Here is a 72,089-nt window from a genome sequence, read left to right as displayed (position 1 = left end):
TATTTGTACATTTAGAGGTTTGTTCGTAACATCGTCTATGCTATTCACTATAGTTCACCTTCACTCATCAAAATTGGTTTGCGGATGCATCTTAGAAAAGAATAACTTCGTCATTTGAAAAGTAGGTCACCGTAACCTATTTTCACGCAAGTAACATTCATTTTCAGAGGTTCGTTCCTAATACCGCCCATATATCGGACCTGTTTCATCTGCGCGCTTAGAAATATTTTATGGATGCGTCTTATAAAAGCAGATCGTCGGACCTATTCATCATACCTAAGTAACTTTTTGCATTTTAAAACATTCTTTGGGCCCTATTTCACTTGCATTCATCAAAATTTGTTTCTGTAGGCATCGTATGAAAAGAAACTAAACCATACGAAGAATAGGTCCCTACAACCGAGTTTTGTTTCGATCAACTTTGTCATTAACAAACACGTCACTACATATCTTCGCCCTAGAAGCGCTACGTCTAACCTTATACATTTACTTATGTTTATAACCACTACACATTGGTCTTGAAAATAGTCACTGTGACCTACCTTTATTGCTTCAGTGAAGTTGTTTTACAAAGGAACTTTCAAGCTATATATCTAGCACAATGTCACCTATTTTTATACAATTTTTTAACATAGATGATGAATCGTGTGCATTGCCACAATTCTTTTCCCTCAAGTTTAGGTCAGTGTGGCGTACTTTTTATGATTGCTCGATGTAATCGAAAATATGTTTAGTTGGTTGGTTAGCTCTTAAAGGGGACCGCTCCGGTGCCCTAGTGGTAAGAGAGTCCACTTCGGATGCGGGATGTCGCTGGTTCGAACCCAAGCCGAGTCATACCATAGACTTGTATAAATGGTACTAACAGCTTCCTCGCTAGACGCTCAGCTTTAAGAGGTTAGTGTTAGGACTGGTCGGCCTGGTGTCAGGATAATGTGATTGGGTGGGACACCATGCTACATGTCTGTGACATGATGCCCAGTGCTTGAAATTACTATGAACTGACACAATGCAGACATCCAAGCGATATGACTCAAAAATTGTTAAAGCTACGTTAAAATATTTAATAAAACACGCCCACACAGAAAGTTCTTACAGGCACATCGTTATATGAAAGATTAAGTCTTGCCGAATGGATTGGAGTGTCTGGTTTCATACGGTTCTGTGTTTTACGACAACGTCACTGTCAATGTTCTTTCATCCCAAGGCAAGTGGAGTTAATGGCATCCCTTACGGGCAAAACTAGATTTATTTGATATCTTTTAACACTGTCTGCTTTGTCCACCATAATCTTTCTATCTTGATGCATCTTAAAACTGAATCCCATCCCAAAACAAAGCTTAAACGAAAATGACGAGCTTTTGTCATCCCATGACAATGGAATACGATTGTCATACCACTAAAGTACTTTTAGCGAGTTCTACATGTTCGGCTTCATTTGGTTTGCAACACGATACAAATGCTAATGCCAGTAACATGGAGGTTGGGAAAATAGGACTCGCTTTTCAATACCGCCACCCCATGTCCGCTACCTTGGTGTGTCCCCGAGAAAGGCGATTGGTTCCCATTTCCTCGGCAGATTATACCCAATAATTTGCTCAAACTGCCCTTAAGAAACAACCAGATAGATTGTACGCATGCACTGTGTTCACATAACTCTTGTTTTTTGGGGTTTTTTTTGTGGTAATTTATAGAATCTACAATAATTGATTAATGTATGTGAGTAGGGTGTAAGGCGAGTTGTCACAAGGTCATGGTACATTCGTCTGAAATTGAAATTGGAATAGGGAGAGCAACCTTTTAAGCCAAATACCTTAAAACGCATGCGTTTTACTTTACAGTCCATACACTTATCATGTCACTGAGGCATGCAAAAATCTTTCAAAATGGATGAGCTGGAAGGATGGTAGGCTTATCTGGAGAGATCGTAGGATGAGCTGCAGAGATCACGGGTGAGCTGTATAGGGTGTGTAGAAGAAGACCAGATGGATTCAGTGATAATTAGTTGCATAGTGAAACGAAATGATGGATACTTCTTTCAGGAAACTGCAAATTAAAGTCTTAAAATATATCATAAGTTTACCTTCGCTGAACCCCGGTAACATTCACTTATTTTATTGCTTCATATATTGCATTTAGAAATCAACGGGTAGCAAACATGAAAATTAATGTATATATCCAAAGCAACCATATATAGATGCGAGCAGATGCAGATGTGTGTGTGTGTGTGTGCTCTTAATATAAAATCAATATCACGGACAATGTTTCTTGCTTTAATTTATTTTCCATACACACTCTTTTTTTAACATTGCCTTTATACTAGTAGAGACTGATCAGGTGGCCTAAGTGGTTAGAGCGTCCGTCTCGGATGCGGGATGTCGCAGGTTCGATCCATACCTGCCGAGTCATACCAAAGACTTCTAAAAATGGCATTAACAGCTGCCTCGCCAGGCGCTCAATATTACGAGGTTAGTGTTAGGACTGGTAGGCCTGGTGTCAGGATAATCTCACTGGGTGCTACATGTCTGCGGCATGATGTCCCAGTGCTAGACATCACTATAATCTGCCGCACTGCAGACATCGTAGAAATATGACTGAACAATTATTAAAGCTACGTTAAAAATCTAAATCACACACACACACGCACACTGGTAGAGTATCGTTCAAAGTTTGATTGTATAGAGAGAAAAAAAATTGACCAGTAATGATTGCCATTGAAAGTTAATTAATTGATGTCTAGCATATATTAATTGAATTTCGATATTCTCCGTCAATTTATCGGTATTTTCTCGACACAAAAAAGCACAGCATAATTCGATGTTTTGTTATCGCAAATTCACGTGCTTTTAATGTATTGCCTTTTTTGTTTCCCGATTTTCTGTAGGAACATGGAAAATATTTAATTGATCCTTTAAGTTATGCGTCCGTCCACGTTTCCAGACCCTCTGATTAGAGGAAGTTGGGCTGGTTTTCTGTTTGATATTTTCTGTATAACGACCTCTGAAGGTCCCGTAAATTCAATCCAGAAAGTGGACGTTCTAATTTTAAATGTTCATTTGGGTAGGGGTGGGGATCGTTTTTCTATGGGGATCTTTATTGGGACACTACGGTGAAATTGGGCGTGAGGGGTAGCATTGGTGGAGCCGAAGCGGGGTGGGGGGGGGGGGGTCGAAGTAATATGGTCCTCGTGTTATTTTAGCGTTATCGATATTACTAATGGGGTCTTTGGAAATTTAAAATTACGTTTGGTTTACTTTAGATTCCAGGGGAACAGAGAAGATGAGTTCAATGCTACCCCCCTTGTGTTATCGCATAAAAGCATGATAGAAAATGTAAGTTCTATTTATTTTTTTATTTTTGGACGGTTGGATGGGTGGAATGGGGGTAGGGTGAAGGGTCGATATACTACGGGGTCCTGAGTTGGGACATTATGGTGCAATTGGGGGGGTAAGGGGGTAGTGGTGGTACGGGCTGGAGGTAGTATATGGCTTATGGGAATTCAAAATGTGGGTATCACTAAGTTGATGTATGGAAATTTAACATTACGTGTGTGTCACCAGAGCCAGATCTATGCTACTCCTTTTTATTTTCGTTAATTTATTAAACTCTGCAAAGTTGAATATAGTAAAAGCAGTGAATTCAAAACTTTTAAGTATATTGGAACGGCTTTGATGCGCCGCTAAAATCAATTAAACTGACATAATTCTCATCGATCTTCCAGATCTTAAACGAGAACTGACTAATAGAGATCGAAGTAGTGAAGTATAACCTGCCATCTCTACAGTATAAACATTGTTATTCCAAATAGTGTGGTTGAGTAAAGTTATCGCACGCTTACACGAGTTGTTCACATTCCAAATAATAGGTATAGCTTAAGTACTCCTACCCTGGTCATTCAGATGTCAAATGCAGGATGTGGTCTGATAATGTTCAAGTACACCTATATGAGTTGTCTACATTACGAAAGTAAATATCATCTCTACAATGCCGACTTGCAACAACTCGAGTACCATATGAAACTTACATTCCTTAATGGGGGCCCAGAGTGGCCGAGTGGTCTAAAGCGCTCTCCGTTACAGATCACTGCCATCTCACCTCTGTCTGCGTGGGTTCGAGTCTAGGATTCGGCCAATGTGGGTATGTGAGAAAACTTGCGAGTAGCTTCTCGTGGGTCGGTGGTTCTTCCCGGGGTTTTCCCGGGTTCTTCCTCCACCATTAATACTGGCCGCCATGCATAGCCTATCGTGTGCTGAAAAATGGCGTTAAACCCCACAACAACAACAACAACAACATTCCTTAAGCCTAATTTTCCTCCATAAAGACAAAATAATTTTCAGATGTCAACTATTCAAACAGCCTTTTATGAGGTCTTTCATTAGTCAGGTCATAGAGAGGTCGCTATGCACATATCACCCCGAAAACAGCCCACTTCCTCAACATGTGCAATCAACATCCCCATTTTACTCCCCTATACTACTTATTAAGCCTGGAAAAACGAAGGGACGATAAAGCTCAGCTTAATACGTTTCGTTTTCCAACAACAACAAATAATCGGGAAACGGGAAACGAAAAGTCAATACATTTAAAGCATGTTCATTTGTTATAACGTGCCATCGAAGTAGTTTTTTTAATTTATTTTCTAAATAGAAAAAGAAAATCAAAGTTCATTTAATATATGCTAGATGTACTTTGTCAATTATTTACCTTTCAGTGTCCTTCATGACTGGCATCTCTTTTTCTATATAATCAAACTTAGAATGATACTCTACCAGCGTAAAGGCAATGTTAAAATAACTGTGTGGAAAATAAATTAAATCAAAGGAACTTTGCCCGTGATATGAAGTTTGTATTAAGAACAACGCATACGCACACGATTCATAAAATAAAATAAATAGGTTTCTAACATGACATGTCTGATCTTACTTTAGCATGAAGTAAAAATAGGGACTAAGATTAGACATATATCTACATATACTGTTCGCATCAGTTGACTGCCATCAGACTTTGTTCCGATTTTGAATAGTAAACATAAAGGATGCCAACACATTATATAGATACAACATCTCAAATAAATATGTTTGCTTGGAATTATATACTTTAATTATTCTGTTTGCTACCCGTCTTTTCATCCCTGTATGATTTCCGAATACACTATATAAAATAATAAAGTCATTGAATTTTACCTGGGTTCAGCGAAAGCAATTTTCTGATATTGGTGATGATCTTAATGTTGATGTTTCCTGATTAGTTATCCATAATTTCATTCCCGTAATCATCGATTACTCCAGATCGCCCGCTCCTGCTCACCCTTTCCAGCTCGTAGGGATCTATCATATATGCCCTCTCTGACTCACCCGACGATCTGCCAAGCTCGTCCCCTCCAACTCGCTCTCTCCTGCTCACCTTCTCTCACTCACACCCTACGATTTTTCCAGCTCGTCCAGATTGAACGATTTGGCCGTACACAAGACTCAAGGCTGCATGAAGTCTTGTATCGAGGCGATGTGCGTATTAGCCTCTTCAGAAACGAAATTGTAGAAATTAATGATACTTTCACGTGTCACAAATTAAAGCCAAAATTCATTTAGATAAAACTATGAAATAACCATTTGAGATACACAGTCTTATTTTTTTTTTATTGCTGTCATTTTAAATGAAGCTTCATCACATTCGTCTCATGCATACTGTTATTTCTCAAGTTCAAAATTTTATCAATTCAGTCTAAACAGTTCAACATGTAACACTTTCCCAAATGATGCTCAGGACAGATGAACTGAGGCGTAACATATTAGACCGAGTGTTTAGTCTTTTCCTGTCTTTGTAACTGAAATGTCTGCGTAAATGAGAATTTAAATAAGGACCCACTATTAGTGGTTGATTTGGTGTATTTCCGTGTAAGTCTGGCAAAATTTATCATTGTCAACATATTATTCTAAGATGTCAAGATAGTATTCTAAGATGTCAACATATTATTCTAAGATAAAATCAGCGCATCGATTCTCTCTCTCTCTCTCTTTATATATATATATATATATATATATATATATATATATATATATATATATATATATATATATATATATATATATATATACGGTAAGAAAGTCTGTTATGTGTCATTTCTATTTACGTATGGTTTATAACATTTTCATGGAATTCAACAAAGTTATTTCAACTTCCAAGCACCATATAAATTAAATCGTAAATATATTCCCATTATACTGTTACGACTCTATGGTGCTGAATGAAGTAAAAGAAAAAAAATCGAAAACCAACATGTTTTGTAAAGTTCAACGAATAATTTAGTTCCTTAGAATACAAAGTGAAAATATAAAAAGAGCTTACGGTATTGTGAATTAAATCCCAAATAATCCTAAACGTTCACAAATCCAAAAGTATTCCGAATGAATTCCAGCGGTGTTTCGAATGAATTCCAATTATGAATGTGCTGATGTGCTACTAGTCTCAGATGTGCTAATGTGCCAACATTCTTGATGTATCACAATGATATAATCCTAAATGTCATTGAATGAACTCAGAATAATCCCAAAATGGTGATTTAATCTGGAAAGTAAAAGAGAAGGTTGTAATTCCAATGAATAATTTAAATAAATAAATCCTCTCAAATATTAACTGAAACACAACTAAAACTCATTCTGCTTAAGACTGACCTAAAGACTGGAATGAGTAATTGCAAAGTAAGCAACATTTATATAACAAGCTAAGACACAATAAATGAACCAAGTTTGAGGGACATTTTTGCATCAAATTCGCAAACAGCTTTCTTCTAGAACATTCTTAATTTCCAACTAAAACTGGACATTGAACTCAACACCTGCAAACATGTTTGCTGTCAAGTAATAATGAATATAAATTATAATCTAAAATCATAGACAAGTGTTAGCAATGTAAAATGCTGTTCCCCCACCACCAGCCCAAACAATTATATGATTAGTCAGGTAGCCCTATCACATAGCGTCAAGTGACAACTGTCCCTTCTACGCATCCCCACCTCGCGCCGCTATTGACATGGTTGCTGGTGAAAGAATAGTGTTCGAATTTTATACTGAGTTTAAAATAGTCACAGAGATACGACTTAGTACTTATTTTAAGAAATTCTCTCGAGTTGTCGCTTTTCTCGTTATGAAATGATGTCGCATGCCAGTACTCTTGTAAATGGCACAAATGTAATTCGTTTCGGTTGACATGGCTTTTGCGGCAAATAAAAGAAAATTACGTTATTTAGTGCCATGGGAATCGAAGTAAGGTGCCTTCCGAAAGGAAACAAAACCGTAGCTTGTAACCTATGTCAGGCAGAGGAGTATTAAATCTTGTTTTCTGCAAAGATTTTATTTCCTACAATACCATCTGAAGCACAAATCAGTCTTATTGTCGTATCCATTATTTCATTTCGCTGGAATTTATTTATTTAAATTATATATTTGCTAGAAATACAAAGTGCTCAACTAAAATGATATTCTTGGAATATAGACTTGGATTTAAATAGAAATTCGAACAAAGATATATACTTGGATTGTATTATTGTGACTGAGCAAAAGACTGTTGGCACATCGTCCAGGCCATCACAGACACATCAAAACTTCCAGCGCTGGATTTATTTTGGAATATCATTAACGTTTATTCAGAACGGTAATCATTAGAACTTTTGTCTGTAATTCTATGATTATTTGGTATTTAATTCGCAATACTGTAAGTTATATTTTCACTTTTTATTTTAGGGAAATAAATTCTTTGTTGAACTGTACAAAACTTGTTGATTTTCGCTGTTTTCTGTTACTTAGATTACGACCACAGAGTCGTAACACAATGTGCTTCTGGAGCGGGGGGAGCCGATGGATAGAGCAGCAGTTTGTTCATGAATCACACTCTGGCAGCAAAAATGAGTTTGCAAATTCTTCTTACACGGGTGCGTTACACAATCTGCCTAAAGGTTGGAATTCAAGAATAACAAATTTAGAAACAGAGAGTTTTTGGTAATTTTCGAAAAAGAATTACCGGCTGTTTTTGCGCTCCAAGACCTCTGGTAACATGGGCAACCGTTCCGCCACCCACCCACCTCGTTAGTACGCTACTGTTAAAATATAACACGAAACAGTTCAATGTCGTCTGTGTAGCTGTTATACAGCTGTTATAATTTATTGATATACATTTGCCTTAACGTACATTATCAGCATACAAAGCATTTTTCTATGAGCGCTTAACTTGCACGTCACAGGAGAGTGTACAGGTTTTTTTTTTAATTGTTTCTTTTTTATTGATCGGTTTTAAATTGCATGTACTTGGTGACTTGTCAATACAAATTTTTGCATTTTGATTTAGTTACTAGCTAAAATATAATCGACATTATGTTATCTTTGTGAGTTATTAGAATCATTAGTTTTTTTTAAATAATGAAATTAAGACGGGTATTAGTGTGTATCGATTGCGAAACTCCAGTATTTTATTTCCGTAGTTCGTTAATATGTATTAGTGTGGTTTTCTATTTTTTTTGGGGGGGGTGTTCGTTTTGTTTGTTTTGTTGTTGTTATTTTGTTGTTTTTTTTTTGCTGTTTGATTTTGTTCTTTATTCTGTTATATATATATATATATATATATATATATATATATATATATATATATATATATATATATATATATATATATATATATATATATATATATATATATATATATATATATATATATAAACTGTATTGGAAATTTGCTCATAAATTTCATTTCTAATTGTAGAGAAATCAAGAAGGGGGTTGCAGATTTTCATTAGATTAACTCATTTTCAGTTGGAAATGAATCCTGGCAACACATACACTGTTTATTGATTGATTGGTGTTAGGTGTACATCAACTTGTATAAGATTATATCGTGACGGGTTAATTAAACCTATCGCTTAAGGTAACTAAAACCCTAACACGTGAAAACCCGTGTGTTCCGTCAGACAATTCTGTTTCTGACAAAGGTGTGAGCATCATGTAAATTATATATAGCATCATGTGATTTACACAGCATCATGTAATTTAGATAGCATCCTGTGATTTACAGAGTGTCATGTAATTTGCATAGCATCATGTGATTTATATAGCATCTTGTGATTTACAGAGCGTCATGAAATTTACACAGCGTCGTGTAATTTGCATAGCATCAGGTGATCTATATAGCATCTTGTGATTTACAGAGCGTCATGAAATGTACACAGCGTCGTGTAATTTACATAGCATCAGATGATTTATATAGCATCTTGTGATTTACAGAGCGTCATGAAATTTACACAGCGTCGTGTAATTTACATAGCATCAGGTGATTTGCAGAGCGTCATGTAATTTACCTAGCAATATGTGGTTTACAGAGCGTCATGTAAATTATATAGCATCATGTAATTTACATAGCATCATGTAATTTACATAGCATCATGTGATTTACACAGCATTGTGTAATTTACATAGGATCATGTGATTTACAGAGCGTCATGTAATTTACACAGCATCGTGTAATTTACATAGGATCATGTAATTTACATAGCATCATGTGATTTACAGAGCGTCATGTAATTTACATAGCATCATGTGATTTGCATAGCATCATGTGATTTAAAGAGCGTCATGTAATTTACATAGCATCATGTGATTTACATAGGATCATGTGATTTACACAGCATCGTGTGATTTACAGAGCGTCATGTGATTTACATAGCGTCATGTAATTTACTTAGGATCATGTCATTTACAGAGCGTCATGTGATTTTCAGAGCGTCATGTGATTTACATAGCGTCATGTAATTTACATAGCGTCATGTGATTTACATAGCATCATGTGATTTATAGAGCGTTATGTGATTTACAAGCGCACTGGCAGATTTTATATATGCTGTAACGATGCTACGTGCTAATAAACAGGGCAATTTTCGATAACAACATGAATCAGTTCATATGTGCAATGACTGGACCATATATATATATATATATATATATATATATATATATATATATATATATATATATATATATATATATATATAATAAGTGAAATGTCTAAATAGTTCAATAGCTTACGCAAATCTTTCATATGTTACATGAAGTTAGCAGCTGTTACTAAGCAAGCATAAAATCACTAAATGACCTAATTTCACACCATAGTCCAAGTACAAATGAATTTCAATTTACATACATTTTTTTGCAGATCCTTCAAACAAGTTATAAAAAGAGTTTGGTTTCTCACCCAGAATCCTTTTAAAAATGTCTCTGACTGTTAGAAGATGTGTGTGTGTGTGTGTGTGTGTGTGTGTGTGTGTGTGTGTGTGTGTGTGTGTTCGTGAGAGAGAGAGAGATGGGTGTTTAACGGCACATCATGATACGAAAGATTATTTAGCTCAAAGGAAACGGGGTGGGGTGGGGGTGGCAATGCAAAGAAATAGCACTGGGATGGTGTGAATTGTGAATGGAATTTATTAACCGGCAGTCCACTGAGTGAAATAGAGGGGTGGGGTGGATAGTATGCAAGTTGTATTTTTTTACTGCACCTATGAACTATAGATGTTATAAGGTGCTAACTAAAGGTAAAAGTTCGAAAAGAATGTACTGGAGCGGCAAGGGTCTTACACATGAAAAATGAGACTGGGAACATACTTTGATGAAGATTTATTTTAAGTTATAAAAATAATGAAGACTTTATTGTTGAAGCAATAAATATGTTGTAATTAAGGAATTTGCCAATGTCATTGCAACAGACGTACCTTAAGGATAATTGTTTCTAACACCTCAAGACGACGTTGGGATCAGACAAATGCTGGTGTAAACCAAAATCGTGAAAACCATTGCTGTTGGCACGTAGCTGCGTAAATACTATACCCGTTGTCTGGAAGGCGCTGATCAAAATGCTCTCCCACTCGAGTCTATGAGACGTCTGAACGGTGGACATATTGGTTTAGAGATCATATGCTTTTCATTTCAATTTTGTAGTAAACAGTTTACTTTGTAACATAAAGTCTGATATTTTTTAAAACAAAACTCAGACATAAATTCAAGATTAATAGCAGCGGAAATTTTGAGCAGTATAATAGTGGGTTCATGTGTGTAAAATATACAAAATCTCATATTTTTAAAAATTTATGAAATATGTAACAGCACAATAACCACATGGGTGATGTCTTGCATTCGTTTTATGTGATCTTAGAAACTCTTGTAAAGTTCTGACGTCATCATTTAGACTATTACATCACTAGTCTGACATTATCTTTATGCTTGTGTCGTTTAGTTTGGCTTTTAAGACAGGAATGTTTATAATCCTATAAGTGATAGAAGATCAGGTTTTGCAATACATGCATACATACATACATACATACATACATACATACATACATACATACTTCGCTATGCGTGAAGATAAATCGCACATCCATCTTCATAACAACGGTGCGGTAATTATGAAACAAATAAGCGCTATTGGATGAGGCTTCTTTGCAAATCTACCGAGCCGTTTTACGATGATGGATAGCCAGAAGTACAAAAAGTCTGCAAGCCTGTCATTTATTGCCGATAATAAATGAAAATCAGTAATAAAGTAAAAAAAGAACATTTGACGTTAAAAGTGCAAGTTCTGGGATTTCTCACCCAGAGTGATATATTGGCCGGAGATGGATTCCTCGATTCAGTTGGAACAAATGTGTAATTAAGAGAAACATAATGCTATGAAAGTCTGGCGGAAGTTAAACATAGAAACCAGTCTAATTTAAACATAATAACTGCGATTTTGGGCAAAGGTGTTGTGCTTGCATGGTACAAATTGTTTCTGATAACATCTTAGTCACTTGTAGATTACATGAAATATAGAGGAATTATCCCACCCTCATGGAATACAAAATCTTACCAGTCACTTTTGAAAATTCGTGGAAAAGAATTTAATATAGGTCAGATTGTACGTATCCTAGACATTTTTAGTAATAAAAATCATCATTCGAAAACACTTGTCTGAAGCCGATAACCTTTCGGCTGGAACCGGCCTAAATAGGCAAGTCAGTATCTTACGAGCATCGGAAGTGATGTAGTTGTGAGCAAGGGTATATTTTCACCTGTAGAGGTGATGTTTTCATCCATATTTATCTCAATGGTTCTACAAACTTAAATGACAGGTTTGACCCTGAAACAACGCTGCTTTTTGTTGTGGATAAAATATTTTTGTCATGAAAAGCAGTATTACCCTTTGCTCCCTATTTCCTTAGTTTCTGTTTCAAATACCTCACTAGTTATTGGGTTTTACAATTTTCAGAAAGACAAGGAGAAGGAAATGATCGGAGACACCGAATTTTCTCGCCAATTGGAAACAGAGCTTCTTATGGATAAAAATAAACATTTCCAGTAATGTTTTGACACGCGTGCTCAGATCCAACTAGTGTCTTATTTCTCCATGCTATCATTTCCTGTTTATATCCTATCCCAGTCAAGAGGACGTTGAACATTGAATGCAAGATATTGCAAAGCAACGGATCATAAGGGAAAATTAATTAAATAATTTTTATGCTCTCTCTCTCTCTCTCTCTCTCTCTCAAAATAGAGCCATGACCAGACCTCTAATGTACCAACCATAGTTTAGCATCCTTTGTCGATTGTCATTCAGACTGATATTAAATCTGTGATGTACAAGAAAAAAAATGCATCAATCAAAATTTACTTTTAATACAATCGGCTCCAACCTGAAACTGGTGACAATCCCTGTACTTAGACTTATTGACTTTGTACATTCGAATAATGTATTAGGCTTCTTGACTGATAGCGGTCTTCATTCGGACACCCAGTAGACTTCGTACACTCGAATAAAGTGTTAGGCCTAATGATTGATAGCAGTCTTCATTCAGACACCCCACTGACTTTGTACACTCGAATAAAGTGTTAGGCCTAATGATTGATAGCGGTCTTCATTCGGACGCACAATGGACTTTGTACACTCAGATAAATTGTTAACGACAATGGCCTTCATTCGAACACCCATATTGCTCAAATATGTCCTTTACTGAGTAAATAGACTGCACTTACCAAATTTTTGGTAACTATTATTTTGAAAATATATTATTTCGGCTCTAATCTGAAACTGGTGACAATCACTGTACTTAAACTTACTGACTTTATACATTCGAATAAAGTGTTAGTCATCTTGATTGATAACGGTCTTCATTCGGACACCCCGATGACTTTATACATTCGAATAAAGTGTTAGGCATCTTAATTGATAGCGGTTTTCTTTCGGACATCCCGCTGACTTTATACATTCGAATAAAGTGTTAGGCATCTTGATTGATAGCGGTTTTCATTCGGACACCCCGATGACTTTGTATACCCGAATAAAGTGTTAGGCATCTTGACTGATAGCGATTTTCATTCGGACACCTCGACGACTTTATACATTCGAACAAAGTGTTAGGCATCTTTATTGATAGCGGTCTTCATTCGGACACCCCGATGACTTTGTACACCCGAATAAAGTGTTAGACATCTTGATTGATAGCGGTTTTCATTCGGTCACCCCGATGACTTTATACATTCGAATATAGTGTTAGGCATCTTGATTGATAGCGTTCTTCATTCGGACACCCCATCGACTTGGTACACTCAAATAAATTGTTGGAGATAATGGTCTCCATTAGGACACCCAGATTGCCCAAATATGTCCTTTATTAAGCAAATAGACTGCACTTATAATTTTTTTTTGTTGTAATTTGTTCTTCCGAAAATATTCTTAAATTATATTACAGCAGCTGTGCTTACAAATCTTATATATGTGGTGTCACCACTGAGGGCACCTGCAATATCATTCAACTTGAAAAGATTGCTAAATTGCACAAACGAGCTGCCATAATAATTCTACATTTTGTTAAAATCACACCATCTTCTGAAATAGTATTGATATTTAATTGATTACCATTATGTTAACATATTGTATTGCAACCGGTTTATATGATGAACCTTCTTTCTTTTTTCCAAACTGTATACTTTCCTCTTTTCGTATTGTTTTAATTTTGTTATATCATCTCCTATTATGGCATTTGTCATTTGTGCCATCTTTTTAAGGAAAATTTCTCATTTTAACTGATGTATACTTTTTTATTAGGACTATATGGGAGATTAACTTCAATGCTAAAACATGCCATCCTCTTAAAATAAAGACAGTGCTGTTATTGTTATTATTATTATTATTATTATTATTATTACTATTCCAACATGACGATAGATAAAAAGAATTTTCGCTGTATGGCTTTAGAAGAAAACGTAACCATTGTGAATTCAGTGAGTTGAATGTAATGCGTGTTTATGTTGAACTTTAAAATACCACTTAAAAAATAAAGTTTTGACGTTTAAAGGGCCGTAACGTAAATTCTGTTAAAATGTTTGATTCAAAGAAAGAATTTTTAAAAATTTCATTTAATCTAAATTAATATAAAAATGTTTGCTTGAGTGTATCTGAAATAAATTTATAAAAAAGACATGCCATTAACTTTAATATGTAACGTGTCTCCCATCGTGAAATTCGTTTATGTAGTCTAGCGTGAACATAGAGAAAATGTTTAAAGTATTGTAAAATTAAAATGTTTCGGTTTCGAATCGAAAGCGTATTCGGCCTTCAGCTATATCTTATTTTGCTTATGATGCTATGAAATCAATTATTATGAATCTGAAAAGCATTGTATGATGCTAGACAAATCTGACATCACTGCACGGTGTCTGATTTACAGCATTGCATGGTTTCTGATAACATTGTATGGTGTCTGATTGACATCATTGTATGGTGTCTGATTGACATCATTGTATGGTGTCTGATTGACATCATTGTATGGTGTCTGATTGACATCATTGTATGGTGTCTGATAACATTGTATGGTGTCTGATTGACATCATTGTATGGTGTCTGATGGACAGCATTGTCTAGTGTGAGACTAAATTGTAATACATATCTTAATTAACAATGAATTATCAGTATCTATCTGACTGACTGACGAACCGACTGACTGACTGACTGACTCGCTCACTCACTCACTAACCGAGTGACTGACAGATTGACTCGCTCACTAAGGGACTGACTGACTGACTGACTCTTCAACCTACTGCCTGACTCATCGACTGACTCTGACTCAATGACCGATTCACTGGCTGACTCGCTCTCTCACTCACTCACTCGTGTTTTTTTTATAATACGTCAACACGTAAAACACGAATGAATCAAGTGCTATGCACAGAGATGCGCCACAGAATCCGACTTTGGCTGATGATTCAAGCACCGAGCAGAGCCTTATAATGCTTTATGTCGAAACATTATGTCCTGTGATCTGTATTCAAAACACATTTTACCTTATTTTCAGACAGTTATCGGAACAGTGTGATATAAAATAAACAGACAGACAGACACATTCAATCTATTCCATTCGATAAAGTATTCATTTTAATATCTGACCATCTCGTACGTACTTTAAAATCTGGCAAAGTTTGACCACCACCCCCTCCGTACACATGCGTACTTTTTTTTACACCCCCACCTGTGTACGTACGCTTGACGCCCCTCACCCCCCCCCCACATTCTATAGAACGTACTATATTTAATCCACGCAGAAACGATCAAGGATTAATAATATTAACGTGTTTAATAAAACAGTTAGTCCACCGACGTTGAATGTCTGGCTACATTAAAGAAATAAGCTGCGCAAAAAATTTGTCTAGTGCCCGGTAAAATTCAACGCCAACTGAACCCAGTCGAACACGTTACGTATTAGACTAATTATTATCGAGATTTCACCCCCTCCCCCGTTTCCTATGCGTACGTACATTATCAGTAGACCCCACACACGCAAGCTTATGTATTTGTGTTACCCCCCCCCCCCCCATGCTTACGGACTAAATGGACGGCTCCTAAGATAATATATGCATAAGACTGTGTAAAATATTATTTGAAGTTTCCTCAGTTATTTAGGATTTTCTGGGGCTTGGAAGGATATTTATTGCATTGACATTGGATGTACGACGAGTATTGAAAGATCCAAAGAGGGATCTGATGGATCGTTTTTCGTTGTGCTCCAAGATTTATTTCAATTTATGAAAGAATTCTTCCCTTTTTGTGCAATTCATCTGGCATAAGTACGCTACTAGTTCATGGAAGAAAGAAAAACATAACACATGATCAATAAACCACAAAACGTAATAGCAGAGTCCACATCACAAACCTTTCCCAAGTTCTGTATTTGCACGCCTTCAATAAAAAGATGTAATAGATGGTAAACTCATTTACAGATGCGAAATTTATTCTTCATTGGATCTGAGTATATACAATCAAGAAAATTATTTTATTTTGTAAACTGTAGCACTTTACTCATACTGTCATCACTTGCTCTAACTTTACTCATACTGTCATCACTTGCTCACAGCAGACATTCACAGCACCACGGGCTACTTAAAAAAATGTCAACATGAGAGCGACAAACAAATCCTTCAATTAATGATGAAAGAAACGATACAGAAGTGAACACATTTTATAACAGCGTCATCAGAACTGTTGACTTAATTGTCTTATTTTCATGGGTATCTTAGCTTCTCAAATACGTCATATGGTCGGGTTTACATTATTAATCCCAACAATCTGGTCGATACTTACCTCACGAACAAAACATTCGGATTAAATTAACACTTACTCCTCGCGTCTGTGTAAAATAAAAATCAATTCTATCCCAGAGTAAATGGCCATTTGTCCAGAAATTTGATTTTAATAAGGCTAACGTGAATCTACAATGAAAGTTGTCGTCTCGAGCGCAATTCGAATACGTACAGGCTGATAATCCCAAATTATTTTCTCCTGACCAGACCGTTTTTTTTTTTATTTGATGAAACAATCCTATTGTATCTGGCGATTTTAAACAGTCGATCCCAATACACTAACCAGCGCAAGCTTTAAAATATAAATTAGCAAGTTTCGCATGAAAAAAGCCATCCTTAATCAAGTTACCATGGCAACAGGTCATAATGGAACATTCAATGTACTAAAATCGTTGATGTATACCGTATATACTTCTATACTTGGATACAAGACGAGTCCATCTGCAAAAAAACATAGACCCTGATCTGCCGTCGCATAATACACCAGAGTCTACGTCCTTTGATTTTTTATGATTGCTCCTCAAAAACTATATCGACCCAAATATGCCGGCGCATAACGCGACGGGAGATCTATGCAGATTGCAGTTAATTCTGACCTATAGGCGAGTATATACGGTAAATTAAAGTCCAAAAGATAGGTCAATGTGTACGAGCAAGTTTCAATCAATTTTTCGATAAATATAGTTATGTCCAGGGTTTCTGAGATTTAATTTAGCCCTTACTCGTAACCGGTGTTGTATTACAGCAGAAATTACTTTTGTCGGATTTCTTCTTAATAGCATTGAAAAGAAAGTGGGAAATTAAGTTGAAACACTCACTATCATCCGATTTGTAAATGCTCTGGTGAAAGATTCAGGACTCGTGCACTAGGTCTGAGTCAAAGGATTTCTTATTTTCCATTCTTGCAATCGATATCCATTTGAAATTGTCGTTTGAAGAGGAAAAATTGATTATTTTTGAACATTCATAATTCAGTGTTGGACTGAAAACTCTGTCATTTGTAGATGTTAAAGTATTACAGACATCACTCAGAGAAAAACAACCCATCATTGGGGAGTAGTCTTTGTGCGCTTTGAACGTTGACTTCTGATAGGATTTTATTATAAATCAATTGGCTATTACAACATCGTAAAAAAGCGTTTATCGAAAAAAGACGTGACATAGAGCAATGTTCAAATAAAAGAATATTTAACCGAATAATGCACAGTAGTCTTTTCCATACTGTCATTCATTGCACAACGTCATATACTGTCATTCATTGCACAACGTCATATACTGTCATTCATTGCACAATGTCATATACTGTCATTCATTGCACAACGTCATATACTGTCATTCATTGCACAACGTCATTTACTGTCATTCTTTGCACAAAAGCCATATTAATATGTAAACAAAAACGAAAATACGCATACCGATATGAATTCTCTCTCTCTCTCTCTCTCTCTACCAGCCTCCTTAATTGTTGCAATAACGCACCACGAAATGGGATGAAACTTGCAATTTGATTTTCTTCCTATGTTAAAACATTTCAACATGTTTTTACAATTAGTACAGATAAACTGAGTGTTACATTCCGCCGCTGCTTATCGAGTGAGTTCTTGCGTAACTGAGTACTTTACTTAATCTTGTTCCATCATTTTTGACGATGAGCATATGGTATAGTGGATGAGGGCACTGGTAAATGAGTAAAGTGATAGATGTTGTTACTTGTGGCATGAGTTCGATTGTGAATTGTAATTGTCTTATTTTACACGTGTTTTCGTTTTCTTTTATTAAACAAATGGGACTGAATACGTGATAACTAATTAATCTAGGTTCTTTCCCATAACATACAAAAATGACCCCAAAGATTGCACAGTCATCTTATCATAAGAGAAAGAAAATTTTTATTACTTTGGAAAATCAGTTCTCATATTTATTTATTTATTCATTTATTTATTTATCTTGTCGCATACAATCAACACAATACGGACACTTTTGGCAGAAGTTTGAATCCTCATATTCTGTGTCGGGTTCAAATACTTCGCTGTTTTCACGACAAAAGGTTATAATACTTCCAACCGTGTGTTCCCTTGGTGTTGTTATTATGTCACATTTGATATGTGATTGAAATTCCCTTGCCACCGCCCATCTTATCATGATGTAACTTGAACTTGGCTACCGCTTAATTTCAAGTTTTCCCCATGGCTCCCATAAAATTTATTGCCGGGAAACTCTCGGATCGGAAGAGAGAAATATCCGGGCATTCTGGACTCCATTACATCAAAGCAACTAGGGAGGACACAAATTACGACTAATTTTCCTGTATAGTCTCTACATTGGTATATTAGTACTGAACTTTCCAATGCGTGCAAATCAATAAAAATCGTATGTTAATCTAAAATACCTTCAAAAATGACTTCACGGTAAAGTTCTTGTCATAGGTTCAGCGGAATGCTTTGAGAGGCTGGACTGTAAACAAAGTAATGCGCAATTGAACACAGATTTCACTTCCGGATCATCACCAAGTCTTTATTACTCACTGTGTACTGTCGCCGAAACACACAAAAACAACCACACAAAAAGCTCACATTCTAAAGAATATACAATTGCCTTTAAATCCATGCCAAGAATGCCCAAATCTAACTCTTGAATCATCAGCAAAAAGAGACAGGAAAAAATGCTCTGAAAATAGAGTAGAACTACATTCGTGGGTATTGAACTGGACCCAGAACACAATTATTTTACTATGTTCTCTACATTTATTTCTCAGTACTGAACTTTCCACTGTGTGACAATCAATAAAAAGCACATGTTAATCTAAAATACCTTCAAAGATGACTTTACGGTGAAGTTCATGTCATAGGTTCCCCAGCGTTTTTTTTTTTTGTTTTTTTTTTGAGAGGCTGGACTGTAAACAAACCAACGTGCAATGGAACACAGATTTCACTTCCGGATCATCACCAATACCTTATTACTCACTGTACGCTGTCGCCGAAACACACACAGACAACCATACCATAAGCTCATATTCTAAAGAATAAACAATTACTTTTACATCCATATAAGAATGCGTAAATCTAACTCCTCTATATCAACCAAAAGGAGATAGGAAAAAAATGCTCTAAAAATAGACTTGAACTACATTCGTGGGTACTGAACCCGAAACTATTAATTGTGGTCTGATTCCAACTGGGTGTACTAATTGTGACCTGATTCCAGGTGTCCCTCTATTGCAGTGCGCAAGGGCTTTTATATCAACGGGGTGCTAGAGGTAACCAGGTTCGATTTTTTTGTGTGTTGTTGTTGTAGGGTTTAACGCCGTTTTTCAGCACACGGCTATACATGGCGGCCAGTATTAATGGTGGAGGAAGAACCCGGGAAAACCCCGGAAAGAACTACAGACCCACGAGAAGCTACTGGCAAGCTTTCTCACATACCCACATTGGCCGAATCCGAGACTCGAACCCACGCAGACAGAGGTGAGATGGCAGTGATCCGTAACGGAGAGCGCTTTAGACCACTCGACCACTCGGGGCCCCAACCAGGTTCGAATTGCGAGGAAAAGACAGAACTCTGGATATGTGCTGGTACGATCTGCTTAATTAAAATAAACAACACTATATAAAATTTTTTTTACCTGTGTACATATTTGGAGCAGGGTTGAATGCCTTCTGAAGCCCTGAATTTGTATAAGTAGCCGCCCAAACGCGTACAGGAAGCAGGATCGCACTTGCACACATGTAGCGTTTGCCGCTTTCTTACAGGACGCAACCTTTCTTTGCGCAGTTGCGAGATGGTTGCATGCGCATCTTTGTCGATAAACGGATAGCAGGTAAGGCGAAGCTCACGTCACCTAACGTAATATTTCATTACCTTCCCAACACTAAAACACACCATTTTCTTGTAAGGATGTTGGCATTTTTACTTTCAACGTTTACTGCGGTGCTCATAATGGTGTGGTTTTATTGCATTATCACATAAATGATATATCGTAACTGGCAAAGTCAAGATGTCAAGCGCCATGAACTCTGCGAACGTTTTTGCATAAGATGACATGACAGCAAGGTATATCTCATATAGAATAATATTGTTTGTTCAAGAACAGTTTTGGTTTTGTGCTTCACAGCATATCAGCACAAGTTGGTTATTTAGTGCCAACTCAATTAGAGTATGGGTCTTAACCAATAACGACTAGGGCTGATCTGTTGGCAGGATTCTAACCCGCACTATTTGCGGTTGCGTTTCTGGCACGCTAACCACTAAACCTTTTGCCTCCGATAGTTACTTCTTACTACGCATCTTGTATATTATACAACCGTGTTACCGCGTGGTGTCGCACGAGCAGAACTTGTAAAGAACTCATTAAAGTCAAGGAAGACATAAGGCACCTTGGAAAATCATCAGCTGTTTACTACCTTCTGTAACTTGGCCTCGCTAGCTGTCTGTCCGAATCCCGATGTGAACACACTAAACGTGTCAAAGTGAAACTAGACGTTCTCGATGTGCATTAAAAAGAGGAATTTGTCACCTTTAACCTGCATAAATTTGCTGAAGTTTTCAAATTTCATTCAGCTATAATTTATAAGAAAAGTTGACGGTCAGTTTGTTGTAGGACACTTATTTTTAACTTACATACATCTAATGACCCGTACGTGGGATGGATATTTAACTAAGGTTAGGGCGAGAATAGGTGCACAAACATAGGTATTTGTGATGTGATTTTGGATTGCTCTGACCCTTAGATGTGTACAGATGTAAACTTTTCAACAGGATAAATGCTCCAGCTTGATTCATGCCATTATCATTACGCAAGACGTCAAGGCGGATACAAATTGACGCTCATAAGGCAAAACTTGTCGTAGTGCGTATCAATTTTTAAAACATAAATTCTATAGTTGACAAAAAAGGTTTCGTATCTTGGCATCTGGTGATAGACCTAAACATAGAGAACGAAGCTAGCGAGGTTTTAAACAAAAAATCTACTTCATACGCTTTTGCGAATTTGGTTTGCCGAAATCAGATGAAATTCTAAAGTCATTCGAAAGCATTATTGACTGATTCAAGAAATACTCTCCTAAGTTAGGTATTTTTGAACATATCATATGTAGTAAGAGTATTCGATGGAATTTCGTAAGATTAAATACAGAAATCGTCAATACTCATTCGGTTTGACCGGTTCCCGTTTGAAAGTAACATATATTGTGTAAGACGTACAAGTATGTTCAACAGAACTCGGCAAACGCGTTTTTCATTCTTTGTCGTCAGTACGAAGTAACCTAGACAGTACCATGTTTCTGCACGTGTCACTTGGGCTCACAATTGGATTAACATACGTCTTCACATTATCTTGATTTACCGTGAAATCTGCAACTATGATTTCTTTCAAAATAAAATTCTCAGGGTTGAAATTGTGTTGAACAATAGCTATTATCTGTTAAATGGAGTCCTACTAAAGTCATAAATAACCGTCATGAGGCGAAAGAAAATTAGATGATTTTTCTCGTCAAAACCTCGTTGAAAGGCATGGCTTTAAAAAAAGATGCCAAACTATGCAAACACCTAAACATACATGCGCTAAATAAATGTGTTTTGTCAGTCGGTCGCAATTTTGCTAGTTCCTTATTAATGCTCGTACTTCTTTCTCAAGAAAGGACACGTGTGTGTGTGTGTGTGTGTGTGTGTGTGTGTGTGTGTGTGTGTGTGTGTGTGTGTGTGTTTCTGTGCGTTCCTGTTTTTCGATTTTTAATGTAGCTTTAATAATTTTAGTCATATCACTACGATATCTGCAATGTGACAATTTACCTTAATGTCTAGCACTGGGGCATCATGTCCCACCCAGTCACGTTATCCTGACTCCAGGCCAACCAGTCCTAACACTAACCTCTTAATGGTGAGCACCAACGACAAGAAAGGACATAAATAAAACACTAAATATAATTAAATTGAGCTTCTTAGAATGTCTAGACGAAATCGGAGAGGAATGGGCATTAAAATCGATTGCTTGATCAGTAAAGCGCTGAACTAGGATGATAAAATTTTTATTTTAGATTGACATCTTAATGGCAACTGTGATTTAGAAACTACACATGGTGGCTGCGGAGGACCAACTTTTCCCGGCTTGAGAACGATCTATAATCGTTTCTGAAAGCTGAAGCCATAGCTTCCTGGCGTAATGATTATGCATTATATATTTTAATTGTACAATAACTTTAAATTTTACTTATATTACCTTGTATTTTTGTGATAGGGATGGAGTCGTCATAAATAACTATCACTTATGACAGTCTCCAGGGTACCCGATTTAATTTCTCTCATAAATCCCCTTCCCCGGAACGAACATAATACGAGTATAATGGTGCACAATTGTTATAAATGTTTTGTCGCAACCAGTTTTGTCGTTGTCAGCTTTATACACAACCATTAACTTCGGCGTAGAGGCTAGGTTCGCAAACAATTGCTGCCTGCGAAGAATGGGATAAGCCATGATTGGGGGCACGATTGGATTTTAATTAGGATCGCTAGGATAACGGTCCGACATATACGTTAATGTTCGGTCAAGTAGTGGAAATAACAAAGTAGAGACAATCCAGAGACAATTTTGGGGACATTTGAAATAGGTATCATAAATTGATATTTTACAGGAACAGTTTTTAATAAGGCGGACAAGAGAGAATTATTCTGATTTCGAGTGTTAAAATGTTGGCGGTTAGAGAAAGTTAATCCTGATTGGCTAAGCTAAACAAAATTCAACATTTTAAGTAATCTCCCTCGCGAAATTAGTCAGTCGAAGTTCTTGTGGGAAGCCAGAAATTTAGCCCCTGGAAAGAATGAGAGAGAGAGAGAGAGAGAGAGAGAGAGAGAGAGAGAGTCTCAATTGCATACATTTATGTTTGTAATTTCATACTTCAATTTTCCTTGAGCTAAGAAGTTAACTTGAATGTTTTATGATTCCCGTATAGTAAGAATGTCATACAATATTTCAGTGATATGAATCTTTTCGAATTCAGTGGTGTGTCTGTGATAGAAATCATGTACTGTAGGGATTTCATTTAATAACCTGATATGAATTGCGAGAATAAATGTTCTGTCTTAAATTTAATCATATATGGTAAGAATTGATTTTACCATGCCTATGTCAATGAATCGCTAATTAGCAAGTAATATAGCTACGACAAGACGTGAAGTCCATTAATTCATCTGTGTGTTTAAGTTGTGAATTCTCTTAACTGAGGAAAATTGGCGTTTGTCGACTGACATCGTCCAACGGGTAATTTACAGCACACAGTGAAATGTAATAGTTGATCTAAGAGGTCTAGTTATGTCATGGTCCAAGTTAGGAAGGCGTTTAGCAGCTAAGAAAAAGATCTTAATTTCATGTTAATGTTATGGTGCATCAGTATGAGGTTGCAAAGTGACCACACTAGCTTATTTCTGGTGAATTATGAAACGATAATCTCTGACATAAAACGAGTGGGAGTATTGTTCGATCCCAGGCGAAGAAAAACCCGACAGATAGTTTTGTTGCTTATTTTATTTATTTGAAGAAAGAAGGAAAATCCATATATTTTTTCTTTGGGCCACTTGTGTGTTTTCTTTAAAGAAACGTTTCAACGTTCAAAGTTTCGGAAATTAATTAATAACCGAATCTCTACTTGGCTTATCATATGGATTTGCAAATTATGTGATTTATCTTATAAATTTGTAAATTATATATCAGCTATTTTTAAACAGTGATTGATGGACTTGCAACATATGCAGAAATGTGTTAATTTTGATAACGCCATCGATTTGATATAGCAACTGTTCCAACCTTTTGTTAATTTTCTGCCACTTTATTCCTCTGAGACTTTTGCATATCTTGAATCTTGTTTAAAAAATTAACAAGTTCTTGAAAAATCGAAACTTAGTAAAGATCATGTTGAAACACAATCAAATCTTACTTCAGCAAGTAAATACACATGAGAATGTTGAAAGCCACACATTTTGCTGCTTTTATCTTAGCAATATTAATTCCTTCAATCCAGACACATATAAACGACATTTGAAACAACACATAGGGGTTTTCCCGTAGAATATGCTTTTTTTTCTTCAGATCTATCTTGCATGAGAATAATACATTATCTGAATATCGTGCAGCCTTGTTTTTATTTCCATTTATTGTAATACCTTTGCCATTAAACCTAACATTTCCCTAACATTTCTGCAATTATAAAAATAGTTTGGGAAAAGCGGATACATGTTATGTATATCTACTATGTGTGCTTAACTTTTGTCCATGAGTATTGATTGTCATGATTATTTTGTAAACAACAGATTACATAGCTAACTTTTGTTCATGATTGTAGACTGAATCTTAAGATAATATTTGGCAACATGTTTACTTGGATCTGAGTTTAGTATTATATTATTTTTTGTCGCAGTTATTGCTGTCCTATGTGTTTTTCAGTCTCAGACAATGGCTGAAGTAAATTTGATGAATGAAAAAGTCTTTTCAGCATTTACGAGACACAATGCAAAATCGATTTGGTAAAGAATGAATCCTGATGACATTATATGCCTGAGGTAATTAATTTAAAAAAAATTATAGCTTCAGCGTTCATTTGATTTGTATAATTACCCTGTTTACAAAATAAATTACGATGATAATCAATGACACCCATCAAAATTATATCAACCTGTTATACCTGTTTCCAATACCTGGATGTAAGTGTGACGTTATTGCCATGTTTGATAATGTCTGCCTTATTTGTTAAGTACAACGGTCGAAAACCATTTCCAACCGGGCCAAGAATTAAACGGATATAACTTACATAAAATCTTGCAATCTATTATTTGTCAACTACCGACGACGAAATTCGAGATCAATTAATCCTACCAACATCATTATAACGTTGATAAGTTGGTATTATTACCCAGCTTCTGCTTCTGGAAAACGAAAATGAAGCACCTAAAGTGTATATGTAAGATTGGGATTTTTAACGTAGCTTTGACAATTTTTCCAGTAATACCTCTACCAAGTCTTCAGTGTGGCAGTTTAAATGTATGTCTCGCACTGTGGCATCATGCCGCAAATGTAGCATCATGTCCCACCAGGTCACATGCTGAACGCCAAGCAAGGTAGCTGTGAGTACCATTTTTATAAGTCTTTGGTATGACTCAGCCGGAGTTCGAACCCACGACCTCCCGCATCAGATCCGGACGCTCTAACCATTTAGGCCACAGGAGCAGTAAAGTACCTAAAGCGCTTTAATGAATTTTTTTTCCCCTATCATCAGTTACTAATGGTACTCACTAAATTGCATCATTGGTTTTGAATGTTGATCCATTATTTGCAGAGACTACACACAATGCAAGTTTAGTAGTCATGAGCTTTGTCTGTGTGAGTGTCCGTCCGTGTGCGCCCGTGTGTGTGCGTGCATGTGTGTGTGTGTGTGTGTGTGTGTGTGATGGAGAGAGAAGAGCATCCACGCACACAAGTTGAAGCTCATCGCTTGCTTTAAAAACACACGATAGCACGTTTCACGTATGACAAACACGATAAGAAAATTTAACGCGAACAAACTTAAAGAATCTGTATGAATTTTCGCCACAAGTCCATTCTACAATAAAAGTAATTTTTAATTCAAGGAGACTTACACTTTAACAAGTACAGTTGCCCCCATATTCAAAGTAGAGTCGCAGCGTGGACCCTGACTCTTCACAATGCTCCTACTTATCACTTAAGAAACCAAATCCTGTATCATATTTGAACTCTGAGTCTGTAAATTACGAAAAGTGGTGTTGGAGTCGAAGGAGCAGCGACTAAACACAACACTTTTAACAATTTCTATGGAAAATAAGAAAATCACTAAAAAGCAATAACTGTTCCATATTTCTTTATGTTTAACCATAAATTGTTAAATTTGTGTGCATAATTATGTATTTATATTACGTACTTACACGTCTTCAAAGGAAATTTGTTCATGCAAGCTAAATCCAAATATATAGTTTAGATAAAGTCTTAAAAAACGAAGATGCCTCTTCCGAGAACGAATCCAAAATTCAATATACTTTCACTATTCGATAATAATGTAGAAACACAATATTATAAAACTTTTATTCAACCTTGCTCGTTCACTCAGGAGACAAAGTTTTGACTCGTCTTCCGTAGCACGTATACTATTAAAAATACCAGACACACATATACCGTACAAGGCACATATACCGTACAAGGGACATATACCGTATAAGGCGCAAACCTTTGTTTCTGTGACTGTTTTATGACTATAACTGACAAAGCGCAAAACAAACACTATTAAAAAGGAATTATTTGCATTACCATGGATAAAGTGTCCTGCAATGGTAACAGGCTATGAGGAATATTCGGTGGAAAATATTCACTGTCTTCAAGACATCTATGAAACAAGTTCCATGTCAGATTAACATTAAGAAGACGGAAAGTCGAAATGGAAAGAGATAAAACAGATGTCTCCAAGATAACGGAAATAATTTCGAATCAGTTTGGAAGCTCGTTCCAGATGGACATTGTTCGGAATCATCACATTGATACATCGGCTGTCTATTATATTGAACCAAGGCAGTGAAAGGGTTGAAAAGTTACAATTATTATAATCAGTACCTATTTCATGGAAAGCAATAAATTAAGCAGAAATTTGAGCATATTTGAGAATTTTTTAAAGCTATCTTTTTGTCAAGCAAAAAAAAGATTGGTCTTCCTGATATATCAAGGTTCGCGTGTGAGGAATGTTCATCTTTTTTCTTTTTATGACATTAGTACAGTAAAAAAAAATTCGCGAAGCCAGTCTTGTTCAATATGATTAAATCATTCTGAGTCAATTTACAAAATCTTTAAGAAAATAAAGTTGCATTGTAGAGAATTAATTACTGAAAGGTTTCCAGAACCATGCATAAACCTCGTAAAAACCGATTGTGTAAGGCGTGAACAACATTTGTATGAAACATTCTGGGTTTGTTCACTGGTTCCATTCTGAGACATGTTTTTGTGGTTGGTACGTCATATCAGCATACATATCTCAGATATATAGATAATGTGTCGAAATTTGCAGACATTAGATTTGTGAACGATGTTTCATTACATAACGATCGTAAACGACTAGGAGAACAAACTGACGTTGACTAACGTACTTATCCCATTTCTGGCAAGCTGACACAAAATACCTATTATTCTACAAAAAAGTAGAAGTCGAAATACATTCTTTATACTTTCATGAGGCATCATATCATTCCATAAATACCGTCCTATGGGGGCGCTCCAAAGATATTATGAACTTCTGAGATAGTGTTCGGTGTAAGGTAGAATTGTTTACATTTGCTACATGCACAGTGGATCGAATGTTGGTATACCTCTACGTTACTTTCATGTACTGTGGCTGAAATATCTTTGGATATTTTATTTGTGGAAATTTTTCATGATCTAAACATACAACTACCTAAAATGACTGCTCCCTTGTGCTAAAAATATAAGTCTGAATAAATCTAAAGTACACTAACTTTAGCAGGTTTTAAAATAAGGAAAATTAATTTTGCCTGACCAAATAATACCAGCATATGAAAGTGCAATAAATGAATGACCAAATATATTATTTTTTAAATTGAAAATTTTTTTTTTACACAATTTTTCTACGAAGTCCAGGAAGTGAAAATAACCAATTGGAGCTAGCAGTTTTTCTTTTTTAGAGATGTACGTCTTGAGTAAGGCCAAGCTGTATACTCTATAACCTACATTACACCCATCGTCATACACTAAAATAAAGGGAATTAAAGATTCTTTGAACAATACCTAAAATATACAATGTTTTATTTTTAAAGCCAGTAAAACCAGTGAGGAAACCAAAGGAAATTCTTTGTCTTTTAAAATTCTAACCCTATGCAAAATACGAAACTGTAGAGCACCACATATATACTGGATGTCATTGTGTCATTTTCTTTACCATGCTTCAGGGTCCATATGTGCTTGTGGCATTCTTCTTACCATTGTTCATGGTCCGTATGTGCTTGTGTCATTGTTCTTACCATGCTTCATTGTTGTTATGTTATTGTGTGGTTGTTATTACCATTCTTCATGGTCCGTATGTTCGTGTGTTATGGTTATTACCATGGTTCAGGGCCCACATATTTTTGTGCCATTGTTCTTACCATGCTTCATGGTCGGTATGTTTCTGTGTCATTGTTCTTACTATGATTCGTGGTCCACATGGTCTTGTGTCATTGTTATTAACATGGTTCATGATCCACAATTTCTTGTGTCATTGTTCTTACCATGATTCGTGGTCCACATTGTCTTGTGTCATTGTTATTAACACGTTTCATGGTCCACACTTTCTTGTGTCATTGTTATTAACACGTTTCATGGTCCACAATTTCTTGTGTCATTGTTATTAACATGCTTCCGGGTCCATATGTTGAGTCTAACCTGTACGTTCGCTATCGGCATAAAACTCATATTTATAACACACCGGCGATTCGCCTCAATTCAGATTATGTATGGGAAGCGTTTTCTTCGCCACGTACATGCCATTACCTATTAAAGTCAAATGGGTCGTGTATTCACTACCGTTCTCTAAACAACAGGCAACGCCCACCATACATTATTATTAAGAAAAATCTATCTTTAATAATAATAATAATAATAATAATAATAATAATAATAATAATAATAAAAATAATAATCAACTTTGGTTGATGATTTTCATCAGCTGACGGAGACTAAGTAATTGCACTGCATGGACAGCAAAATCCTGTTGGTGAAAATGACATAAATTCTTGTACATACGACATATGTATGCATGATCAGCTGACAAATAATACACATCCGCTAATTTGGATTGATTAAATTAGAATGCCTCGCTCTACCATTAGAGGGATGGATATTGTACAACGGTCGCACCAATTAACCAAACCTGCAAATACTAACTAGTTTTCGTAATAGACTGTAGTTTGCGATTCAACTCGATTCGTGATACCTGTGCTGTATCACCACACACACACACACACACACATATCAGCCATGTCGTTTCTAAGTTGTGTACGAGTGTAAAAGCTGGGTTTCATAAACAAAATGTATACGGTATGTTAAATAATTTCAGTAAAATTAAAAGTTTATATACTAAAATAAATCCTTATTAAATTATATTCAAAGAGACTTTGCTAAAATACCGACATAAATAGTTTAACACAGTTAACACTAGGCAATGAATAAATAATGGTTAAAATTAAATAATACCGGAGTATAAACCAAAGTGACGTGTGCTACTACAACTACACCATTATTGAATGGATATGGTGTTCAAATAAAATGTTGCCCGAGCAGAGTAGTAAGTCTTTTTGTGGTTTCCTTTATTGGACGTTTATTGAATTTACACCAAGTAATGTTTCTCTTTATGATCGTGAGACATTTCTCGCGATGCGATTCTTAAATCGTCCGGAAAAGAATCTATAGCATCGGAAAATCATTGCATTTTTAATGTGGTAGGTTTGTACCATTGTCTTGTCTATAAATTATCCAGTGTGTTTTGAACTGAGAGATTGTACTTTTCAAAATAATAAGAATACACAATACTACGTTCTTAGTTTGATTTTTTATTTCGGTATTTCGGACTCAGAAGGTTTGAGATTTGTTTTATGCAATAATGAATGTTGAAGCATCAAAGGAAATAATGAGATAAAGGACACACTACGCTAGGGGAGAGGACGAAGGCCCAAAGGGGTTTTGGCGCCCCAAGACCTCTGACGCCTGTGGCAACCTCCGCGTCCGCCCTCTTCACCCCGTCAGAACGCTACTGATAGTATCCTAAAATATTTATGGAATACATCATCTAATGCAGAACACACGCAATTCTTACAAACTTACAAACAACACCTGGGCATTAATTTATGATAATACCTAAGTTGTTTGCTTACACAGTCGTGACAGGAACTTCTAGCATAACTGGTACATACTTTGGACATGGTAAAATTATTCCAAAGTTTTAGTTGAATTAAGCAAATGCTTTTATAGATATAAGACTTTAAGGAAATTGTACATAGCCCTTTGACAATCTGGGCAATCCGCCAGTCGTCCGCTGAGTCAGGTTAGATGTGGTTGAAAGCTAAGTAACAAAAAAGCCCGATAACCAACATGTTTTGTAAAATTCAACAAATAATTTATTTCCGTAGAATGCAAAGTGAAAATTTAAAATGAACTTACAGCATCGTTAATTAAATTCCAAATAGTCCAAAACGTTCTGTCCCAAGTCGAAATGTATGAAGTTCCACTTGAATTCCAGTGGTATAAAAATAATTTCCCATGTTGAGTGTGTTGATGCACATGCGGTCTCGAACGTGCTAATGTGACAATGGCTTGGAATGTGGTGATGTGTTAAGTCTTTTAATGTTTTAGTCCAAGAATATTATTGAGCACTTATATAATTCTTGTGAATAATAGTTTGAATAAATAATTACACCAGTACTATTAAGTGAACACAACAAGAAGACTGATTCTGCTTCATATGTTAAGGCAAGAATGAATAAGCCCAATGTGAACGCGATTATATACCCCTCTACCTAACCATTACCATTTTCTGAAAATATCTGTCACTCAATGGGAATTTTCCATTCTGGATGATTCTATGGTCAGAATCAAGACCGTATCTTTAACTCAGACTGGTGGAAATACATTTACCATTTATAATGATTCGAATATGTACTCCACAATCTTAGAGAAATATTAGCTATGTATTATGTTGTTTACAAAATAAATGTCACTTCTCAGGCACAACATTTCTTGATTTTGGACAAGATCAAGTTCAAAATACAGATATACATAACATGCACCATCACGGCCGCTAGAAAAGTCGCGCAATGAACATGCTAGGAAGAAACAATTTAGATGTACATTGCCTAATTGAAAATTATATTCCGATTCAGTCTGATAAGTATGTTTCAGGTCAATGGTTACTGGGAACCAATAGTAAAAAAGCACATCGCTCGGGTAGCCGGCAACTCCAGCAGTACAGTTTAATGTCAGTACCCAACCGGTACACTGTATTCAGTATTTACAATCATGTCTAAATTTAGTGTTCCTTACACTTAATACCAAAATGTCTGTAGCTGATTTTCACATATTAAACCCTTGATGAACAATAGAAAATCATTTATCAGCTGCTCCGGTCGATTCTGGACACTACAAAACGGCTACAATGTCAAGCTATGTCCAACAAGTTTGAAGTGATTCACATCTCATGAAATTATATACAAGATGCCAAAAAACGTAAGATAGAAATTAAAATAAGATGAGAAATCTTTATTTCAGACCACATAGTCCATATAAAACTAAAACTAAATGAAATATAAAGATTATTGCCAAGAATCAAAACTAGTTAGAAATTCCTTTCCGATATGATAACATTTTATTTTGATATTGTAAAATGCATGTTAACATTTTATGTTTGTGTGCGGATTAAAACAGTTCCTATGAGAATATTCAACGAGTCTTTCTTTAACATTTTATTATAGTCTATTTCTGTCATGTTTGGTAATATCTTCCGTACTGTTCTTAGGAAGAAATTAAACTTTTGTTTACATTAATTGTTCATAAAAGATTCAAATATATGTGGACATTACCGTCTGGATTGAATTGTCTTGGCATTGTACTGCTTTTCTTCGTGTTGTTTATAACTTTATAGAAATGGCAGAGTATTACCATTTTGGGGCAAAATTTTTTACGGAAAGGCAGACGGACACCTTTCTTATATATATATGTAGTAACGTTTTACAGCACCTAAGGACAGGGGCTATATAGTGCCAACTTAAGGTAAGTTCGAAAAGTTAATCTTTTCTTGTAAGCTTTTAATTTCGTGCATTTGATACTAAACCCGAATCTTTCTTAGTAATCTTTAAATTTCGTGCATTGGGTGCTGATCGTACAGATCCACTGAACATGCACACTACACGAGTGGTTATTGTTTCCCAAGCAAATCAAAGTTTTCATTTTCTTCACTCAATTTTGACTGTGATGTAGCATTAAGACTTATGATTTTTCAGACAGATTGCTTTTAATACATCAAATAAAGCTGCCTTTGTTGTATGCAATAATAAAATAAACTCTAGGTTAATATTTTTTAAAGATTTGAATATAAACAAAATGGAAGCAGTACTAAATAATAAGACGAAATTACTATTGGCGTTCAGGAAGAGATCAAATCCATTTGAAACCATATCAAGGTCATTATAGAAATGCTACAGCAAATTTAACATTCTCTCAGAGACTGATCCTATTGAAAACTTTTATGTTTTGTAGACGAGATTCGTTTATGTTCAGAGAGGTCAGACACAGATTGCAAAATTAGCATCAATATGTGTTTGTAAAGATGACCATGCTTTATCCCAGATGTTATACAGAAATATTTCTGCAACTTGATTTAAATCACCGTCAGAAAAACAAAGAGCAAAACGTCATCACTGTGTCGTAAAATATAGACGGCATAGATCTGCATTTAGTAATGCCTCCTATTAATTGCCAAGATTGACGAATATTTAGTCTCATCACTGCTCGGGTTATATTGTTTAAGAATGCACTTGTCTTACAAGCGTTAAGTTTTTGTTATTACGAACAGTATCGAATAGAGCAAGGAAATGCAAAGTAAAACCATACAGAGTTGTCTGCCTTTAAAACAGCTAGTTATACAACGTTCATCAATGATGGCTATAGCAATGTTCCTTAAATAAAGCAAGACCGCACCAGAACTGTTTGAGTTAGCGGAACACATGGTCTTCAAAGAACCATTGTTTTTCAACTTAGCGAATACAGCAGACGCTTTTATTTTCTCAGTTTGTGTGTGCGTGTTATTACTGCAACTTTTAAGTGCTAATGCTCGATACGTATTGCAATTGGAAGCAGTTGCCTGCATTTAGTTTCCATTTTTGGAAAGAAATAATTTAAATAATTGCAATAACGTGGGAGCGGCTAAATGTAAATTGAATTAAATAACAATATATGTTTATAGTTCAGCTAATCTAAATTTCAGCAATTATAGACTAGCGTTGAGTAATATTTCCTGCGAAATTATACTTTTTTATTCATGTCAAAATCTCTACCAAAGATATTTTCAGAGAAAATGTTGAAGTCAGCCTCTAAACTAATTTAGCAATTTGCTTTATTTACAATCTTGTAAACGATAATATTCAGCAGCCTTGCCAAATGTTTTTAATTTGCTCGTTTCTCTAAGTTTGTACGTTTAAGCTATTTGTCAAAAAAAGAGCATTTAGAAGTATTGTCTGTTTTTATCTTTCATATTTCTCCCGTCACAGATTCGGGGCCTTTGTGGCTATTCCACCAGTTACAAAATGCCATTTTCACAATAAACTTCAATTTTTATATTAATCTAAAAGAATAGCGAGATAAAGTCGAATATTGAAATGAATAAAAAAATAGATTGGAAATCAAGTTACAACGGTAATAAAACGTAAATTTAATTAACAGCTTGAAAGTCTCTCTCTCTCTCTCTCTCTCTCTCTCTCTCTCTCTCTCTTATATATATACTGGCCTTCTTTCCTTCAAAATGCACTACTATATAAATTTTCAGGTTGATTTTTTGGGTCAATACAGATCTTTTGCACAATTGATTGAATTGATCTGGATCGGTTATTAACTAGATTGCTTTTTAATAATATTCCTTTATTTCGTACGAAAACAAATATAGCCTGGCCTTAATTATACCTCATAAATGATTCTTACAAATTAAGCAAATGTACAAAATTAACTAACTCCGAATGATGCAACACCTCTCAGCCTTTGGAATTTTTTAATATGTCTCTTCTGTGAATGTAGACGCTACTGATCCAAGAATGTGGCAACCATCATTTCATAATTTTGTTTCGCTTAGATTTTCGTTCTTTCCTAAATGTGGAACCTCATTTGAAACATTGGATTGGTCAGATTTAAGATAATGTGAACGTAGCCAATCAGAGCACCATTCTGGGAAATTTAGTTGAAATAAAAAATTAGATTTGGGTTGAATACATTCCTGGATCCACATTTTCATACAAAAAATAAGTTCTTAGTCAAAAGTATTCAAATGCTTTACATTTCCTTAGAGGTGGAGTGAGCATAGTTAAATTATTTTCCGTGTGACGCGAATCCAGATTTTTTTAATTGCTACAAGCCACGAATTTAATAAGCTCCTCGAAGAACTATGTTTCCACAGAGACCAATGGATCTTTGCCCAATCCATAAATTTAAAAGGCTCCACGAACAACGATGATTCCACGGAGATCAAGATATCCTTACCCAATCCACAAATTTAAAAGACTCCACGAACAATGATGATTCCATTTACACCAAGATATCCGTACCCAATCCACGAATTTAAAAGACTCCACGAACAATGATGTTTCCATCAAGACCTTGGGATCCTTGCCCAATTCACTAAGTTAAATGCCCACGAACATAATTTATTTTCGCAAAATCCAAAAAACTTAATTTAAGTAATTAGCTGTCATGATTCTTCAAAGTTTGGTTCTTCTCTTTGCTCGTTTCATTTAACTGACATAGATGTAAGTTAATTATCGTATCGATTCCAACCCTAAAAAAGATCGTTGACAAAAAAAGGCTTACAGTGTGAAAGTTATTAAATATTTTAAACCGTAAAGTTGGGAGCCTAATTAAGCAAGTCACTAACTGAACATTTAGTCGCATATCTAATCACTTTAAATGACAGCATGATTATACACGTCACTGGTTTAACATATAATTACAATGAAATGTTAGCATTGCTTTCGAGTACTTGTCAAGCCATTTATTTTGCTAAGTCATTTCTGTCACAAAGCGTGATAAGGGACATAATACCTTCATTTTATATTTAAATATGAATATATTGATCCATAAATCAGTAAGAATACGTTCATATAATTTCATAAAGATGCCATGATTTTTATGTGAATAGAATGTTTGTGTGTTTGGGGTCTTATTTTAATTAGTATCACCATTCTCGAACGATTATATTAATGGGAACGTTGTATTTGTTTGGGACCGGGATCATATCTATTTTTCGCTGGTTAATTATTAGTATTACTAAATCAATTTTGGCTCAGAATTACTCCAGTTGCGAGCTCCAAACTATAGTTTCTGGTGAAAACTTCCATACCATGACAGAAAAGAAAAAATTCCATACATTCCTGAAAGTCTTTATGAGTTGTAACTGAAGGCTATTTCACATATTGGATGCAATCAGCACACACCAACTTGAAAGCTATAGTTTGAAGCCATCCTCAACACATTTTAAAATACAAAATAATCTTGTTAACCGTTGTATAACAGCACAAAAAATGTTTTATTCCTTGTCATTAGTCTTTTATTTTAGCTAGTACATTTTTTTTAAAATTTTACAAAGGCTGATATTCCTGGAGGAATATTAGAAAGAAAGACTTGCAAAAGTTACACGGAATGTCGTTTTAAAAACTCACAATAGAGGAGAGTCTACTGTCACGATACTATGTGATACTTTGCATGCATCCCTACCTTTCTACCTACAGACGGACAGTCAAACAGTGCGTGTCATCTGGTATGACAGTGCATAAACAGATTTATGAATGGAATGTTATAAATATAGCTCATGCAGCAATATCCACTTACTTCAGTATAAATATCACTTAGAGTACCAGTTGCAAAGTTATTCTGCATACCGGACAAAAAAAAATCATTGAGAGTACCAGCTGCAAAGTTATTCTTTATCCCGGACAAAAAACCACTGAGAGTACCAGCTGCAAAGTTATTCTGCATACCGGACAAAAAATCATTGAGAGTACCAGCTGCAAAGTTATTCTGCATCTCTGACAAAACAAATCACTGAGAGTACCAGCTGCAAAGTTATTCTTAATCCCATCCTGTGTGACACCAATTGTATGCTGACGACACTCAGTTGTACAAATCTAGCTGTCCATTTCAAATTGCTTTCACCATCCAAAGCATAGAGAAGTGTGTGTCTGATGTTAAGTCTTGGATAAGGTGTAATAAGCTGCAAATGAACAATGATAAACTGAAGCCATGCTTGTTACCTCACAAAGAATTTCTCAAGCCAAACATATAGCAGAATCAATTAATATCAGCGACATTCCCACTAAATTTAGACAATTACTTAAATTTTGTTGTAACTTTCGACCTCTCTCTCTTTCACTACACCATCATGCCCTGAACAGTTTTAGAGCAGCATACTTGGGGCTGAGACGCATCAGCTCTATTTGCAGTCTTCTCACAGTTAATGCCACATAAACCATTGTGTGTTCATCAATATTCTCTAGACTTGACTATAGTAACAGTCTTCTTTCTGGTATATCACTGTGTCTTCTGCAGAATCTTCAAAAGGTCACAACCACTGCAGCTAAGATCATTCATAGAGTACCAAGAACTGATCATACCTCCCCATTTCCTCACAAACACCACTGGCTACTTGTACAAAGTAGAATCAAGCTAAACATATCTTTCCTCTGTTACGTTTCTTTGACTGCCTCTGGTCCGAAATACTATCTAATCTCACCCATGTGTATATCCTTGCTGGAAGCTTGCGCTCATCATTTGCCACTCGAATTCTTAGTATTCCCAGGGTAAATATTAAGTCATATGGACAACGTTAATTTGCATATCTGGGCCCAGCTACTTGAATGAACTCCCTCTGGATCACAGACACAGATATCGTATTCACACTTAACAGTGCTCTTAGTACATCTTTTCAACCAGAAAGAATAGAATTGACGTTCATCCATTGGCGTTATTTTTAGATTTAAAATTTATTGTTAACTCATTTTGTTTTTAGATTATTTTGTGTGAATCAATTTATGTGTTTTATGCTGTTATTTTGTATAATAATTTATTTGCTTTTATAGTGTTTGTAAGATATTTTCGTGTATTTTATGTTGTCTCTCTGCAAACTGTATTTTATGTTGTCTCTCTGCAAACTGTATTTTACGTTGTCTCTCTGCAAACTGTTCTTATACCTCTGTGTGCTAGCATGTAAATCCCTAGAGATTTCTAACAAGATTATGCGCTCTAATAAGTCATTATTATTATTATTATTATTACTATCAGCCTCACACACACACACACACACACACACACACACACACATACATACATATATATATATATATATATATATATATATATATATATATATATATATATATATATATATATATATATATATATATATATATATATATATATATATATATATATATATATATATATATATATATATATATATATTATTTTTTTGTGTGTACATGCAGTTTAAAGTTATTTTGATTTCATCAATATATCTATTTTACTGATATAAAAATACAGTTATTTTCAACTTATAAATTGCTGTTTCCCCTTAATTTATAAAAGAGATCGTAACAGAAAATATAGCCAATAACAGTCAAATGATTTTGCAGGTTATTATTATTATTATTATTATTATTATTATTATTATTATTATTATTATTTATCAATTAGAAGAAGAAAAAGAGGGTCATCATTTTAATGATTTTTTAAATACATTTACGTAACAAAAATGTTAATGTAATGCAAGTCCAATATTCTTTTTCATACTTTCAGCCTTCAGAACGAGGCTATTAAAATGATGGTCCAACACGTCTTTTCTTTTTCGTTTATATTTGTGGAATTCAAGATTATACCATATAAAATGTCTGAAATAATGCAGCATAGTCCGATATTGGTGAGTGCACATCTCTGTCTATCTGTCTGTCCGTCTCTTACAAACACACGCACCCACACAAACGTACAGCACGCAGCTCGAAAAAATGTGATTATTACGTCAGCGTTGTTCGTGTCACATCAAGGCAGAGTAAAGCTAGAACATATGGGGTGGGTGAATGAAGATATAATTACGACATCGTTGTACTATTTAATAATAAAATATATAAAACTTATCGATTTTAAAAAAGTCTGGAAGGGAACAAAGATTCTTGTAACATATGACAATTAGTCGGACAGTAAAATAATAAAAACTTATCAAACTATCAGAGTTACAATTTGTTGTAAAGTGGCGGCATTATCTGTCTTCGTTAGAGTCAAAATAGGATCTTAATAAAATTAGCAAAGCAGGGAAATTCATTTCGAAACACACTCTGGCATTCACGTATCAACTGAGAGAAAAAAAACGCAGTCTTTAAGCGGCTAAAATATTCTCGGTTTCTTTAATACTCGCTATGAAGTAATTTCTAGAAGTTAAACCGTGGCTTAATTTCCCGTTCTTTACGATGTAATTCTCCTTGTTATGTAGTTTTAATTTTTGTACACCTAATACGATAAAATGCACAGCAGCCCATGACTATTTCGCATCTGCGTAATGTCGAGTTGTGGAGTTTGAAGAAAATAAAAATTCGCACTGTTAAATATCATCACCGATTATCCTTAATATAAAGTGAACAAACATACTGTATGTACTCATGTATAAGCCGCATCCATGTGCATCCTGCACAGTCCCAGATTTGCCTTCGCATAATGCGCTGGCAGATCTGGTCATGTACACTTTGTTAGGAGTAATCAGTAAAACAAACAAGATAGATCCTGATCTGTCGGAACATTATGAACCGTCATTAACTCCTTTTATTTAAACGGACGAGTCTCATAAATGGGAAGGGCTTAACCGTCAGAGATGATCGATGACCAGTGGGGATCTTAAAAATGCACTGTACAGTGTCGTTTATGCTGAATGGTCGATAGGTGACTATAAAGGTAATTATGAAAACTGACAAACTGATGGAACGTTGAACAATTTTTGTCCACGCAATGCCAGATTTGAGGAGAAGCTTCCTAGAGGTTTATTATTGTAATCTGGACTTCGGAAATTCCAGCTGGTCATCCATCAGCTGTAATTGTCAAACCCTTCTTAGCTATGAGACGTATCCATGTCAAATTGATAAGGAAAGAGAGATTATTTGGGTCTGTGTAAAAATCGACGACCGTTGAAATAATCGAATTATGACCAGAACAGTGTCAAGAGCAGCTTATGTGTACGTATAGTAAAATGAGCAATGTCAAGTAAAAGCTTGACAACTCTAAGCCATTTTATATAGGCGATGATTTTTAGACCTCTCAACACTGAAGTTGGTGGTTATATTTTGACTAAAATGTCACATAAAACAGAATGGTTGAAATTGCATCTGTAATATTAATTGGACGTTAAATAAATCGATCATCTGTATCCACCTGACTGACGATGCGAGGAATATAGCAACAGATGCCCGTCTCTCCGTCCTTCCACATACATAGTAGTTTCTGCAGCATAACTTGATTTTGCTTTGGTCATTCTTTCTCAAGCCTTACATGTTCTTTACCCATGGGTAGAAGAAGAAACCTCGAGATTTTGTTTTTGCTGTGTCCCATATATGGACCACTGTAAATGAAAATGTGATAAGCCAGAAGGGAAAAGTTGTGGTCACTAGAACCGACATCGTATCTTTTTAAAATTTGTCTTTGCTTTCCCCTTGATAAGTCTAGTTTCTGGGTCCAATTCACAAAGGACTTTTCACATGAGAAGAGACATCTCCCTATTGATTTTTGCCTAACAGATCATAAGTCAAGATTACAAGAACAAAATTGATGATTTTGCGTTCCATATGATAAGTGAACTTTCTTTAAATTTTCCGCATCCTGTATTTATCATAGTAGTAACACATTTGGCACGATTCAGTAAAGAACGGACATGATGTAAAAGTTTAATTGTTGTAATCATTTTGATTTTCAGCTCATTTATTACTGCTAACTAATTAGACACAAGCGATGCATAACCCAGGTCCAAGAAATTTGCAATGGGTAATCCTGTGGATTAAAAAATTAGATTGAATCTATTAACAATGAAAATTTATTACCTAATCCTTCACCAGGAAAGATAATTGTTAAATATAGGCTACATTCTTTATGTATAGAATTACCACTGAATCACTGCTTAAAATATGTTATTAGAAGAACTAGTTTGAAATTGAATCACTTTGTTAAAGTATCACGGAAAGGACCAGGTTGAAATGGAATCACTTTATTAAAATATTACGGGAAGGACCAGTATGAAACTGAATCATTTTATTACAATATTACGGGAAAGACCAGGTTGAAATGGAATCACTTTATTAAAATATTACGGGAATTACCAGGCTGAAATTGAATCACTTTGTTAAAACATAGTGGGAAGGACCATGCTGAAATTGAATCACTTTTGTTGAAAAATATTATGGGTAGGACCAGGTTGAAATTGAATCACTTTTGTTGAAAAATATTATGGGTAGGACCAGGTTGAAATTGAATCACTTTATTAAAATATTACGGGAAGGACGAGGTTGAAACTGAATCACTTTATTAAAACATAATGGGAAAGACCATGCTGAAATTGAATCACTTTGTTAAAATATTACGGGAAGGACCAGGTTGAAATTGAATCACTTTGTTGAAAAATATTATGGGTAGGACCAGGTTGAAATTGAATCACTTTTGTTGAAAAAATATTATGGGTAGGACCAGGTTGAAATTGAATCACTTTTGTTGAAAAACATTATGGGTAGGACCAGGTTGAAACTGAATCACTTTATTAAAATAGTATGGGTAGGACCAGGTTGAAACTGAATCACTTTATTAAAATATTAGGGGAAGGGCAAGGTTGAAATGAAATCACTTATTAAAATATTATAGGAAGGACCAGGCTGAAATTGAATCACTTTATTAAAATATTATGGGAAGGACCAGGTTGAAATGGAATCACTTATTAAAATATTACGGGAAGGACCAGTATGAAACTGAATCATTTTATTAAAATATTACGGGAAAGACCAGGTTGAAATGGAATCACTTTATTAAAATATTACGGGAATTACCAGGCTGAAATTGAATCACTTTGTTAAAACATAGTGGGAAGGACCATGCTGAAATTGAATCACTTTTGTTGAAAAATATTATGGGTAGGACCAGGTTGAAATTGAATCACTTTTGTTGAAAAATATTATGGGTAGGACCAGGTTGAAATTGAATCACTTTATTAAAATATTACGGGAAGGACGAGGTTGAAACTGAATCACTTTATTAAAACATAATGGGAAAGACCATGCTGAAATTGAATCACTTTGTTAAAATATTACGGGAAGGACCAGGTTGAAATTGAATCACTTTGTTGAAAAATATTATGGGTAGGACCAGGTTGAAATTGAATCACTTTTGTTGAAAAAATATTATGGGTAGGACCAGGTTGAAATTTAATCACTTTTGTTGAAAAACATTATGGGTAGGACCAGGTTGAAACTGAATCACTTTATTAAAATAGTATGGGTAGGACCAGGTTGAAACTGAATCACTTTATTAAAATATTAGGGGAAGGGCAAGGTTGAAATGAAATCACTTATTAAAATATTATAGGAAGGACCAGACTGATATTGAATCACTTTATTAAAATATTATGGGAAGGACCAGGTTGAAATGGAATCACTTATTAAAATATTATAGGAAGGACCAGGCTGAAATCGAATCACTTTATTAAAATATTATGGGAAGGACCAGATTGAAACTGAACCACTTTATTAAAATATTATGGGAAGGACCAGATTGAAATTGAATCACTTTGTTAAAAACTATTGTGGGAAGGACCGATTTGAAATCTACATGTCTAAAAAGTGATAGTGGTGATTTAAGAGCAATGGTATATGTAAATTGGACTCAATACGCAAAACTTAATAGTGGACATATTTGAAATATTCTGGTATGGTTTTACTGTACTGGAGAATTTCAGGAGCTTGTATTTAATAACTCCCAACCAATATAAGATGGGGTGATATGCATCTAGCATCTTTAAAACTATAAACCAGCATTTAAGACGTCATGGTAAAAACATTTAAATATTTTGGAGGTACAGTTTTGGAGCAAGATGAAGCAAACCAGTGCCCCAAAAGTGTTCCAGCCATATTAAAGAGTTCAGAGTATAGATTTTTTAGTAATTAAAAGAATCACAGCCAAAGTGCAGTTATGATTGCAAGCATATTTTGTGTTTGTTTCCTTCGCATTTAGTTTGATCCAAGCAAGTGTCATTCCATATTTTCGTTTTCGGTCCAAGTATATATTGACATTTGCAATCCGATGCATCAGAAACTATTTATGTATCCTTGATTACTGGACATTTCTAGTAACATTCCCTGTTCAAGTTTTAATTTAATTTTCATTGGCACCAACACTTTGTGTAACTAATGACTTGATGTATCACGTAGTTGATACGTATTCACTTTTAAAAGTCCTACAGTTAAAGTGTTTTATAAAATTTATGTACGATTGTGCTCGCTATTTTATTGGCACATGGGATATGGTTTTGGAGAAATTTCATAATTCGTCTTCGATTGAAACAGGCCCGAGCGCTATGCTGCAGGACATTTGGGCAATTTTAAATATTTGATCATTTTATGAATGCAATTTTGATTATTGCAGGCAGCCTGTCTGAGACTCTTAGCCTCGCAGTGGGAGTTTGTCATTAAATATCAAGCTCTCTTAAATCCTCTAATTTTCATGCAAACTTTGAGCGCGCAGCTTTTGGATTTAATTAATAAAACGTTCTTTTTCCGCACTGTCTGTTAGCAACATATGTAACCATGTCCATTGAATCAATATTTATTAATCATCTGAGCTGAATAAAAGCATGATTTTCTGGTAGTTGCCATGTTTAACAGCTGAACTTTGTAAGGCAAAATCAAATAGTTTGTATGTGTTTAACATTTTCGGAGTGGAAACGACATTACTATTATTATTATTATTATTATTATTATTGTTGTTGTTGTTGTTATTATTATTACTATTATTATTATTATTATTATTATTATTATTAAATAACATAGTGTCAGAAAATGTTGCAAAATTATATTAATTAAATATTTAGGATAACTTGAAATGTTATGTTACAACGACTTAGCAAAAAAAAAAAACCAAAAAACAACAACAACAAAAAAGGCCAGAAAAAGAAGAAGAAAAAAAACAACAACAGAAATTGCAGTAATTAATATATAAATTTAGCAAACTTAGGAAACTTTACTTAGGCCCTAAAAACCAACATTTTTAAAAAATATATTTCTCAATCGTTCGTTTATATCTATGACATAAAGTTATTACCCCAGTTCAAATTCATATTTTTATTGGCTACTTTGTGTGAAACCATGCCTGGTTTTAACCCTCGCTTCCATACCATATTAGTTTTGGCTACCTCCCTTACCCAATATATCGGATGTCTACACAAAGATAATGCATAGCTTCATCATATATATGTGTGATTATGAGTAGGGAAGTGGGCGGGGTGAAAGAGACGTACCGAGAGAGAGAGAGAGAGAGAGAGAGAGAAGCTGTTGCGATAACAAAGTAACAAGATCAGTCTCACAGATGAGTAGATCACGCTGAGATTCACAACAACCAGACAAGAATGGCATTCGTTCTGTTGCATCCAGTTTTCTTAAAAAAAAATTCTGATGCAATCAAAGAGACAAATAAACCTTTTCTGAGAAGATACAAATATTACTGGTGTTTACTTTGCTTATTTTCGTCTATATGTACAGCTATGCTTGATTAATTACGGAGAAGGGATGGCATGGCGGATATTTGGCTTAATGTGTACCTTTACTTTCAAATACTGTAAAGAAAATACAGACATTTTCGGTGATACAGGGATAATAATAATAATAATAATAATAATAGCAATATGATAATAATAATAATAATAATAATAATAATAATAATAATAAACTTACTTTAACGTGGGTAAAACATTTGATCATGACTGACCCATCTGCCATGTGGTCCTCACTTTTTGTCATTGGCTATGTTAAGAAACAAAAGAACCACACAAAAAATACAAGACCATGCACATAATCAGGTATCGTCGCACACTCATTCATACATATTTAACATGTGTGACTATATTGGGAAACATAAACATATGAACAATATTCAAGATACAGTAACATACATTTTAGCATAAGTCGTACGCATTTATATATATATATATATATATATATATATATATATATATATATATATATATATATATATATATATATATATATATATATATATATATATATATATATATATATATATATATATATATATATATATATATATATATATATATATATATATATATCGAAAAAGATCTGGACATATTATAGATAAAATAATAAATTATAGTTCATTGCGCTACGATGTAACAGACATGCGTTTTTATTATATATTGAAATAAACACATCTTGTTTAATCCCATCTCTGGCCATGGTTGTAGGTCAAAGTGGAATTAGTATGAATTTTACTTTTATTTGTAAAGAACTCTCATGATCTGCCGTTCTATCATTTAATGTGAAGTTGTCGCTCGATCAACGTTTTCGTTAGGTTAATTTCCAACTTTTTTAGGATGTGACTTGTTTTAATTGTTTCATGTTTTCAATATGCTTTTGCATGTGCTTTTAATTTTTACTCCTTGAATAAAGAATCTTAATTAGTGCCTGATTTTATTTGACTGGAAACACGTATGGACCCGGATGGGGGTGGGGGTGGGGGAAGAGGTGTGGCATGAGTTCTGTATGTATTTTCGTTTGGTGTCCTAATTTGCCCGACCTGTTACTTTCCCAGTCAAATATACGCCATCACTATAGTAATTCTTGCTGACCTCAAAACGTATTAAAACAATAAAAGTATTCTACATATATTTTCCGATTATATTCTTAATAAGAATTTTTTTTTTTTGCTTAATTTTATCAATCAGATAATTGAGACAAAACAGGGTTCTGGTTAAATTTTTCCGTAATGCTTTGATCGTTGGTTCGATCTGCACGACATGGTTAGACATTCTTTAAAGAATACCTTTTAATTTTAAAGAAGAAATGCTAACCGGTCTATTTTATTTTAAGAATGGATTATTAGGAGTTTTGGACCTAAGTTATCAGATTTTAAAATTGTCAAGTACGGTACATGCAAATTTACACGAACCACAGATACATTACTAATAAACGCTGGAAATACAAACACCGGAGTTTGACCTGCGACCTCAAAGACACGTCACTACTAAACAGTAATAAAGTACAGATTACCTGATTTAATAACGTATAGAAAATTTTAGTTCTGCTCTGTTTTTATCGTATGCTTGGACGTAGTCAGAACATCAAACGAGGAGACGGTAAGGGATTGGGAATAAATCTAATTTTGGAAATAAGCGTCTTAGTGTGAAATGTTATCAAGAATCGAATGAGCAATTAAATAAATAAAGACTGAATCTCGTTCATTAATGCAAAAGGTCATGTCCCCAATGTCTGGGAAAGTGGAGACACTCCTTGCTAAACTATGGTCTCTGTTTAAAATACCCACGTGCTCCCCTAAACATGTTAGAAACTTGATGTAAATCAAATCACATCCATTGGTGAGTTGACTAGCAATTAGTAGGATGACAGTGATAAATCTTTCTAAGAACACATCTATTTTTTTTCTCCAGTGAAATTAAAATAAAATATGTTCCATATATTTCAGTAAGAAAATTGTGAACTCTTTCAACCGATAATCGGATTTTCATGCTAATGTGCATGTTATCTCTGTATGCACGTTTTTTTTTTCTCCTCACGTCTAAATGGAAATCACATTATTAAACAAAATCCTGGTAATAAATGTAAGTTCCTCCATTTCGTCATGTCACGAGAATATACTAATTCTAAGTAAATGGGCGCATCTTTCTGTAATACAAACGACCATAAACATGTGATACATAGAGAAAACTACGTACGTGTGTTGTTAGCGGAAAAAATGAGTTTGAAGTGGTATAAGAATAGTGGAGGCCGTCCTGTGCCGTATCAGACGATGTGCCTTTTTATTTATTACGTATCCACATTTATTCACAAATTCTTTTAAGTCTAAAAATGAATTAGGCGTTAAAGAAAGATATTGTACAACCTTCTGACCTACGTAATTGGTACAATGCATATTCGCAGGCTATCCTGTTTGTTTGCACCACCCAACCAATTTTAAAAATGAAAAGCTTCAAAGATATATAAAAAAAATTTCACAGTCATTTCATTCATCAATTTATAAAAAAAATTTACCTCATTGTCGCCAGGGGGTTTCTATCCCTTTCATCTTATTGGCGTTTCAAACCAAAACGGAAGCTCTCGATGTAAACAGAAAGACAAACTGTGCACTCACCTCTGGTTTCTATAACAGATCATTTCAGTAAAAAGAGTCGTCTGCATGTAACATTTACAATCTCTAGCATTAATAGTTCTAAAACAAACGGAACAAGTAAAAAGAAGGAACTCTTGTGTATCGGTGTTCAAAAAGATGTAATTACACAATTTACGGAATTATTGAGATTATCAAAGACGGTGAACTACATCACGTTTCTTGAAAGCCCAGACTCGCCCATGCAAATAAAGAGACCGTGTTACTAAAGAAACTCCCGTTTAATTCAAAACGCCAACTAGTTGGCAGTGTTTGGGACCCCCTGGCGACAATCAGGATAGAAATTATAAAGTGATGAATGAAATGATTCGTTTTGTGCAGTTTTTCTATCACTGCTGCCTTTTCGTTTCAAAATAGGTAAGAACATACAAACAAGAGGGAACTTGTGTGAATGCCTTTATGTTGCAAAATTTTATCTGTTTTATCCTCACATTTACTAAACGATTTCGATTCATATTTGTATTAAGAGACAAACTGAAAGTCCCCCACCTAAGCTTGCTCCTTAAATGTTTTTACGCAGACCATATTTTTAAATAGAAATTGGTTGCTATTGGCATTTTAGATTATATACATCGTGTAACGTTTCTTCTCTGTGTCACTATTGCTGCACATGGGGACGAGATCAACAGTTATACGGTTAAGATGTTTGTGATCTTCGATTTCTTATACCTCTTTGTTTAAAGACGTTGCGCCCAGAATTCAGCACTTTGTGGCAATTAACAAACTCATTTGAAAGATCAAATGCTGTGTCGTAGTTGCTGTCCCTTAATTTGTCTGCCTCTAGCTGTGTTGTTAAGAAGAGCAGATCGTTCTTGGTGTAGTCCTACATGTTTGGTATACATCCCATCCGGTTTCATTAAAATGACCAGGCAGGCACCAATGTAAGTGTCTAATTAAATGGCATAAAGGTTTTTCGAAACTGGAAGGGTGGGTGGTAGTGGGTGGTAGTGGTGGTGGGTGGTGGTGACATTTCTAATCATGCAATGAATCTTTACATGACTCCTGGAATTTTCCTTACCGTTTCTGGATTTTTAATACAAGATTTCATCCTGAAAAGTACCTGGTCTCTCCCTCTCGGTCACGTTTGGTGTCACTTTGTACTTCATCAGGGACGTAATGGTCAAGCATTACGTCCAAAATATATATATCAACTTCAGCTAACTCTAATTTCTTGACGGTCGATATTTGAACTGTCCATAAGGTCCTCATGGCTACTTATGAGACTCCCCTGTTATCCTTAGAGACAAAGGCGTCCATTTTCATCCCATATGACTGCACTTAGAGACAAAGGCGTCCATTTTCATCCCATATGACTGCACTTAGAGACAAAGGCGTCCATTTTCATCCCATATGACTGCACTTAGAGACAAAGGCGTCCATTTTCATCCCATATGACTGCACTTAGAGACAAAGGCGTCCATTTTCATCCCATATGACTGCACTTAGAGACAAAGGCGTCCATTTTCATCCCATATGACTGCACTTAGAGACAAAGGCGTCCATTTTCATCCCATATGACTGCACTTAGAGACAAAGGCGTCCATTTTCATCCCATATGACTGCACTTAGAGACAAAGGCGTCCATTTTCATCCCATATGACTGCACTTCTCAAAATTACAAATGTGTATTGATATTTTGAAAAGTTTAAAATCGATTGCATTAAATCATCCCCGATATTAAGGTGCGACATACGGAATCACAGGTCTGAACATCGGTATCCAAGGCCAGATCAGCCATGTAAGATTAAATGGGTATACATCTGACACCTAGATGATTTCAATTCAAACGGAATGCATGTGCAGTGGTCTTTTATCATGTAAAAATACACGATGCGTGCAACAATAAACTCGTGCTTAGATTAAATAAAAGTGAAAAATATTTAATTCAACGAAGGAATTTAAGTTAATAAATGGAGAGAGAGAGAGAGAGAGAGAGAGAGAGAGAGAGAGAGAGAGGGAGAGAGAATGTGAAGCAATTATGGAAAGTGACATTTCGCCTAGGTTTTGTCATACTAAATATCAGACAGATGGCTAGCTAGCTAAAGAGCTTGGCAGACTTGCTAAACAAATACACACATTCTTACAGAAAGTATTAAATTTGTTTTGTTTAATTAATGTAAACGTTTAAATGTAATTTCGAAAGCCATAATTCCTCTTTTCAGTGAAAGTTTTGTAATAAAATTTTCACATAGGAAGGAGGCACATCCCATGGTATCAGTATGTTTTAATCTTGTATAATTAAATCAAATAATAATGCTTACGAAATAGTTTTGTAGTTGCAATCATTGATTGGCAGGTTTGCATAACAGCCAAATATCAGCAGAGAATCTTTTCTTGGGTGTGTGAAAACAGAAGATTTTCAAATTCTGATGATGGGACCATATTTAGTCTTACATATCGAATTTGGTTTTCATTCACTGACAATTTTTCTATTGAAATTGGATTTTATAGTGAAATGAGAGCCACAGATAAGTACATACCATCTATTTATACGGGTATTACCGATGCGACAGAGTTCATTGATTTTGTACCCATAAAAATTACGTTATCACAGAAAAATATACTATTGTTATGTTTCAGTTAATACATTTCTAAACTGATAAAATAGTGGATATGTTTTCGAAACATCATACCGACTTATTCTACCCTTAGTCCAGAAAAATGCATCTTATAGTATCCGATTTGAAGTAGGTTAGTCGGAAAACTCTGTGACATTTTCACCAATGGACAGAAAAATACGTCGGAAATACGACTGTACATGTACCGCGTATTTATAGGTTACTGCATTGGTATGTAAAAAATATGAATGAGGGTTTTTTAGGATTAATACTGCACGACCTTTGGGAGTGAAGTATTAATCCGTTCATATTTTCACATACAAATGTACTAACCTTTTTTATTATATGCTTGTTTTCTTAGTCTAACTAAGGCTTAATTATAAAACATACACTACAAGAAAAAAAAATAATTGAATTTATGCTGTATTTCCAAATGAATACGCAACCGTATATACCCAATAACAAATATTAATGCGCACATAGCACCGCCCAGCGACCTTTGAACTTCGTCGCGCGCTCGACATTAGTGTCAAAAAGAATTGTCGTTCTGATCTACTTAAAACTGAAAGTTAGAGACATACTGTGAATGAAAGAGCATTATAACTTATCCATTTGGTCTGAAATTGATGGATTTTGTATTTTTCAGTCGATTCCACTAAGTTCTATTGGTTATGGACTGGATTTATTATCTGAGAAAATCCGCACGATTTTCATATGATTCGAGCAGGAATGTGTGCTTCAGTACTGTCATTGAATATTTGGAATCATAATGCGGAAAAATATAAACCCTTTCAATTGAAACTATCAAAAGACACTTTGGAATATCGCGTTCATTTCATTTTGAGTGCAGTAAGGAGAATGTTATTGCAGCTGGAAATATAGTCGAAATTGCAGTACAATTTCACGATGTGTAATCAAGTTTTAGAACCCATGACATAGCTCATGTAATTCGGATTCCGAAGAACTAACAAAGAAGTACATTTTGATGAAATTCGAGATGCAAAATTGTAAATATAATATTTTCCATTCTTACTACCAGCTAACGAAGAAATGTTTATGCCGCGTCACTTGCATTCTCTTTGTTGGGACCGCAGCTATGACCTGTATGACGTCTATCGCTAGCCTAAATCTGAAACATTGTATGAAAACGTTAACGTGGAAAAATGCAAAGCAGCTGGTATGTGACAGTTCATTCAACCAGCGAAATTAAGAATTCTTCGTCTTGGCTAATTGGCTCTGAGGTCCCAACTTTTCTACAGAAACTTCCATTTGCATTTTGTTTTCTCGAATTTAGTACTTTAACGTCTGTGATAAGTATGCGAGGGCCCTTGATCTCAGTATGCTTTTCTATGTTATTTTTATATAGCATTGGTCATAGTCTGAACCATTCCATTTGCGAAAAGTTACGAACAGTTCTCTAATTGCTTAAATGATCAGAATGGTATTTTCAATACTGCATCTATCAGGTTTGTTTTGGACATTGCCAATATCACGTTCTTTAGTTTGCTTGCTTGAAAATTTCATTTGTGACTCAGTAAACTCGTCCACATTTTTCCGTTTAGCATCTCTACTTTCAAAGAGACGCGTTGGATTAAAGATTTTGTTTTTGTTGAGAGTTATATATGTTTTCCATATAATTTCAGTATCTGTTTACTTAGCTAAATTTCACAAACTAGTATGTCCAATCACTGATAAATACTAGTACCATCACAACGACAATACAAACATACACATACAATTCATGTTATCTGAAATTTTATAAAACAACATCAGGGTGTATAGAAGAAAAAATCCTTCGTGAAATTATTGAAGCTGTGAGCAACCAAACATCGTTCTCCTAAGTTTTTATTTAGTTAATTTACTGTCTGTGCTGTTTTCTGCCATTTTTTATGCTTTGATCAAGTCCTCGTTTAATTCATTGGCCTTTTTTTCCCTCCAATTCTATCATGTATCAGTCATATCTTATTACTTCATTATTTACACCACCTGAATCGAATTATTAAAACCAAACATTACTTGTTGAAAATGTTAGCATTAACAATTTGGATTGAATTGTTAAAACATAAAATTCTACTTCATTGAAATTCTAAAGCATTAACAACAGCTGCTCCAGTCATAAAATAATGATGTTGCCATATCTAGTGTCTGCTATCTAAATCACATCATCATTCACCATTATCAAATTTTCAAAGTCAACTCTGCGTAATAAAATGTATTATTTACCTTCTCTGCTATCAACTGGATTTGAAAATAAATGTTCCTCATTGCTGTTGTCCTTCTTTCATAAAAACAATTTTCATGTTTAAATAGTGGAAATTAAACAATCAAGAGACACATATTTTTCGTTTATAGCGTTGCTTTTTATGTTGCACTCATTGTTACTTTTGTTATTATAATATATTTCCAGCTTGCTGTAAAATATTCCTAAATCACTTTGTCTTTTATTTACTTTCTTTCTGCAAAAATGTTATCCTTAGATCGTCAATAGTTCAGCTTTATGTTATACTAATTTTCTCTTGATTGCATTTTTAAAATATAGTTTTATCTTTTACGCTCGGAAATTATCAAATTAAATTCCAAGGACTTGTTTGAGTATTTCCTTATTGCATTACCATATAGTCAACGTTGTTTAACTAATAGGTTACAACCTCATCGTTTTTAAAGACTTTACTGCATCCTAGTTAATCTTCAAAGTTTTTGCAACGAACCCAAGTCAAGTTGCATCAAACCCACTAAAAGATATCGGGATAATGAAGCCTGCTGCTATTCCTGCGGTTGCTACACTGGCAGCTGATATGACCATCTCTCCTAAAGCTGTTGTTATGCTATGGCCATCTCTCCTAAAGCTGTTGCTATGCCATGACCATCCCTCCTAAAGTTGTTGTTATGCTATGACCATCTCTCCTAAAACTGTTGCTATGCTAACCTTTGCCCAGTAAAGCGAAATACATGATCCCCAAATAAAATAACGAACTTGTATGCGTTTTTTTTTATTACATACTTTCTATTAATACGTATCTAATGTTCGATTTCTGTTATCAAATTATTTTTAATTTCGTTGATATTTTGCAACCTGAAATAAGTTTCGTTATTAGTAAGTGGTAATATTGGATACCATGGTAGTACACTTGGTATTTTCTCTCCCAGCTTGATGTAAATTTTATTAGACAGCTTACACTTAGGCCTTAGGGATAGTGTAAAAACGGGAACAGAACTAGAAGGTTTAACCAGGCGTTTTCGTTACGTAATTATTTTCTTTCCTTTCTTTGGAATCGATTCTAAAATCATGTTAATTTTATCTTTGTCACGTCTTCTGGCACTCACTTTCCTCTTTTTACGTATGTATTTATTTTGTTCTCATTGCATTTCTTGTGCTGATAAATAATCAATTCTAAAGTGAGCTGAATTTGGAAAAAAATAACTTCATGACTTTTTCAGTATCCAAGCTGACTGATAAACCTATGGACATTTCCCCCATTGTTATTACAAGCATGTTGTAACCATCCGTAATAGTTGAATTTAATGCTGCTCGGTAACGGTATCAATTAGGATGTTTTTCTAACTTGCCATTTTGACTGTGAAATTCTACCGCATTTCTGAAAATGGATTTATTTGTTCTTTTCGAATAGCTATTTTAACTGGCTGCTATTTGTTCACATATTTTTTTAAAAAAAAATCAGCTATATTGGTCTTCCATGTATAAAAAAGAAGAATAAGAAGATTCATTTAACAAATTGTAGGTATAAAATAGAAAACGTATAAATAGAAACACGGATCAAAGGTATTACAACGATCCAAATGACAAAATATCTACCTGGCAAGAGTTAGTCTTCCAAATGCAATGAACAAAATCGAATCTGCTACAATACAAACAATGTTTCGTGTATCATCAGTTGAGTTATACAAACAAATTTGCTAATTTTGACAAAGCGTGAAGATGTTGACATTAAAGATCTAGACCCATATCGTGTTTGTTGCTTTAGAAGTTTCTAATGAAGAACAAAAGAAAAATTATTTCACTGTTCAAACACAGGATGCAAGAGAGCGAATGAAAAATATGCATACAAGTTATAACATGCTATCACAAAATATGACAAAACAACAGAAAAGTAGGAGCTTTACAGGTGTTAGCAAAATAATTGATTAATTAATATGTTGTTTGTTTAGAAAAAATCTTTATTTAAATCATTAATTTTGTAATAAATATAAAATAGTTATATCAGCTGTTAATGAAACAAACATATATATACCAAATAATCCGGTATACATTTATAGAGAATTGTTTTAATTTTCGTTTCACGAATTTAAGACTTGCTCACTACAACTCGTTTACTAATCTCACACTGAATATGTGTGAATGCTAATAACTTTGTACACCAAAATAGGCAAGCTGAGACTAAACGAGAAACACAGTAAATCATCAATTCCATTCATTGTCATGTAATCTTTTAATTCTTTTAATTGGGTATGTAATTTGGTTAAATAATGAACTGGAAAATATTTGCCGATCAGCTATGTCAATCAGGTATGTCAATCAGGGATGTCAATCTGACAAATGAGTTTGACATTTCCGCTGATCTGGCATATTTACAAAGAACACTTTTTTCTTTATTTGTTTCCGGTGCATTTCTCCAACTCCTAGTCGGTTAATTTGTTTTACAGCTATTTCTCTGTATGTTCTGTTTGTTATTCTAAAGTTGAATAATCTCTTCTAATCTCTTGCTTCTGTAGCTATTATGGATTAATACCAATAATTCATCGACCGCGATTTAAGCCTAGACAGAACAGAATATAAAAATAACTTGCCGTCAATCAGAAACGCTACAGGGGCACAATTCATTACCAAGATGTTTGTAAATATCCTACGCAAATTTCTGAAATGAATAATCCATTTTGGATGATATCAACTAAATCTATAGCTACGCAAATTTGAGATTGTCTTTATCAGAACTTTAAGCTGGACTAAAGAAGGACACAAATGGAAACTCATCATCATCATCATCATCATCATCATCACCACCACCATCATCTGTCCCTTAGTCTGGTAGACCGTTGGGGCACCTCATAAGACCGAACAACCAGCTTCCTCCATTCCTGTCGATTTTCCGTCTTTCTCAGTGAGTCGCTCAATGTCAAGCCTATCCACTCTCGAATGTTATCTTCCCACCTCTTTCTCTGCCTGCCTCTAATACTACTAATAATGGAAATTACTAAATGACACAACTGCAGCTATATTTTTTTTTAAAATTCTTAGGTGCAAATTATTCATTAAATGCAGCAAACAAGTTCTGAAAAAAAAATACAAATGCAAGTAATTAAAACAACTGAACCATCGGAACTAAGAAAAGTAAAGGCTGTGATACCTAAATATAATGAAACATTTGGTAGCATATCACTGTTGTATTATATGCCCTGGAAGGAAAAATATAATTTAGAGGTTATGGAAATGCTGAGAAAGTAGCTGAATAAAAATAATATCACAGAAATCAGATGCTGAATTCCATAATTAACCGATACAATACATACATTGGGACATTAGCACGGTAACATTGAACTACAAATGATAGACTGAATACAGAATGCATGTAGATAATCTCAAAGTGGGAGAGAAGCTGCCATTAGGTGATAAGTTAAAACAACTGTTTAAAAAGGTGCAACAGTATCAGATATTTTTTTAACAGCTATAGTTATGATGCAGAAACTCATATTACATTCTAGGATTTCACACGCTGTAAGTTATCTTTTAATTCTTTCACTGTTTTAATTTTACATTTTATTTAAATAAATTTCTGTTTCGGAAATTTTAATTGGACAATGGCGTCACGGGGGGGGGGGGGGGCGCACCGGATGACACCATCAGAGGAGGTGACATCAAAATGACTGCAGGAAGGAGGTCTATGGGGTGACACCATGAGTTACCGCACATAACTGTCTATAAAAGTTTTGAATTGTTGTGCAGGTAGGAGGTCCATAGGGTGACACCATGAGATGAGCTACCGCACTGGGTGACACCGACCCTAGTGTCGCCACTGAGATCGGATAATGTTGTGAATTGGTCTGGGAAGGTATGCATCACCATATCATTTGGTTAAAAAATATATACCCTTACCAACAATATTATTGTCCAATAGCATAGTCCAATAGCATAGTCCAATAGCATAGTCATAGTTTAGCCTATCTTTAGAATTTGAAATATATTGTTGAAATCTTATTGAAATGCTTTCATTTAAATCATTGTTAGTCCGTTGTTATCTTTAAGAAAGAAGCAAGTTCACTGTGTTAGTTTTTCATCAGGAGTTGAATTCATTTCTTCAGCAGACATCTTTCTCGAGTATTCAACAGTTCCAGATCTATGCGTTTGTAGGCATCTTTGAAATGACGTGGCTAAGGCTGATGGTGTGTGTGTGTGTGTGTTATGTTATTTCGATAAGATATTAATTTTACTATATTATGATTTCAATCATGTCGATAATGAGGAATAGTAAATTCGTGATATATTAAGCTAAATTTTCAAGACCTACATAATTGTTTCTTAGATTTTTGAAACTGATCAGCGGAAATGGTGGTATTTTACTGAGACATAGGATTTCGTATCTGAAAGTTGATGCTGATTGATATATTGATTTTGCTCTTTCTGGTATCCGCTAGATGCCAGTAATATGGTATCCGCTAGATGCCAGTAATATGGTATCCGCTAGATGCCAGTAATATGGCATCTGCTAGATGCCAGTAATATATTCCATGTTCTGATATTTCCAGCAGTATAGCCCAGCTTAAACTGACCTTGCCAGAAATTACTTTGTCTCAGACTGTACTCAATATATGTTCACTGAACTTGTACATAAAATAGTTGTTATTATAGAAAGATGGCTGGAACACATTGACGGGCGAAATCTCATCCAAGTCTGCTTCGCAGCCATTGGCTCGAAAGTGGTAAGACTTAATTTTGATTGGTTATGTCTGATAGTTTAGTATTATTTGCTGACTGTAGAATTGTGTATATTATATTATATGAGGTTTTAACCAGGTATTTAAATTAATGAACTATTCGCATTTGCGTGATTCGCGTGCAGGAGGAAGTCGTTATACTTTGTGGCGGATTGAACATCGTCCGACTATTAATCCACGGGTAGTGTGCCTCGGCGTGTCCTTCGGTAAGGCGCTTAGTTCCCATTTCATTGGCATCAAAAGGCACTATGGTGTTTGGAGTACCGTTAAACCTACTCCTCCCAAGAACACACACACACACACACACAACAAATTAAACAAAACAATCGTTATTATGGGTAATGATTTATGGAGTAGGGATTATAACCTTGGGGCATAATTCGTTGTTGTTATTTATTTTTTCTCATAATGGACTGTGGTGGTAATTTGATTTTTGAAAAATAAAAATAAGATGATTGTGGCAGATCTAGGAAGCGTACCGTCCAAAATAAATATCGTCGGTGGTAAGGTTTTATTTTTTTGAACATTTGTTTTACCTCTTTGGGCAGATTTTGATCAGTGAAAATGAAAATATAGTTCCTTCTTTGTGTGCTGTTGTGTCTCTGCAAATGGGATGGTAGGGTGTTCATTTCGCGAAAAAGATTTGGCAGTATCCTATGGCTTATGGTTGTCAAAAAGTTATATTAGTTTCATTGTATGTTGTGTATTGGTTTTTGGAAAAAGAAATAAATCTTGTAAATGGTAATGTAGCTGCGGCCTAGTGAATTCAAAAAGTACACTACTAGTATGATATAGCCAATACTGAGCTAAAAGGGCTGTCACAAACAGCATACAACGTTTTTTTTCTTTTTTTAGACCTGCCAGAGAAAATATTGCACACCATGACAGAGCAAACGTCTGAAGAGCCCGATGACGTAAAAAAAAAAACTGGTCGAAAATATTTGACTAAAAGAACTGGTGAGAAAACGACCGCTACTCATCATGTGGCATTATTCCTAAATCAGCAAACTCTATTTTCTGTCCAGTTAGATTGTATGTTACATGTGTTATTAAATTTCGCCCCTTCCACGGAAGTCTGTGGCAACGGCCAAAGAAGTCACATATAGAAGGTAGCGGTATTTTGTCCTAATTTAGTACAGACCACTTCCTATCATAATATCACGCTGAAAATTAAATCCGTGTTTTCAGATCTAGGATATTGTCAAGAAGCACATCCAGCCCGGCTCAGATTACAGCTATGACCGGCAACAAGCAAATATGATCTAACTATGATATTGTCAAAAGCATATGCAACTCGGCTCAGATTAAGTCCGTGACTGGCTACACACATATATGATATAGCTAAGATAATGTCGAAAAGCACATCAGATTACGGCTATGACTGGCAACAAGCCCATATGATCTAGCTTTGTTGTTGTTGTTGTTGTAGGTTTAACGCCATTTTTGAGCACACGATAAGCTATACATGGTGGCCGGTATTAACGGTGGAGGAAGAACCCAGGAAAACTCACATACCCACATTGGCCGAATCTGAGACTCGAACCCACGCAGACAGAGGTGAGATGGCAGCGATCCGTAACGGAGAGTGCTTTAGACAATTCAGCAACTCTGGGCCCCCTATCATCTAGCTATGATATTGTCAAAAGCAAATGCAACTCGGCTCAGGCCACAATCCTATCTGATCCAGAACATTAATATCAACGTGTTAGTGACAAAGAAATATTATGACGCTATGATAAGAAACATAAAATCCAAAGAGGACATTCTTTCCCTGCCTAGTGGATCTCGTCCAGACATTGACTCTTTGTCATACTAATTCAAGCGTTCTGGAAGCTGATCACATGGTCGTTCCTATTTTGACCTGGTCATTACAGAGCACCTTGCAGGTGTAAACTTGGTTGATTTTCATTGCCCAAAAAAACCCCCCAAAAATGATTTAAAAAACACCAGAATTGTATTCATGGCTCTGAGAAGTAAACATACCATCTTGAAATTAAATACCATCTTTTATAAAGTTTCAAAGTCAAATATGAACTACTAGTTAGGAAAAAACCCCACAAACAACTCGTATTTTTTTTAAAGGAATTATTAATTTTTTCTTAAATTTGTGTCTGTCTAAATACTGAATTAAGAAATGCAGACTTCGTGTATTCTATCTGGGTAATGATATATTAAAACATTTCCAATTTTTCTAAGTCAAGATTTTGGCTGTCGATGGGTCTTATTTGAGTCTGAGTATCCCCCCTCCCCGAAATCAGCTAATTGTTTAAATCTAAGGGGGTCATACATAAATGAGGATAGAATGAATGTAAAATACTCCGCATTTTCTATCAGAAACATATTTGAATAATCTGACATAACTGAATTTGATGATATTCATTTTTATAATATCCATCCATTTAATTACAAATGTCTATTCCATCGTGCAATTTAATGAAAGGAATCTAGAATGTATGCCAACCAACCATTAGAATCAAGGAGGAACATTAAGGCCCAGTCGCCATCTTTCTGGAAAATTCCCAAAAATCAAAATAAAACGTGATATCTTTTAACCGAGACTACTGCAGTTGTAAGCTTATTCCAGTCAGGAAAATATCGTCTACTCATGTATGATTTTAATGTAAATTGTAAATCATGTGTTCCTGCCACAGATAATAATCATACACATTCGTTTTTTTATGGTTATTGAGGTCTGGTGTTATCTAAAGGAGGAACTACTTGCTTAAAAAGGTGAGATGTAGAAATACATAGTTGTTAGTTTTAGTTAGATTTTCCTTCTCCAGAAATGGATTTTCATCATTTCTGGGGTCAACCTTTAGCAGTATTTACATTTAAGGAAATACTAATTTGTCACATCTCAAATTGTCAATATACAGACAGTGTGTCGTATATATACAAGCAATCGGATGATTTGGCAAATATCGACTTGAGAATGACAACATCTTGGTTCAAAATAAATATAATTTATATGTGTACCGTTTTGGACTGAGGAACCTGTGATGTCTACTGAAATTCAGATTTTCTTTTCAAGATTTTGGCATTTTTATAAATGCTTGATGTAGAACTGATATATAAGAAATCATTCCAGAGGTATTCACCTTGGAGAACAGGTATCTTACAGAATAGTACACACACACACACACACACACACACACACACACACATACATACATACATACATACATACATACATATATGCATGCATTCATGCATGCATACATACATACATACATACACACACATACACACATACATACATACATACAATACATACATACATACACACATACCTACCTACCTACCTACCTATATACATACAAACATACATTCATACATATCTACATACATACATACGTACGTACGTACGTACGTACATACATACATACACACATACATACATACGGTACGTTGCATCCTGATGATATTCATTAGTGGTTTATATTATTACAGTATCTGTTGGCAGATTGTCCTCAAAACATTTCTGGCAAACTGTTGTTTAAAGCTTTTATTTTAGAAGTTGATCAAAATGCCTACTTGAAATCGAGCTAACTGTCATTGGAATATTGCTGTAGAATGACCAGCCACATAGAGATTTCAACGTTCCTTTTTCACTAAACGGTCATTGATCATGTCATGGAATTGGATTACAGTTTCTCAATGACAAAATACCAATTAATATAAAAAATATGTGCAGTAGATTGAACCCGTTTAACTGTGACATCTAACCTACAACCTTTGACCTCGTACCGGTGGTATAAACAAAAGTCTCATCCTCGCGATTGGAATAATATGAATCAGTAAACAAAACCACACAGCATTCGATATGGTCAAACTTTCGCATTCATATCACATGTGCATAATTTGCAAAATGTTTGCTGAATTTCCGAACAGTCAACAGAATGTCGTCCGAGAAAGCATTCTTAATATGTGTAATTTTAGAGACTTTTAGTTAGCAATTTGTCACTGGTGTCAAATGTTCAAGTAGTTTAAGATTATGTTCATGTTCGTTTCCTAAAGGTTAGACGCATCACGAGATTGACAGTATCAACCCGTGAACAAGGTGAGATTGTTGATAAAGCACATGAGATTGACAGTATCAACCCGTGAACAAGGTGAGATTGTTGACAAAGCACATGTGATTGACAGTATCAACCCGTGAACAAGGTGAGATTGTTGATAAAGCACATGGGATTGACAGTATCAACCCGTGAACAAGGTGAGATTGTTGACAAAGCACATGAGATTGACAGTATCAACCCGTGAACAAGGTGAGATTGTTGATAAAACACGGTACCTTACCAGAAACGTTTGGGGTGACAGTTTTGGTGAAATTGTGGATATAACAAGGTACCTTTACAAACAATGTTTGGGTGACACTTTTAGTGAGACTGTGGCTACAACAGCACGAAAGAGGCACTTTTGGAGGACACTTTTGGTGGCAATGTGGCTACAACACTACTTAAAAAGGCACTTTTTGAGTGGTACTTAAGGTGACATTGTGGACATAGCACAGTACCTTAAAATATAATTTTGGTGTGATATTTTAGTTGAGCAGGAAAGGAAGATAAACATATATTATAATTTCAAGGCGATTCAGCAGGCAAAGAATATATTTCTTTCTCTCTATCTAATGGAACAAAAAGCCTGACTCTCCATCTGCAAACATTGCTTAGATCAAGCATCGTCCATTGCCACTTTCAGATGCGAGTCGAATTATTTTATACACGTCTTTACAGTCTTTATAACGATGTTCGACTCTTCAGTGTTCTGCTAGGATAAGAGTGTGAATACTACTTACATTGCGTCTGATGGCAGTTTGGTCTTTATTAATATAAGACATCACATGAGTGATAAATAGATATATAGAGACTTTTATTAAACGTTAATCTGATAGTTTTATGTATATAAGTATTTGGGGAACTGGTCAAACTGGATATCTACCAGACAGCATGGATCAAGATTTTTATGTAATATTATCAGGGGAGGGCCGTGATGATTCGCCACGATAGTGGACCGCTTGATCTAACGACAGAGACATTTTGTTTTTAAAACCCAGCCCGATGCTGATTTGAATCCGACTGATCAAATCAATTTTGTATTCTTTATATGAAATGAGAAAACAGGCAGTTTTCACGGTAGCTAAATCATTAATCTTCCTGTATAACCAAAAGGGCTTTTTAGAAAAATGTATAGTGGCACATTAAGTTAATCATTAATATGCCAGTAAAACCCCGAGGGTATTTTCAAAAACTCTATAGTGGCACATTACGTTACTGTTCATCATGGCTGAACTTGTAGCGAATTATACTTGGCATCTTAACTTAGTCAGACAGAGAAAGATTTACCGAATTTGATGATTGGTGCCCTGTCATTACAGTCTATATTTAATTTAACTATTAGTTGCTTGACCATAAATGCTTTCTTCTGAGTATCTGCAACGTCTTGGAGTGCAAGCTCCAGTCAAATTGGATCATCCGAAAACCCCAACAACAAAACTGATATTTCTAACGAAACTAACGGTACGATTATATTCGTGTGGTGTGATTAAAGGAGTGATTAATGGAGTTATTAATGGAGTGATTAATGGAGTGATTAATATAGTGATTAATGGAGTGATTAATAGAGTGATTAACGGAGTGATTAATGGAGTGATTAATAGAATGATTAATGGAGTGATTAATGAAGTGATTAATAGAGTGATTAATGTAGTGATTAATTGAGTGATTAATGGGGTGATTAATGGAGTGATTAATGTAGTAATTAATGGAGTGATTAATAGAGTGATTAATGGAGCGATTAATATAATGATTAATGGAGTGATTAATGGAGTGATTGATAGAGTGATTAATGTAGTGATTAATTGAGTGATTAATAGAGTGATTAATGGAGTGATTAATGGAGTGATTAATAAATACATATTAGTTTCAGGCTTGTACTTAAATACATTGGCCTTCTGCAATATACAATGATACAACTACTCAAGAACTTATTTTATAAATATTTACAAGATGAAAGCCATTGAATGATGATTCATTACTTAAATTATAATAGTATGCACTTGGATTTGTTCGGTATTACTAGCACAATGTAAACTCCCAATTCAACTTTCATACCTTATCAGCATCAGTGTTACTTATTTCACAATGATCTGATAAAAAAAATTCTTTCCAAAGATTAGGACATTCCATTAATAAGGAGTGTTGCTCTCACTCCTTATTGAACTCATTGAAGGTTTTGATGATACAAATCTAGTTGCCATTTTTGTTGTATTGAGATAAGGCAGAAAAAAATACAGTCTCCAGCGTGCTAGAGAAGTAAGCCAGTCAAACACGTGATGATTAGATTCGGGTGTCGGACATCGTGTGTTTTAAAACACGTGGGACTATTCGACCCATCTGTGTAACTATGAGTGTTTTAAAACACGTAGGACTATTCGACCCATGTGTGTAACTATGTGTGTTTTAAGACAAGAGAAATGTAAAACTTATTTTGGGGAATGAGACTTTTATATAAATAGTTAATGTTCTCTTCAATTGTGGAATGTCTCTTTGTTGAACATGTCATTATATGCACTACTACTACTACTACTACTGCTACTACTCATTGCTTTTACTATTAGTAACAATGGTAGCAGTATCTGTTTATATATATATATATATATATATATATATATATATATATATATATATATATATATATATATATATATATATAGTAAAACATAGCTATCATCTAGCATCATTGCCAGGGGAGTTATTAGTGTTTGAAGTGTTTGTGTTTAAGTTTTGTTTTAAAGTGGTTTGCAAATCAGAAGGGGTTTTAGCCATCAGTGCACACATAAGGAGAGTTGCCAGGTTTATCTGTATCTTTCTTACGCTAGTATTACTAAATGATATTCTGTATGGATGCTGATACATCAATATTTTACATGAAGAGGGAGCAAATAGTGATTCATAAGAAAACTACTGAATGAACATTCTGAAATATGTTTTCAAAGCCTGTATATTATATAAATGCTAATGTGTGTGTGTGTGTGTGTGTGTGTGTGTACGTGTGGGGGCTGTGGTTGCTTATCGTTGAACTCGTGCCAATTTATATACGAAGATGAAATAATTACACTGTATCAATGAATAAATTTATTAAAAAAATTGAATAAATTTCAAACTAAGTTTCTTCTCTCATATTTCTTTCTGACCCTTTTCCTCAGTAGATAAAATGTAAAGGTGTTCTGGATGGTTTCTAATCTAACCCAGGGGTGGGCTACCTAATGCACGCGTGTAAATAGGGTGCTACGTCAAGAGGTTTTCAAAGACAAAGCGTGAATGGTGCATATTATTTAGCAGCATCTACTTTCTACGATAGTATCGAATTATTTTCTACGATAGTATCGAACTATTTTCTACGATAGTATCGAACTATTTTATAAGATAGTATCGAAGTGCGAAGAATTGATTTTGACTGTTTATACCATGCTGGATGTTATAAGTCATGTTTTCTTGTATATAGTTTTGTATCTCTGGTTTACTCTTATTTTTCGTATTTTTTCTTGTACACCATTTTGTTCATCATAGTTCTGTTTTGCCATGACTCTGTGCTTGGGGTTAAACATTTTCCTGTCTGTTTTGTACACTATAAATGATACCAAATGATATAATGTATGTAGAAGTAGGTAATATAGATATAAATAGTAAATAAGCGGATAATAATATATACATTTTCAATAAAATGACTTTTATCATTGTTTTATTTTCCGGTACAATAATCTGTTTATTTATTTATTTAAAATCCACCGCTCCGGTGGCCTAGTGGTTAGAGCGTCTGCCTCGGATGCGGGAGGTCGTGGGTTCGATCCCCGGACGAGTCATACCAAAGACTTACAAAAATGGTACTAACAGCTGCCTCGCTTGGCGCTCAGCATTAAGAGGTTAGTGTTAGGACTGGTCGGCCTGGTGTTTGGATAATGCGACTGGGTGGGACATCATGCTACATGTCTGCGGCATGATACCCCAGTGCTATGCATCACTATAAACTGCCACACTGCAGAAACCGTAGCGATATGACTGAAAAATTGTTAAAGCTACGTTAAAAATCCAAATCACACACATATGCAAAGTCCGGCGTAGCTTTGCCCATCATTTGTACGTAAGGAGGTGCTTGGCCTACAAGATACTTCTAACCGTAGCTTTACGTTTCTTAGTTTTTGGCATGTTGTTACTGTTTTTATTATGTTTTTCATCTCTGCAATTTTCCTTCATCTTGAAAGCTTAGATTCTCCTGCTTTTCTTATTCTTTTCTAATGAACCTTTTATGCCTGTATACCAGGTTGCCACTAGCTGGAATTGCAGTATATATTTTTTTATTATTGTACAATGCACATGATTATTATTATTATTATTATTATTATTATTATTATTATTATTCTAGATTATGTACAGTTCTAATTGTGGTTTCTGCACACAAAGAATAATAAATAAAGGTTATTCAGTGAGTATTAAAACTTGCTGGACCCGATGTCATGTAGTGCAGGATGTACGAGCATTTATGGACCATTTATGGACCATTTTACACGTCATTCAGTTATGGAATGAAACCAGAACACTTCGCAGTAATACACGCTACTTTACATCTATGGAGACGCGCGAATTCATGGGATGATCTCAACTCAGCTCAACACTGAACTAAACTAAGTTTGTTAAAGAGGTTGGAATGTCGAATATCCAAAGAAAAACAACGAAATTGTGATAATAGCGCGAGAAAAAAAAAATGTCGAAGCACATCAATGACAATTGAAGATATCATTATGAAAAGATGAGCCAGAATATTTCATTCTAAGTTTACTGTATCCTTGTGTTAGTTTCGATGCTGCTTTCATGATGGCGGGTAAATTTGAAAGAGTAGTGCGCGTCATCATTGTTGCCAGGGTAAAAAATTGATTATAAAGTGGTATTAGCAGCTGGCTCCTAGCTTGGCGCTCCGCCTGGTGTCGGAATAATGTGATTCGGTGAGACATCACTATAAACTTCCACAATACATACATCGTAGCGATATGACTGGAAAATTATTAAAGCTACCTTTAAAACCCAAACACACACACACACACACACACACACACACACACACACACACACACACACACACTTTTCCGTCGCCATTTTTATTGAGCCTTTACCAACGAGTTCACCGAATGCGGGCACGTGTTTACCACATAAGGAAGCGATGAATATTTTGACTTAACTACGGTCAAAATCGCTGAATATTGACCGAAGGCACTACAGTTCAAATAATGGGACTATCTATGAAGTATAAAAGTGATATAACTTTTTAAAACTTTATATTCGAGTCAATAAATATTGCAACATTGAATTGTGAGGGGTTGGGGGATTTCAGGAAAAGAAGCGATGCATTTAATTTTCTTGCGAATATCAAAATATTGAACGTACTTTTTCCAAGATACACAAGTCATTGAAAAGTTGGTAAATATCATGCGAACTGCATGGCGATATGAATGAAATTTTTCTTTTTCTTGCGTTCATACTGTACCAATTCAAAAGATTTAGAAATATTATTAAATAATAATTTCCAGTTCATTTTCCATAGAATAAAGGATACTACAGGTAAATAAATTAACATCGACATAACATCGCAAATACTTGTTGATGGAGACAGTCCATATATACCACCATGTCGGCCAATTCTGCGCGTCGGGTAATTCTGCGCAACGATACGTCATCTCTGTAAACATTGGATCACGTGTTATTTTGGTTCAAAAATCCATTTAGTATCAAGAAAGAACGATTGTACTTTAATTAAGAAAAGTGATACTAATAAAGTGTACAAAAATATCCCAAATTTAGACTCGAAATGCACATGAAAATGTGATTTCTAAATGGCAACGTGAAAACCCATTCCATGACCTTCTTGAACCTGTAACCCAGAAAATCCGATTTCCTATGCATCTTTTAGAATCATACAAATAACTACATTATATAAAAGATGGAAATGTGTACCTTAAAACGATACTGCATTTTAATCCAAGTTTCCAATTTTGCAAGACGTTGTTCCACACGTACAAAATCGTCTCCTACCCAACGTGTCAACTTGCCGCATGAACGGGATTCTCAAGAAATTTCCCGGTGTATAGTCTGTTTCTAAATTCTGTTATAAATCCCCCCCAAGACGTTGTAAACACATTGCATCCTATTCATTGTTGTTTTTCTTCTACATAACATCTTATTTTGTTTATAAAATGTTGAACTTTACTAACTTGTTTATACAAGATCGGTTTAGTTTGCTTAATATATCTTGCCATTTATTAGCATTTTTACATTGAATTTTGTAAAACTAGTTATAAACCAGACCTAATTACTTGATTGAACTGCTGACAGAAACAGCCCATAGTAATATATTTCATTTATACAGCCCGATGGATAAACATTACATCTTTTCAAAACTGTGCGCAGAATAGGTCGACAAATCGCGAGTCAGGAAAACACGGGAGTGGTATCCCCTTTGTCCAAAATAATTATTTTTTTTGAACAGAACATTCTGGTGACAATTGCCTCGTTTCAAATTGGAAGCATTGCTTCTTTTTTAGTTTTGTTGATCGGTCGAATTCAGTATGCGTTTTGCTTCAATATTGGAGACCGAACCTTAGGTGCGCAGAAATGCCCGACGTAATAAACTGACAAAGAACAGTGCGAATCTAGTATCTAGCTAGCCTGAGCTCTTTCGATTCTCTAATGAGAGTAGTAATAGGGGGCACTTTAGCGTCAATGGGACTTTAATGTTAAAATATGGGGTTCGCACATTGGTGTCTATGGGAATTTAACATGGGAATGTCACCTGGAGGTAAATGGGAATTGAACATTGGGTGGCGTTATGGGGTTGATAGGGTCAAAACTTTTTATATGGTGAAATGTATTTGTAGGGACAAAGGGTTGATAGAGACAAACATAGACATAAAGAAACAAACAAATACACATCCAAACACACAGAAAAGAGGACAGAAATGTTTTAAAGAAAGGCTCACATATAGAATAGAGACTCTAAAATGAAGAGTCTATTGCGCGGGTTCAAAACATTTAGTCAAGTATATACAGTGGTTCTCTGGCCTGTGCTTTGGTCTAAGCACTATCCATTTAATACACAAACAGTTGGACAACGGATCCCACTCCACCCGTGCATTTAATCATGTGTGCAGATATTATAGTCCATATGATACGAAAGCATACAGAATATTAGGGAATAAACATACGTAATATAGCCTTTGATCTTTCTCAGTAAGCTAATGATTCATCATTCGCTTTTGATGGTTCAGAGACATATTTCATGTCTATTTTACATCATTTATATAAATATTCACATTTTTCTGGCCTTAGTAGAAATATTAAGAACAAGAACATAACAAAATACAAAAAAGTAAAGGTCGTTTGCATCGGGAGTAGAATAGGTAACAATAAGAAATACTGTCCCGAATATAAATATATTTTGTGCCGTACTGAGTTTGTTGTCTTAAGTGTCAAGTTTTCAATCAAAGTTTGGGAAATTAGGAATCTGCTAATTGAGTGGAACAGGAAGCTTTTAACCCCATTTGGAAGAATGATTGTGATACAAAATTATAGCATTCGCACACCCTCGTATTTGTTAGTATCTCCGAACTGATTTTAAATTGCTGATTTATACTTTCGAACCTGATTGTCGCCAAGGGGTCTCTATCACTGTCGAATAATTGGCGTTTCAACGCAAACTGAATTTCCCGGTGTAAACAAGCAAACAGACTGCTCTCAGTCCATTTCTGGATGCTGGAATAGTCTTTTTCGTTAGAAACTGTTTGCAAAATCTAGCTGTAAAATTTCTAAAACAAACTGAACATTGAAATAGGAGGAACCTTTTTATGCATGTCATCAAAGAGATGTAAATCCAAATTTTACGTAATTACTCAAAGATGGTGAGCTACATCACATTTGTTGCTTGAAAATATAGACTGACCCAAGCAAATATGGCGACCGTGTTGCTAAAGAAACTCCTGCTTGATTAACAACGCTAACAAGTTGACGGCGTTTGGGAGCCATGGCGACTAGCAGGTTAGAACTTATAAAAATCAATGAATGAAATGACGAAGTTTTGTGCATTTTACTATATCCCTTAAGACTTCTGTTTTTAAAATCGGTAGATGGGTACAAACGGGACGGTGTGAGAATACTTTGATCATCTTTTCTTGTCATTAGCAGATCCTTTCTTAGCAGGTTTTTAGCGAGATAAATACACTCCTTTACAACTTCGTATTTCAAAAAGGACACTATATTGCAGTGAAGGATTATCTGGGTGGGTGGGTGGGTAAATAAGATTAGTATATTAATTTTTCGAATAGTTTGAAACTTACAGAAGACTGTAAACCTAGCTTTCTGTATACTAAAGCAGAGCTTCCAATCACTCATAGCACGTATAAGTGAAAAGGAGTTTTGTATTCTTTAACTTCCAAATTTCCTGTTCATAAGTCCCTTTCACGACCCCGCATCCGAAACTTGTTTTTCTGCCCTTCCCCCATTGCTCCCTATTTGTTTCTCCACCATTTGTTAAAAGAAGGTCTCTCACACATATTCTTACCAAGTCATTGGTATGATTTCCAAGATATCTTCCATTGTACTCGATTTTGGACAACGAACCTGCTGAAAAATTCAAATATCTGATCTTTGAATACTGTACAATCAGCAAGTGTAGGATATTATATTCTCTTTTGATATCCCAACTGTCTTATCGTACCTTGAAAATCAGCTTTTTTGTGTGTTCACCTTGTTCGTCCCCTGTTTTATTTAGTATTTTTAATCATTTTAAACCAACTTTAAATGATATGAGAAATCACAGATAGTCAGAGGGTGAAATATCCAAACATTGACGGTATTATAGTATTCTGGGCAAAATCGAGCTCGGAATTTGTTTTCCTTTTGAATTGAATAATATTAGGTCAAATTAGTCCAGATGTTTTGAAGTTTTCTGTTCCGAAATTCAGGAAATCAGCATAGATGAAATAATCTACGCAGATTATAAAATTCTTACAAACTTCTAGCAGAGCTAAAAGTGAAGGAAACATAATAATAATAATAATAATAATAATAATAATAATAATAATAATAATAATAATAATAATAACAATAATATAAATAATAATAATAATAATAATAATAATAATAATAATAATAATAATAATGAGAATGTGGGCGTAGTACCGCTACTAATCTAATCTTTAGAAGCTCCAAGCGCTTTACAATATAAGATAATACAGAAACACGTACAACGACAAGATTACACCAAAAAAACACCATGAAATTACAAACATTCTGACAATAATTAAGGAAGTAAACGTTATTAAGTCTTTATATCTGTTCTTGTAAAGAAATTTAATTAAATATTTTATTTTCAAGTTTTTGAAATCATAATTCTTTGCGTGATTGAACGGGATATGTTACCTTTTCTTTGCGAAACGAAACGAAGATTCACTTAAATTCTTCTGTTTATCAGTGTGAAGTCTCTTATCTTTCGTAAACTGCATACAAATTAAAAATATTTTATCCTCATCCCCCATCTGAGCACCTAAGAATATTTTTCGTCTCATTAATTAAATTTCCCATCCAAATTAGGCATCATGGAGTCTGATGTAATGCTTAATGGGACCTCGAAACATTATGTTAATTTTCTCGTCAACGATGACAGCGTTCATTACGAATGTAATGCGGTGTAGGGGGATTATTTTCAAATTTCAAATGAGCCATGTCGAATCAATTGACAAGCTCAGTGGGCATACGTAGAACCTGGTGAAGGAGACCGGATATTTTGTAATGATTCCAGGCTCATAAACAAAACGCCCAGACCAATGTATGGGCATACCGTGGTGAGGTCCCTGACCAGTGTCACAAAACGTTTCGACAGCAATTTCGTACAGCTTCAATTTACTCAGCTTCATAACCAGCAAAGCTCTGCAGGATAACTAATAAAGATGATAATATGCTTGATGCTGATATTGTCTTTGCGATGTAATTAGATCGGGGCAGATTTTTTTTACAACACAGCAGACACACAAATCAACATGGCTGAGAATGTAGAGTCTACCCCTGACTATGGACATTTCTCTGTGCATTATGCCCATGAATAAAATTTAAGTTTTGAAAACCCGTCTAAAACGTGAAAGTTTGAAAATTTAGACTAGTTTTCAACAGGAACATCTTCTTTCAATTCTTCTATGGATGAATTATCATTTCCACGTTTTTAAATTCTTTTTTAACGAATTACTGATTTAAACATATATGAGCATTTAATTACGTATCACAATTGTACATTTTCGGTTATTTTATTTCATTTCTTAAAGTTAAATTATTGTAATTTGTGACCAGTTCGCCTTAATTTAACCCCGTGGATATTTCCCAAGTAATGGGTGTTAACTGGATATAAAAATACTAACAATCCAGATATAAAAACACGTCTCCTTAGTGCAGATAATGGATGCTTCGTTATCAAAGTTGTTTTTTTTTTTTAAATCTCGTTTCTTAAAGTTACATTATTGTACTTTTGACCCGTGTGCCTAAATTTAACCTCGTGGAAATTTTAAGATGACACATATAAAAGCCCTCTCTCGTCATTTAATCATCTTCTTAAATTCATTACACAAAATTATAATATTATACAGCAGCGTTCAGTTCATCATTGATTTATTACTACCAACCTGTATTTAGGGATCTGATGTTTTGGTATATTATGTTATAAACTGGAAGCCATTAAGTGGCCGAGTGGTCTAAAGCGCTCTCCGTTACGGATCACTGCCATCTCACCTCTGACTGCGTAGGTTCGAGTCTCGGCCTCGGCCAATGTGGATATGTGAGAAAGCTTGCCAGTAGCTTCTCGTGGGTCGGTGGTTCTTCCCGGGGTTTTTCCGTGTTCTTCCTCCACCATTAATACTGACCGCCATGCATAGCCTATCGTGTGCTGAAAAATGGCGTTAAACCCCACAACAACAACAACAAAAGAAGCCATTAAGATATGTCTGTCTAATGAGCGGTCATCTGTTAGCCGTCTTTGTTCGTGTGTAACAAGAACAGGGTTGCAGTCAGAGTAGCACAAAGCCGCAGCCTGTCAGGATCTTCAGTATTGACCTGAAACCTCCAGTAGAACCAACAACATTAGAGACTCATCTGCCGGGAGGCAAATCTTGGTCTACGCTGTTGATGGCAAGATACGCTTAATACAAGAGTAAATACGATTGTTTGAACTCAATGGAAGAAAAAAAAAAAACACAAAAAAACCAATCACTTTAATAAATTTGTAAAATATCCGACCTTGTATTATTGTTAGAAACATGGACTAAAAAATATACAATACTCACATAGATTTCAGTGGTTACGATTTGCTCACATAGATTTCAGTGGTTACGATTTGCTTTCTTCTTAACGAAAATTCGTTAAGAAGAAAGCAAATCGTGCTAGTGGAGGTTTATATGTAAAGCAAAGTCTGGTAAAAGGTATGCAAGTTGTACAAAGTCAGTATCATTAGTAGTATACTGGTACTGTTTACGGACAATGGGAAAATACATTACGGACCCCCCCCCCCCCCATGGCACGATTACGTACAAGGTTTTAAAAATCACCCTGGCACGATTACGGGCAATGGGAATTTAACCTGGAATCTTTGCATTATGTATATTGGGCCTGTTTACGGTCAAGGGAAAGTTAGGTCTATATA

This window comes from Sinohyriopsis cumingii, chromosome 1 (genome assembly GCF_028554795.1).
Source record: "Sinohyriopsis cumingii isolate HCF-2022 chromosome 1, ASM2855479v2, whole genome shotgun sequence".
Lineage (NCBI taxonomy): Eukaryota > Metazoa > Mollusca > Bivalvia > Unionida > Unionidae > Sinohyriopsis > Sinohyriopsis cumingii.
This window is presented reverse-complemented; position numbering follows the sequence as displayed.